Here is a 72,089-nt window from a genome sequence, read left to right on the forward strand (position 1 = left end):
CCAGGAGGACCCCCCCCCCCCCCCCCAATACTCTGCACCCCTAAAACACTACATAAAAAGGGGGAGGGTATGCGTGTCTGGTCCCGCCCCACACTCACGTCTCAGGGCGCTGCACTCTGTGGCGGGGTTGGTCGTCGCAGCTCCACCTTCGCGGTACGTTGACTCTGGGTTGTGTCGGGGAGTGGAGGTCTTGGGCGAAGTTCCCCGAGGTGCAGCATGATACGCTCTTCGTTGGGCCCCCGAAAAGGAACTTGGCTATGGAAGACATTCCTGGTAATAAGGTCACCGGCCAGAGGTCACCATGGCAGAAGGTTCCCGAAACACCGACATCAGATCCGGCCAATCAGAGGCCTACAGAGGAGAATGTGACAGGGATGAGGTCAGGCAGGGCTGGGGGTCTATGCATCTGAGTGGGTAGGTGACCAAGAGGGAAAGGGTGGTAGGAGGTCCTGAGGGATGGAGGCTGGATAGCTGGATGGAGGTATGTGGCCACAACGATAGAGGCTGGACAGCTGGCAGAGGTAGGTAGGCCTGAAGCTGAACATCTGTGTACAGATTGGAGGCCGGACAGCTGGGGTCTGGTGGGTGGCCACAAGGGTTGGAGGCTAGATAGTTGGTTGTAAGTAGGTGACCATGCGGCTGGAAACTGTGCAGAGAGGTGGCCACATGGGATAGAGGTTGGATAGCTGAGTGCACTACCCAATACCGGACATCGGTCCCCCCACTATACAACACTGGCACTGCCCAATACCGGACATCAGTCCCCCCCACCATACAACGCTGGCACTCCCCAATACCGGACATCAGTCCCCCCACCATACAACGCTGGCACTGCCCAATACCGGACATCAGTCCCCCCACCATACAACGCTGGCACTGCCCAATACTGGACATCAGTCCCCCCACCATACAACGCTGGCACTGCCCAATACCAGACATCGGTCCCCCCACCATACAACGCTGGCACTCCCCAATAACGGACATCAGTCTCCCCACCATACAACGCTGGCACTGCCCAATACCGGACATCAGTCCCCCCACCATACAACGCTGGCACTGCCCAATACCAGACATCGGTCCCCCCACCATACAACGCTGGCACTCCCCAATAACGGACATCAGTCCCCCCACCATACAACGCTGGCACTGCCCAATACCGGACATCAGTCCCCCCACCATACAACGCTGGCACTGCCCAATACCAGACATCGGTCCCCCCACCATACAACGCTGGCACTGCCCAATACCAGACATCGGTCCCCCCACCATACAACGCTGGCACTGCCCAATACCAGACATCAGTCCCCCCACCATACAACGCTGGCACTGCCCAATACTGGACATCAGTCCCCCCACTATACAACACTGGCACTGCCCAATACCGGACATCAGTCCCCCCACCATACAACGCTGGCACTGCCCAATACCGGACATCAGTCCCCCCACCATACAACGCTGGCACTGCCCAATACCGGACATCAGTCCCCCCACCATACAACGCTGGCACTGCCCAATACTGGACATCAGTCCCCCCACCATACAACGCTGGCACTGCCCAATACCGGACATCAGTCCCCCCACCATACAACGCTGGCACTGCCCAATACCAGACATCGGTCCCCCCACCATACAACGCTGGCACTCCCCAATAACGGACATCAGTCCCCCCACCATACAACGCTGGCACTGCCCAATACCGGACATCAGTCCCCCCACCATACAACGCTGGCACTGCCCAATACCAGACATCAGTCCCCCCACCATACAACGCTGGCACTCCCCAATAACGGACATCAGTCCCCCCACCATACAACGCTGGCACTCCCCAATACCGGACATCGGTCCCCCCACCATACAACGCTGGCACTCCCCAATACCGGACATCGGTCCCCCACCATACAACACTGGTACTCCCCAATACCAGACATCGGTCCCCCACCATACAACACTGGTACTCCCCAATACCAGACATCGGTCCCCCACCATACAACACTGGCACTCCCCAATACCGGACATTGGTCCCCCACCATACAACGCTGGTACTCCCCAATACCGGACATCGGTCCCCACCACCATACAACGCTGGCACTCCCCAATACCGGACATTGGTCCCCCACCATACAATGCTGGTACTCCCCAATACCAGACATCGGTCCCCCACCATACAACACTGGCACTCCCCAATACTGGACATCAGTCCCCCCACCATACAACACTGGCACTCCCCAATACTGGACATCAGTCCCCCCACTATACAACGCTGGCACTCCCCAATACCAGACATCGGTCCCCCACCATACAACACTGGCACTCCCCAATACTGGACATCAGTCCCCCCACCATACAACACTGGCACTCCCCAATACTGGACATCAGTCCCCCCACTATACAACGCTGGCACTCCCCAATACCAGACATCGGTCCCCCACCATACAACGCTGGCACTCCCCAATACCGGACATTGGTCCCCCACCATACAACGCTGGCACTCCCCAATACCAGACATCATTCCCCCCACCACACAACGCTGGCACTCCCCAATACCGGACATTGGTCCCCCACCATACAACGCTGGTACTCCCCAATACCGGACATCAGTCCCCCCACCATACAACGCTGGCACTCCCCAATACTGGACATCAGTCCCCCCACCATACAACGCTGGTACTCCCCAATACCGGACATCAGTCCCCCCACCATACAACGCTGGCACTCCCCAATACCGGACATCGGTCTCCCCACCATACAACGCTGGCACTCCCCAATACCTGACATCGGTCCCCCCACCATACAACACTGGTACTCCCCAATACCGGACATTGGTCTCCCCACCATACAACGCTGGCACTCCCCAATACCGCACAACGGTCCCCCCCACCATACAACGCTGGCACTCCCCAATACCGGACATCGGTCCCCCCCACCATACAACGCTGGCACTCCCCAATACCGGACATCGGTCCCCCAACGTACAACACTGGCACTCCCCAATACTGGACATCAGTCCCCCCACCATACAACACTGGCACTCCCCAATACTGGACATCAGTCCCCCCACCATACAACACTGGTACTCCCCAATACCGGACATCGGTCCCCCCCACCATACAACGCTGGCACTCCCCAATACCGGACATTGGTCCCACAACCATACAACACTGGCACTCCCCAATACCGGACATTGGTCCCCCACCATACAACTTTGGCACTCCCCAACACCGGACATCAGTCCCCCACCATACAACGCTGGCACTCCCCAACACCAAAGATTGGTCCCCACAATGCACCAGGACTCACCACGTACACAGCGGCTGATACCAGAACAGCTCTGAGTGGACTTACCTGCGTTGCCGGCTCCCGGGTTTACCTGTCCAGCTACAGCTCCAACGATCACATAAGTTTCATATTAATCCTTTAAGTTGGGATCAGGCAGCGTCACAATCCTGATTTATATGTACCTGTGACAGCAGATAACAGGCCCGGGATTAGCCGTCCACGCACCCGGCAATGTGACAACCGCCAGAAATAACACACTGACCCCTTCCCTACCCCCGATCTCCTAAACACCCTGAAACCTGAACACACAAATCTTCAGAACCCGGACCTGAGAGCCTCGCCTCCCCCACCTAGAACAGAAGCTGTTTGGAGTCTATTGAGGGAACCTGGAAGTCAAGATCTGAAGGACTGGACACCAAGTAAATTAATATTGTAGGACAAACCAGGTATGTTCTCCAACTCCAGGCAAAGCTCCGTTTGTAGCCAGGCAGAACCAAGAGGGGTGTGGCCTGTCACCCCCCCCCCCCAAAGAACTTCAGGGAAAGGATTCTACAGGGAGAACAGAATTCCTATTCTCTTCCTCATCCATTGAGGGACATGGGAGGTCATGAACTGTTCAGACGCCTGAAAGTCCAACTGAAACGTGGGCAACACGGCAAACAAAACATCGATAGGCCCACTGGACTGCCTGAAGAGGACATCAGACGAAACTTGTACTTCAATCTATAGAACATGTGACCAGATGACAAAGCCCAGGAAGTCCTCACAGATCTCATAGAGTCCACCTTAACAGAAGAGTGTACAACTCAATCCTTAAGACCAGTGGTCCCCAAACTGCAGCCCAGGGGCCAGATCCGGCCCTTGCGGCATCATTTCATCCACTTAAACAATGGGGCACTATTCCTCTCACTGATACCAATGATGGGGCACTATTCCTCTCACTGATACCAATGATGGGGCACTATTCCTCCCACTGACACCAATGATGGGACACTATTCCTCCCACTGATACCAATGATGGGACACTAATCCTCCCACTGACACCAATGATGGGACACTATTCCTCCCACTGATACCAATGATAGGGCACTATTCCTCCCACTGACACCAATGATGGGTCACTATTCCTCCACTGACACCAATGATGGGACACTATTCCTCCCACTGATACCAATGATGGGACACTATTCCTCCCACTGGCACCAATGATGGGACACTGTTCCTCCCACTGATACCAATGACGGGGCACTATTCCTCCCACTGACACCAATGATGAGGCACTATTCCTCCCACTGACACCAATGATGGGACACTATTCCTCCCACTGACACCAATGATGGGGCACTATTCCTCCCACTGACGGGACACTATTCCTCCCACTAACACCAATGATGGGGCACTATTCCTCCCACTGACGGGACACTATTCCTCCCACTAACACCAACGATGGGGCACCATTTCTCCCACTGACACCAAAAAGAAGGCAATGTTTACTCCTACCTGCCACAAGGACATTTTCCACTCCCTCTGCCCCCCCCCCCCCCCCATGTTCTTTACAGGATAAGACCACCAGTTCAGACACTCGCCGTGCAGAGATGATGGTTAAAAGGACCACCTAAGAATCAAGAGAGGAATATTCCCAGTAGGCTCAAAAGCGCAATTTCTGAAGCAATGAAAGTACCAAAATTAGAACCAGTGGAGTCACAGGGGAGCCACCTTCCATAAAGGTGTTGATGAAGAAATGAGAAGTTAACAGTCTCTGCAACATGACAGCAAGAGCTGAGAACTGACCCTTGATGGTTCCAAGGGCCATGGAGAAATTTCCTGGAGTGGAAGCCTCGTACCGAGCAAAGCATGCATTCCACATATGATGATGGACCTTGTGAGAAATCAGTCCTTGAAACAGAAGATTCCACAGAGCATCTGCCACAAGTTAGATTACAACATCTGCCTGGGCCAATTCGGTGCTATGAGAGCCACCAGAAGACCCTCCAAGAGTTTCAGGGAGAAAAAAAAAAAAGCCACCAGAGCTTTCACTGCAGGATCCCTGTACCTGGAGACAAACCTGTTCAGTCTGTTTAACTTGGGAGACCCACTTTGGGCACCATCGAAAACCCCCAACATGAACTGGAACATCTCCAGATGTAGGGCGGCTGACTTCCCTAGATTCAGATGCTGCTGCCTGAGGAAGTCTGACCAATTGTCCACGTCTGAGATGAAAATGGTGGACAAGGCTGGGATCTGCAGTTCTGCCTAGGACAGGTTCTGCTTTATCTCTTGTCACAAGACTTCAGATTTCTCCCTGATGGCTGACCAAATCCAGATCAGATGAACCTACAGCTGAAGTTCTAGCAAGTTACAGAATGTGGGAGATAAGATTACTCTGATATCCATGGTCCCTGAACCAACGAGTGCCCAGGGCTCCTGCCCAGCCCAACAGATGACACCATGATGATCTTTGAAAAGAAGGTAGGACTTTGCCAGCTCCAGATTCCTGAGCTACCAAGCCAGGGAAAACCTAGAAGCAGACTGAACTGACCTATATCACATCAGAATGTTGTGTTGTTGGTGTCTAATGAAATGTGACTCCCTCGAAAGAGGCTACCTTCATCCCCAGACACCAGAGTAAGGAGCCTGGGAACAGAGAATTTGAAAATTCTTCTGGGGGAATAGAAACTCTGGCGTGTTGTAGGACTAGGGCCAGATATTCAAGGAGTCTATCCCAGCACACCTCTACAGGTACACAATTCATTTGAAAGGTCTGCAAAGTCCAGGCTACATTGCCTGCCAGAACCAGCGCTGACTGGTTCCTCGGCAGAAGGCTGTCTACGGAAATGCCCTGACAGCACAGTAGTTCTGGGCCCAGAAACTTGGTGAACACTCAAGGGGCAGAAGACAGGCCACAAAGTACGGAGCACCCACAGCAAGTGTAGACATTGCGGGTGCAAGGAAAAGTGTGCAGCTTTGCATCCTTTATGTCCACGGAGGTGAGATAGTCTCCTTGATGAAGGGAGGTGATGACAGACCTGGTGGGTTCCATAAGGAGTTTCTGAGCCCAAATGAAGGCATTTAGAGCCTTGAAATCCAAGATAGGGCGGATGACTAGTTTTGGAACTGAAAAGGATGGAGTAGAACCCCTAAAAATGTTCTGCAACAGGAACTGGGGCAATTATACCTTGTTCCAGATCTGGTCAGCAACATGGTAAGGTTAGCCTGAAGCCATGTAGGGGATTAGAGGGTACCTAGCTGGCAGCCTTTGGGAACCACCTCCTACAGGTAAAGACCAACAGAAGTTCTACCAGTTTGGGGAGGGGGGCACCTTAATTCTAAAGAATTTGGTAGACTTAAGATATGTGGAAGGCTGGGGTGCTCAGTTTGGGGTTTAGTCAAGTTTGAGGGGGAGAATTTACAAAAGACTTTTCTTGACCAGTGAGTGACGAGTCCTCCCAGATTGAGGCTTTTTTGGCTAAGGAAGACAGGTGCTCTTACCACCATTAGCATCCTTCATGAGGGTATCCAGAGTGGACTGGAAAAGAGGTCTTTTGAAGGATATGCAAGCCAATCTCAGATCCAGGTTCTGCACTCCCCACCACCTTAGCCAAATCATCCTCTGGATGTGGACCAGTCAGAAAACTCATGGGGGCGCTGCACAGCACTCATCCTCCCTGTACAGCGGTGTCCACCTTTCATGCGCGGCACCCACCCTTACTAGGTGACACCCACCTTTCCTTCCACCCTTCCTGCACAGGAAACCCCAGGAAGACGTCTGCCAATAAGGAGCTGGGATTTGACTGAACTTCATTCCATTGGGTACATGTACGGCACAGGATAATTATTCGGTAATCAGCTGACAGCGCAGTTTTCGTACAAACATAAGGTGTTTATTTCTCACAAATACTGTACAAAACTTTATATAAAAACACTGCGAGCTGCATGGAGCCACGCTACCCCTCCCCCACCCTAACACTGACGTTATAAATTATAGGACAAAAAAAATGTACATGTGCAGTGCAGGTCACCCACCACCGGGTGGAGTAGTGCCGGCACACAAGCAGGACTCTCTATGTACATGGCAGCCTCGGCTCCGGACTGTACAGATATATATATATAGATTTAGAATATTTATTCACATATGGACAGTTTAATGCGACTGCTGAGGGTTCAGTTCATGAAGCACCAGGATCAGGATGATCCCTCATTGGTTGATGTCCAGTGTAGTCACCGGCTGATGTCCCGCCCTGTGTCCCAGTGTTTCAAGCTGTGATCGCTCTTCAGAGGGGAGAAGAATGGATGTTTCAGAGCCTCGGAGAGCGACAATCGTTTGGACGGTTCGTATTCCAACATTCCTTCTATGAGTTCGAAGAGCTGGCGGTGTTCTTCACTCGAGTCATTCAACATGTACCGCTGCAAGAGGAGGGAGGAGTCAGTCACATGATCTCATCTTATTGGGGGGTTGTGTCATGTGATTCCCACCCTATAATACTAACTGGTATGGGGGGGGGGGGGTGTTTGATGTGATCCCCCCTTATAATACTAATTGTTATATGGGGGTGGGGTGAGATTCCACTTGATCCCATCCTATAATATTGGGGGGATGGGTGGAGATGGCAATCTATAATGCGGTTAGTATTTGGGGGGTGGGGCACATCCTGTACTGGGGATGGGGGGGGGAGCTTTTGTCTTCTGCAATGACAAAGTGACAGAGGTATAGGTAGTTCCTGGTGGCGGTCATCCTTACCCTCAGAGGTTTGCAGTTGTCTCGTACGTAGCGCCCCGCAGAGGAGCCCTCCTCCCAGTCCAGCCGACCGTGGTAGAAATACTTCTGCTTCCTGGAGGAGAGGAGTGACAGGTTAGATGAGCCCCCCAAGACACACAGGTCAGATGAGCCCCTTCCACCCCTCCCCCCAGAGACACACAGGTCAGATGAGCCCCTTCCACCCCTCCCCCAGAGACACACAGGTCAGATGAGCCCCTCCCCCCAGAGACACACAGGTCAGATGAGCCCCTCCCCCCAGAGACACACAGGTCAGATGAGCTCCTTCCACCCCTCCCCCCAGAGACACAGGTCAGATGAGCCCCTGCCCCCGGAGACACACAGGTCAGATGAGCCCCTTCCACCCCTCCCCCAGAGACACACAGGTCAGATGAGCCCCTCCCCCCAGAGACACACAGGTCAGATGAGCTCCTTCCACCCCTCCCCCCAGAGACACAGGTCAGATGAGCCCCTGCCCCCGGAGACACACAGGTCAGATGAGCCCCTTCCACCCCTCCCCCAGAGACACACAGGTCAGATGAGCCCCTCCCCCCCAGAGACACACAGGTCAGATGAGCCCCTTCCACCCCTCCCCCAGAGACACACAGGTCAGATGAGCCCCTTCCACCCCTCCCCCAGAGACACACAGGTCAGATGAGCCCCTCCCCCCGGAGACACACAGGTCAGATGAGCCCCTCCCCCCAGAGACACACAGGTCAGATGAGCCCCTCCCCCCAGAGACACACAGGTCAGATGAGCCCCTCCCCCCAGAGACACACAGGTCAGATGAGCCCCTCCCCCCAGAGACACACAGGTCAGATGAGCCCCTCCCCCCGGAGACACACAGGTCAGATGAGCCCCTCCCCCCGGAGACACACAGGTCAGATGAGCCCCTCCCCCCAGAGACACACAGGTCAGATGAGCCCCTCCCCCCGGAGACACACAGGTCAGATGAGCCCCTCCCCCCAGAGACACACAGGTCAGATGAGCCCCTCCCCCCAGAGACACACAGGTCAGATGAGCCCCTCCCCCCAGAGACACACAGGTCAGATGAGCCCCTCCCCCCAGAGACACACAGGTCAGATGAGCCCCTCCCCCCAGAGACACACAGGTCAGATGAGCCCCTCCCCCCAGAGACTCACAGGTCAGATGAGCCCCTCCCCCCAGAGACACACAGGTCAGATGAGCCCCTCCCCCCGGAGACACACAGGTCAGATGAGCCCCTCCCCCCGGAGACACACAGGTCAGATGAGCCCCTCCCCCAGAGACACACAGGTCAGATGAGCCCCTCCCCCCGGAGACACACAGGTCAGATGAGCCCCTCCCCCCAGAGACACACAGGTCAGATGAGCCCCTCCCCCCAGAGACACACAGGTCAGATGAGCCCCTCCCCCCAGAGACACACAGGTCAGATGAGCCCCTCCCCCCAGAGACACACAGGTCAGATGAGCCCCTCCCCCCAGAGACACACAGGTCAGATGAGCCCCTCCCCCCAGAGACACACAGGTCAGATGAGCCCCTCCCCCCAGAGACTCACAGGTCAGATGAGCCCCTCCCCCCAGAGACACACAGGTCAGATGAGCCCCTCCCCCCAGAGACACACAGGTCAGATGAGCCCCTCCCCCCAGAGACACACAGGTCAGATGAGCCCCTTCCACCCCTCCCCCAGAGACACACAGGTCAGATGAGCCCCTTCCACCCCTCCCCCAGAGACACACAGGTCAGATGAGCCCCTCCCCCCGGAGACACACAGGTCAGATGAGCCCCCTCCCCCCGGAGACACACAGGTCAGATGAGCCCCTCCCCCCAGAGACACACAGGTCAGATGAGCCCCTCCCCCCAGAGACACACAGGTCAGATGAGCCCCTCCCCCCAGAGACACACAGGTCAGATGAGCCCCTCCCCCCAGAGACACACAGGTCAGATGAGCCCCTCCCCCCAGAGACACACAGGTCAGATGAGCCCCTCCCCCCAGAGACACACAGGTCAGATGAGCCCCTCCCCCCAGAGACACACAGGTCAGATGAGCCCCTCCCCCCAGAGACACACAGGTCAGATGAGCCCCTCCCCCCAGAGACACACAGGTCAGATGAGCCCCTCCCCCCAGAGACACACAGGTCAGATGAGCCCCTCCCCCCGGAGACACACAGGTCAGATGAGCCCCTCCCCCCGGAGACACACAGGTCAGATGAGCCCCTCCCCCCGGAGACACACAGGTCAGATGAGCCCCTCCCCCCGGAGACACACAGGTCAGATGAGCCCCTCCCCCCGGAGACACACAGGTCAGATGAGCCCCTCCCCCCGGAGACACACAGGTCAGATGAGCCCCTCCCCCCGGAGACACACAGGTCAGATGAGCCCCTCCCCCCGGAGACACACAGGTCAGATGAGCCCCTCCCCCCGGAGACACACAGGTCAGATGAGCCCCTCCCCCCGGAGACACACAGGTCAGATGAGCCCCTCCCCCCGGAGACACACAGGTCAGATGAGCCCCTCCCCCCGGAGACACACAGGTCAGATGAGCCCCTCCCCCCAGAGACACACAGGTCAGATGAGCCCTCCCCCGAACAATTCCTTACCGTGTTTTTCGGACCATCCTGGGGGGGATGGGGCCCAGGATCCTCTCCATCATAGCCAGGTGCTCCTTGTTGTCATGTGTCTGCAGAGAAGAGCGCCACCATGAGGACAGGTCGGGGGGTCAGTGGTCACACTTTAGGGGTACACACATATTAGGGGGTACACTCACCTGGAAGAGGGTGAAGCCCACATAATACTCGAAGACAATACATCCAATACTCCATACATCACATGGCTGGTTCCACCCGAGCTCTGCAGAGGGGGAGGGGCACACTGAGGTCATACAAGGCTACAGAAAACAAACGACTCCTAAAAACACACCGAGGACTCGGCACTCACCAAGAATCACCTCCGGCGCTCGGTAATGGCGGGTGGACACGATGGTGCTGTGGTGTTCGCTGTCAAATGTGGCGCTGCCAAAATCTACCACTCTGACGTCAGTTTTCTTCACACATCGCTCATCCCTCTTCTGAGAAAAACACCGGGGACATCGTTACCAAAATGTTCCCCCCTCCCCTAATAATCCCCCCCGGATGACATCACCCCTCCCCTAATAACCCACCCCCCGGGTGACATCACCCCCTCCCCTAATAATCCCCCCCCCGGGTGACATCACCCCCTCCCCTAATAATCCCCCCCCGGGTGACATCACCCCCTCCCCTAATAATCCCCCCCGGATGACATCACCCCTCCCCTAATAACCCACCCCCCGGACGACATCACCCCCTCCCCTAATAATCCCCCCCGGATGACATCACCCCTCCCCTAATAACCCACCCCCCGGGTGACATCACCCCCTCCCCTAATAATCCCCCCCCGGGTGACATCACCCCCTCCCCTAATAATCCCCCCCCGGGTGACATCACCCCCCTCCCCTAATAATCCCCCCCCGGGTGACATCACCCCCTCCCCTAATAATCCCCCCCGGATGACATCACCCCTCCCCTAATAACCCACCCCCCGGACGACATCACCCCCTCCCCTAATAACCCACCCCCCGGGTGACATCACCCCCTCCCCTAATAATCCCCCCCCGGGTGACATCACCCCCTCCCCTAATAATCCCCCCCGATGACACCCCTCCTAATAACCCCCCCCGGATGACATCACCCCTCCTCTAATAATCCCCCCCGATGACATCACCCCTCCTCTAATAATCCCCCCCGATGACATCACCCCTCCTCTAATAATCCCCCCCGATGACACCCCTCCTAATAACCCCCCCCGGGTGATGACACCCCTCCTAATAACCCCCCCCGGATGTCATCACCCCTCCCCTAATAATCTCCCCCGACGACATCACCCCATCCCTAATAATCCCCCCCAGACGACATCACCCCTCCCTTAATAATCCCCCACCGGGTGACATCACCCCCCCCCCCCGATGACATCAGGCCTCTAATAATCCCCCCCCCGGATGACATCACCCCTCCTCTAATAATCCCCCCCCCCCGGGTGACATCACCCCTCCTCTGATAATCCCCCCCAGACGACATCACCCCTCCCCTGATAATCCCCCCCGGACGACATCACCCCTCCCCTGATAATCCCCCCCGGACGACATCACCCCTCCCCTGATAATCCCCCCCCGGACGACATCACCCCTCCCCTGATAATCCCCCCCGGACGACATCACCCCTCCCCTGATAATCCCCCCCGGACGACATCACCCCTCCCCTGATAATCCCCCCCGGACGACATCACCCCTCCCCTGATAATCCCCCCCGGACGACATCACCCCTCCCCTGATAATCCCCCCCGGACGACATCACCCCTCCCCTGATAATCCCCCCCGGACGACATCACCCCTCCCCTGATAATCCCCCCCGGACGACATCACCCCTCCCCTGATAATCCCCTCCGGACGACATCACCCCTCCCCTGATAATCCCCCCCGGACGACATCACCCCTCCTCTAATAATCCCCCCCGATGACACCCCTCCTAATAACCCCCCCCGGGTGATGACACCCCTCCTAATAACCCCCCCCGGGTGATGACACCCCTCCTAATAACCCCCCCCCCGGATGTCATCACCCCTCCCCTAATAATCTCCCCCGACGACATCACCCCTCCCTTAATAATCCCCCACCGGGTGACATCACCCCCCCCCGATGACATCAGGCCTCTAATAATCCCCCCCCCGGATGACATCACCCCTCCTCTAATAATCCCCCCCCGGGTGACATCACCCCTCCTCTGATAATCCCCCCCGGACGACATCACCCCTCCCCTGATAACCCCCCCCGGGTGACATCACCCCTCCCCTAATAATCCCCCACCGGGTGACATCACCCCTCCCCTTAAACCCCCCCCCCCGATGACATTACCCCTCTAATAATCCCCCCCCGGATGACATCACCCCTCTAATAATCCCCCCCCCATGACATCACCCCTCCCCTAATAACCCCCCCGATGACATCACCCCCTCCTCTAATAATCCCCCCCGATGACATCACCCCTCCCCTAATAATCCCCCCCCGATGACATCACCCCCCCCCCCCGGTGACATCACCACTCCTCTAAAAATCCCCCTGGATGACATCACCCCCTCCGCTAATAATCCCCCCAGGATGACATCACCCCCTCCGCTAATAATCCCCCCCGGATGACATCACCCCCTCCGCTAATAATCCCCCCCGGATGACATCACCCCCTCCGCTAATAATCCCCCCCGGATGACATCACCCCCTCCGCTAATAATCCCCCCCCCCGGATGACATCACCCCCTCCGCTAATAATCCCCCCCCCCGGATGACATCACCCCCTCCGCGAATAATCCCCCCCCGGATGACATCACCCCCTCCGCTAATAATCCCCCCCCCCCGGATGACATCACCCCCTCCGCTAATAATCCCCCCCCCCGGATGACATCACCCCCCTCCGCGAATAATCCCCCCCCCGGATGACATCACCCCTCCCCTAAAAAACCCCCCCCGGATGACATCACCCCTCCCCTAATAATCCCCCACCGGGTGACATCACCCCTCCCCTTAAACCCCCCCCCCCGATGACATTACCCCTCTAATAACCCCCCCCCCCCGGATGACATCACCCCTCTAATAATCCCCCCCATGACATCACCCCTCCCCTAATAACCCCCCCCGATGACATCACCCCCTCCTCTAATAATCCCCCCCCGATGACATCACCCCTCCCCTAATAATCCCCCCCCGATGACATCACCCCTCTAATAATCCCCCCCCCCCGGATGACATCACCCCTCCTCTAATAATCCCCCCCCCGATGACATCATCCCTCCCCTAATAATCCCCCCCCCCCGATGACATCACCCCTCTAATAATCCCCCCCCGGATGACATCACCCCTCCTCTAATAATCCCCCCCCCGATGACATCACCCCCTCTAATAATCCCCCCCCGGATGACATCACCCCTCCTCTAATAATCCCCCCCCCCCCGATGACATCACCCCTCCCCTAATAATCCCCCCCCATGACATCACCCCTCCCATCATAATCCCCCGCCCGCCGGATGACATCACCCCTCCTCTAATAATCCCCCCCGGATGACATCACCCCTCCCCTAATAATCCCCCCCTCCGATGACATCACCCCCTCCGCTAATAATCCCCCCCGGGGTGACATCACCCCCTCCGCTAATAATCCCCCCCCCGGATGACATCACCCCCTCCGCTAATAATCCCCCCCTCCGATGACATCACCCCCTCCGCTAATAATCTCCCCCCCGATGACATCAGGTGATGTGAGGTGGGTACCTACCTTCTCCACGTTGTAGGTCAGGTCGTAGTCAGAATCCACAAACAGGATGTTCTCAGGTTTCAGGTCGGTGTGAGTCAGTTTGTTGTCATGGAGAACTGCCAATCAGAGGAAAGAATTAGGATGGGGGAGGTCACACGGCACTCAGCCAAGTCACATGACACACCCGGTACTTACATTTCACCGCCAGGCACACCTGCTGGGCCATGTGCCGCACCTGGTGGATGGGGTATGGCAGGTAGTTGTTCTCTTTTAGGAAATCAAAGGTGCTGAGACCCAAAAGCTCGAAAGAGATGCACATGTGCCCGTGATACTCGAACCAATCGAACATCCGTACACAGAGACTGCGGGGGCAAAACACGTCATGTATACCAACTGTCCATACAAGGGGAGCGCCAGGAGATGGGCTGGAAAGGGGGGAGCGCCAGGAGACGGGCAGGAAAGAGGGGGAGTGAGCACCAGGGATTGTGGGTAAGGGGCATTCATGAAGTTTTCCGCCTCCCTTCAATGTTATGTTGGGTGTATAAATGAATTTCTTCTCAGTAATCTGCACTCGGCATCCCATAATGACAAAGTGACACAGAACGGTAGGAATGTCGGGAATTATGAACATGTATGAAGTACGCAGCACTTTGGCAGCAATCTCAGCAAGGAGTCTTTATGGGGATGAGGCCACAAGCTCTGCAAACCGGGATGGATGGGGGAGAGGGTGGGATTTAATTTTACATTCTGGGTCGGATGGTAGAGAAGGGACAGTCCATTTTTAAAAAATTTTATTTAATTTTACATTCCAGGTTGGATAGGGGAGACACGCGTGGGGGGGCTGTCCAGGTTGGATGCGGGAGAGAGGACAGTCCGGAGTCTGGTGTTTTTTTTTTTTTTTAAACACATTCCGGGTCGGATGGGGGAGAGACATGCGTGGGGGGGGCCGGGCGCGCGCGGACAGTACGGGTCGGGTGGGGGAGAGGGGTCAGTCGGGGGTTTCTTTTATAATTTTACATTCCGGGTCGGATGGAGAACAGACATACGTCGGGGGGTCCTCACCACTATGGAATGGGTTTTCATTGAGGAGATCTCTGTACTTTGCTCCATTCAGCTTTCCCTCAACCCTGACCAGTCTCCTAGTCTCACTGTGAGGCCTTGTATAGAGGTGTGAGCCTTTCCAAATTAATTTATCACCGCTGGGCCTACAGTCAAGTGGTGGAAACATCTCAGGAGACACCTGAGTGAAATTCCAAGTGTTGCTACGAAGAGTCTGGATACTTCTGCCGATGAGAGTTCAGTTTTTTGTTTTTCATATATTCCGACATTTCTACCATTGTGTGTCACTTTGTCATTATGGGATGCCGAGTGCAGATTTATGAGAGAAAAGAAAAAAGAATGTAAACAGCTTTAGTATCATCAGACCGCAACAGAAAATAGAAGACCGTGAAGGGGGTCTGAGTACTTTATGAATGCCCTGTATAGGGAAGGAGCACCGGGGCACCTCAGGTATAGAGGAAGGGAGAGAGAGCCAAGTTTCCCCCCCCCGGGCACAGGGAAGGGATCGGTGGGGCACAGTAGGCACAGGGAAGGGATCGCCGGGGCACAGGGAAGGGAGTGGTGGGGCACAGTAAGTGAAGTGAAGGGTCACTTACTATTTGTTTTCTGGGTCCTTCTCTGTAAGCTTCTTCAGCACGTTGATCTCCAGCCGTGCCGCCTCTTTGTATTTCTCAACATTTTTAATGATTTTTAGAGCCACTCGGGTGCCTGACCTGCAGCACAACACAGAAGAGGAAAGTGATCTCTGTGTCCCCCGAGGGGGCAATGTTTTCACACATCGCCTCAGCGTTGTCATCATTTACACAACCCGTAATTATAGAGGGCGGCACACTTCCTGCACACGGATCACACCACCACCAGCTCTATGTATGGAATACACATCTACCCCAGAACGCTTATCCACTGGCTGACCAATCACATACCTGGTACATCGGCCTTCAAGTGGTTATACTGGGTGCAGGCCTCACCCCGGTACTATTTGTAATCTTAGAGGCTAACTAGCTGCTGGACTGTCTTTACAAGCAGTGGGAGGGTATGGAGTCTCCCCCCTCCCCCCCTGGGGTTTACACATCTAGAGAGGACATTTCTGCCCATTCATCTTTGTAAAATGTCTCAAGTTCTGTCAGATTGGATGGAGAACGTCTGTGAACAGCAATTTTCAAGTCTTGCCACAGATTCTCAATGTGATTGAGGTCTGGACTGTGACTGGGCCATTCTAACACATGAATATGCTTTGATCTAAACCATTCCATTGTAGCTCTGGCTGGATGTTTCGGGTCGTTGTCCTGCTGGAAGGTGAACCTCCGCCCCACTCTCAAGTCTTTTGTAGACTCTAACAGGTTTTCTTCTAAGATTGTCCTGTATTTGTCTCCATCCATCTTCCCACCAACTCTGACCAGCTTCCCTGTCCCTGCTGAAGAAACGCATCCCCACCACATGATGCTGCCACCACCATGTTTCACGGTGGGGATGGTGTGTTCAGGGTGATGTGTAGTGTTAGTTTTCCCCACACATAGCGTTTTACTTTTAGGCCATAAAGTTGAATTTTGGTCTCATCTGACCAGATCACCTTCTTCCACATGTTTGCTGTGTCCTCCACATGGCTTCTCACAAACTACAAACAGGACTTCTTATGACTTTCTTTCACCAATGTCTTTCTTCTTGTCACTCTTCCATAAAGGGCAGATTTGTGGAGAACACGACTAATAGTTGTCCTGTGGACAGATTCTCCCACCTGAGCTGTGGATCTCTGCAGCTCCTCCAGAGTTACCATGGACCTCTTGGCTCTTCTCTGATGAATGCTCTCCTTGCCCGGCCGGTCAGTTTAGGTGGACGGCCATGTCTTGGTAGGTTTGCAGTTGTGCCATACTCTTTCCATTTTCCGATGATGGATTGAACAGAGCTCCGTGAGATGTTCAAAGCTTGGGAGATTTTTTTATAACCTAACCCTGCTTTATACTTCTCCACAACTTTATCCCTCACCTGTCTGGTGTGTTCCTTGGCCTTCATGATGCTGTTTGTTCACTAAGGTTCTCTAACAAACCTCTGAGGGCTTCACAGAACAGCTGTATTTATACTGAGATTAAATGACACACAGGTGGACTCTATTTACTAATTAGGCGATTTCTGAAGGCAATTGGTTCCTCTAGATTTTAGTTACCAGAGTAAAGGGGGCTGAATACAAATGCCCCTCCCCCACACTTTTCACATATTTATTTGTATCATTTATCATTTTCCTTCCACTTCACAATTATGTGACACTTTGTGTTGGTCTATCACATAAAATCCCAATAAAATACATTTACATTTTTGGTTTTAACTAGACATGCGCACTGTCGAAAAACACATTTTTTTCCATTCTATTTTTTGGATAATTTGTTATGATTGATAGTTGTTATTCTGAATACTTTAAACGGATAAATTAGAATTTGTTGCATTCCATTTGTATAGATGCGTTATTCGTCATTTCGAAAAGAGCGAAAATAAGAAAATCTAAAATTTTGAAAGAACGAAAACCCGAAAGAAAACATTCGGATCATTTATATTATAATTAAAATATTAAAGTTTATTAACCATTATAATTATAAAATAGTTATAAAAACTTAACCACTTAAGGACTGGAAGGATTTGCCCCCTTAATGACCAGGCCATTTTTTGCGATACGGCACTGCGTTACTTTAAATGACAGTTGCGCGGTCGTGCGACATTGTACCCAAACAAAATTGACGTCCTTTTTTTCCCACAAATGGAGCTTTCTTTTGGTGGCGTTTGATCACCTCTGTGGTTTTTTATTTTTTTGCACTATGAACAAAAAACTAAAAAGCGACAATTTTGAAAAAATAAATAATTTTTTGCTATAATATCCAAAAAAAATAGTTTGAAACAAATTTCTTCATCAGCTTAGGCCAATATGTATTTTTGTAAAAGTAATGGCGGTGATCTGCTATTTTTAGCAGGACTATGACATTGTGGCGGACACATCGGACACTATTTTGGGACCATTGACAATTATACAGTGATCTGTGATATAAAATATACACCGATTACTGTACAAATGTCAGTGGTGGGGAAGGGGCGATCAAGGGGTTAAAGAGGAAGTAAACCCTCTTCGTTCCCTGCAAAGCAAAAGCATAATGGGCTAGTATACATCGCATCGTAGCCCGTGAGGTCACCGCTGCGTCCATCTTCACCCCTCTTCCTTCCAAGGGCTCAGGCTCTGTTACTGGCTGAGTCACAGGAGCCGATGGTCACGGCACGATCGTGTCCTTCCTTCAGTGTGCATGCGCTGACATTGGTGCAAGCGTATATGGTAAATATCTCCTAAACCGTACAATTTTAGTAGACATTTCCAGTACCTACAGGTAAGCCTTATTATAGGCTCACCTGTAGGGAAGACTTGTACATACACAGGGTTTACAACCACTTTAAATGTGTTCCCTGGGAGGTGTTTCTAACTGTGGAGGGAGGGGACTGACTAGAGGAGACCAATCGCTGTTCCTGATCACTAGGAACAGCAGATCTCTCTCTCCTCCTGTCAGAACGGGGATCTGTTTACATTGACAGATCCCCCATTCTGTCTCTGTGGAGCGATCGTGGGCGGAGATTGCGGACGCGCACATGCCCCTTATCGCTCTTAAAAACGCCCGATGTACACTTGATTCGCGATTCGCCCAGAAGAGCCAACCGGCCACAGTATGACGGCGACTAAGTATTGGGGGGGGGGGATTTCCTTTCAAAATGTGGCTGTTGGTGAATGTAACAAATATACAAAATTTATCAGAAGTTACGAATTATCCGAAACAACGAATCCCGGATCATTTGGAATTTCGGATAAATTTGGATTCGTTACGTTCACTAAAAAAAAAAAATCAAAATTTAAAAGAAAATTCCAAAACCTCTAAAGTTATTTATAGATTATTATTATTATTACAGATACTCCTCATTTAACACCTTACCTGTGTAACGATCGCTCAGACTCAGGACCGGCTCCTCCCTCCTGAACGAGACGCTGTACATCATTGGATTGTACAGTGCAGTACAGAATTCTCATTTGTGTTCTGTACTTATGCAAATTAAAACAAAGTTATTGAGTGGGAGGAGTTTGGACCTTTTTGTTTAATCACAGTACAGAAGTTAAGAATGCTTAAAATATTGATTACATGGCGTGACTCCTCGTTTAACAAGGTCATTAAGTTAGGAGTATCAAAAATAAATAAACATATTTTAATTATAATAGAAATCTGAATGTTATTTGTTTTTTCGGATTTTCGTTCTTTTAAAAAATTTGTTCTTGTAAAATTGAGTTAAATGGTCTTCCGTCAACTTGGATGTTTTCGCATTAACAAATATGCCGAATTTGGAAATAAAACGAATTGCACGTGTCTAGTTGTAACATGACAATATATGGGGTATGAATACTTTTTCCAGCGACTGTATATTATTGGGAGGGTACAATATAAAATGTTTGGGGGGTTCCAAGTAATAAAACACACAATTACTACATGTAAACAAAGTGCCAGGACAGGCGGGGGGAGGGAGGGATCACTTACTGTCGGTGGTCTACACACTGCACAACTCGGCCAAAGGTACCCTCGCCCAGGGTGCTGACAATCTCATCTGTGGGGAAAAGCAGAGAGAAGGCGGGTCAGGTAGGAGGGGCCTGGGAAGGGGGGGCGGTGACATCAGGCGGCTGGGCGTGAGCCATAATCAGTTACTCTAACGTCTTCCTGCCCTCCGTCTAGCATATATATAATATATATATATACAGGTGGCTATATACAGAGTATGGTAAATAATATAGAGGAGGAAGAGGAGGAGGATGAGGAAGAGGAGGAGGAAGGGGGATGGGGGGGCTTTTCTCTGCATTAATCAAAAACACAAAAATAAAGACAGACAGGTGTGCAGCGTCTCTGGGGGGGAGGGGGGGATCTTAGAACTAGAGAGCTAAATTATGTTACGATTTGGCTGTACATCTTTCTTGTAGCCAGTCGCCGTTGCGATAGATCAGGTGACCCTCCACGTCGTCTTCCACACTCTTGGCCTGCCTGCTGCTGCTCTGGCGACTTCTCTGTTCGGGGGACCCCGTCATTCCCGGCATAACACCACCATTCACCAGCCAATCAGATTTTCAAACCAGCGGCACAAAGGTTGGTTGGTTTGGAAATTCATTCACAGTGTAGTTTGAGGTAGGAGGAGGGTGTGCAGTAGATTCCCAGCCAATTCATACGGCACATAGGAATATATAACGATAGGGATATTGCAAGGGAACAGGTCAAGATACAAATACACTAACCAGAAAATCAAAAAAATAATAAAAAGAAAATCAAACCAAAAAAAAAAAAAAAAATAAAAAAAAAAATAAAATAAAAAACAATTCTGCTTTATGTTTTCTTTTCATCTTTGCAAAAGCAGGAAAATCAGGAGCTAAAAAGAGAAGAAGGTGCTGGAGGCTGCCCGGAGTACCCCTTTAATTAACCCCCCCCCTCCCCCGGGGGACATAGGGAGCTATATACTCTACTGGGGGGACCAGATAAACTATATACCCCAGGTACATCTATATATACACACACCACAGGGGGAGGGGGGACCTAACAATATACCCCCCTCCCCCCGGTACCCCTGTAATGAGGGAGCCACATACACTGAGGGGGGGGCGGGGTCAACTATCTATATACCCCCCCCCCCTTACCCCTGTAATTAGGGAGCCACATACACTGGGGGAGGGGAGGGGTGGGGGTTGTAATAGAGTAGAATGAGCCGGCATTGGACACACACATAAGGCGTATTCTGTACACAGGCCAGGCTACAAGAGACTACGGGGGAGGGGGGACATACAGGGATATCTAGCATGCGTTCAGTGAGGACAAGCCCCTCCCACCTCTCTAACCCCAACAATACAAAGGAAGCATTATGGGGGTGCACTTACCGAGACTTGCCCTAAGAGAAAAGGGAAAGGGGGGAGCGGAATGAGCTCAGCTCCGGGGAATACTCACCGAGGACGAGCGACTATAAGACCTTGTTCTACGCTTCCTGCGCTTCTGCTGCTTCCGCCGGCTGCTCTTCCCGCTCCGGTAACTGTCTTCCCGGGAACGCCGGTAATCGTAGGAATGGCGGTACTCCGCGTCATAGTACTGGTCTCTGTCCCGGCTGTAATTGTTCCTCCGGTACGTGTCTACGTATCTGCGATCGTACGCTCGTCTGTCTGATGATCGCGCGTCATAACTGAGGAGGAGACAATGGAAAGGTTTAATGTCACTGGTAGAGCCGTATGCCCATTCCCCCGCCAGAAAACCTCCTTCCCATCCCCCCCCCAATACTACTTCCCAAACCTCCCACCAATCCTCCCTCCCAACCCCCCACCCCCAATCCAATCCTCCTTGGTGGGGAGGGGACCACAATTACACTGCTGGAGATGTTCCCAGCCCCCACCATAGCCTCATCTCCTCAGGAAAAGGCGAGACATGCGGGTGAGGAGAACGCAGACTAGAAACAAGGTCCGGAAAAAAGGTAATGACAAGAAACCAACACGTCAAACCCCAACACCACCTACCTCCGCGACCTTTCATGGTAACTGTCGCCCCGCCTGTGACGTCGGTCACGGCCTCGGCCACTGCTGCTGCTTCGCGACCTGCTTCTCCTCCGGTGCTTCCGGCTTCTGTAACGCTCGTGGTAACTCCCTCGGCTCCGCCTCTCCGATGACCGGTACCGTCTGGAGTGCGGCATCTAAAAAAATACAACCAACCAATCAATATACAGCCCGATTGCTTGTCCTACCCAACTAACCTGAAGAGGGCACTCTTCCTTGAGCATAGGCTTCCCCATCATGTGCCAATTATACCCCCTATATGCCAAAACAACCCCCTCTGCTTGGAGTGTGAGGTGAGGGGACGCATCTTATTCTAAAATGAAGGACCTTCCACCCCGAGATCTCCCATCACCCTACACAAGGATGGACCATCCATCCACCCCGAGATCTCCCATCACCCTACACAAGGATGGACCATCCACCCACCCCGAGATCTCCCATCACCCTACACAAGGATGGACCATCCACCCACCCCGAGATCTCCCATCACCCTACACAAGGATGGACCATCCACCCACCCCGAGATCTCCCATCACCCTACACAAGGATGGACCATCCACCCACCCCGAGATCTCCCATCACCCTACACAAGGATGGACCATCCACCCACCCCGAGATCTCCCATCACCCTACACAAGGATGGACCATCCACCCACCCCGAGATCTCCCATCACCCTACACAAGGATGGACCATCCACCCACCCCGAGATCTCCCATCACCCTACACAAGGATGGACCATCCACCCACCCCGAGATCTCCCATCACCCTACACAAGGATGGACCATCCACCCACCCCGAGATCTCCCATCACCCTACACAAGGATGGACCATCCACCCACCCCGAGATCTCCCATCACCCTACACAAGGATGGACCATCCACCCACCCCGAGATCTCAAATCACCCTACACAAGGATAGACCATCCACCTCGAGATCTCAAATCACCCTACACAAGGATAGACCACCCACCTCGAGATCTCCCATCACCCTACACAAGGATGGACCATCCACCCACCTCGAGATCTCCCATCACCCTACACAAGGATAGACCATCCACCTCGAGATCTCCCATCACCCTACACAAGGATGGACCATCCACCCACCCCGAGATCTCCCATCACCCTACACAAGGATGGACCATCCACCCACCCCGAGATCTCCCATCACCCTACACAAGGATAGAGCATCCACCCCGAAATCTCCCATCACCCTACACAAGGATGGACCTTCCATACGGGAAGAAATATACAGATTGGTATGAAGGCAGAGTGAGGGTACATAGAGATCGGTATGAGGTTTGTGGGGGGTGATGGGAGATCCTCACACATAGATTGGTATAACATTGGGGGAGATAGTACACGGGGATCAGTATGTTTGGGGGGGTCCCCCCTCCAAATGTTTTATATAGATCAGGAGTGTCCAATCTTCTGACCTTCCTGGGCCACACTAGAAGAGGACCTGTCTTTGGCCACACATTAAATACACAAATAATAAGGAGAGCTGATAATGAATTTTAAATAAAAGTAAGAGGGCGAACGTAAAACGAGAGCAATATCTGAAGCATCGATATCTGGTTGGATGGATGAAGGAGCGATTGTGAATGAACTCCCGAGGTGCTCAGCAGATATTTGGGTCATTTTGCACCCGGTGTTCTTCATCCTCACAGATCTTGGTGCCGCCGGACATGGATGACATGAAGGTGGCGGGATTGTGAAGAGTGAGAGAAGAGAAAATGTATAAAAGTCCAGTAAAGAGGTCCGGTCATCTCCAGAGGTCACCTTCAGAGAGGTCCGCTGTGTGTTTACCGAGTGGAAACCCATCTTTACAACAAAAGTAACCAATTGCTGACCCGTCACAGATATGATACTCTGCTTGGGGGAGGTGACAATCATGTACAACAGATTACTGTATCATGTGATCGGTCTCAATGATCATATGAGAATGTAAACAACCTGTCAGGAATGGGTTCATCCATTGTGATTGGCCCAAAGTAATCACATGGTACATCACATGGTATATCCCTGCAAGACTTTACCCTCTACAAATCTGCCCTTCTCAAATACAACTCCTGCCTCCACACTGCTAAACAATCCTCCTACAACACTCATCCAAACCTAGTCTACTTTTTTGTACCCTTGCTTCCTTACATCACCCCCTCTCTGCCCCCACCCACCAACTTGCTTACCAGATTGCCAACCATTTCAAAAGCAAAATCGACAATTTGGGAGGAGATATCCAGCATTCAACTTCCTCCCCCACCCAACACATCAGGTCCAACACCGCACTCCTCCTCCTGCCCAGTTACCACCGATGAAGTTGATAAACTCCTCTCCATGGCCCACCTCACCACGTGTCCCCTGGACTCTGTCCCCTCACAATTACTGCGACCACCTTCCCACTCTATCCTCAACTCCCTAACCCACATCTTCAACCTCTCCCTCTCCTCCGGCACCTTTCCTTCCCCACTCAAACGTGCACTGGTTACCCCCATACTAAACCCCACCTGTTTGAATAACTTAAGACCCATCTCCCTGCTCCCATTTGCCTCCAAGTTCATAGAACGCCTTGTCCATGACCGAATGAGTCGCTACCTTATGGACAACAACCTTCTCGACACCCTACAATACCGCTTCCGTCCACAACATTCTACTGAAACTGCCACTAGAACTCACCAATGACCTACTAAATGCTAAAACCAATGGCCATTACTTCATACTCTAATGCCGCGTACACACGATCAGATTTTCCGACATGAAATACTGGATGTGAGATTGTTGGCGCTAAGTCCGACTGTGTGTATGCTCCATCGGACATTTGTCGGACTATCCACCAACAAATGTTGGCTAGCAGGTTCTCAAATTTTCCGCCAACAAAATGTGTGTTGTCAGACTTTGAGAGAGTGTGTACACAAGTCCAAAGTACAAACACGCATGCTCGGAATCCAGGACGAGCCGGAAGTGATTGGTCTTGTAAAACTAGTGTTCGTAATGAAGATATCATATCGGCTCGTCATACGTCTTGTACGTCACTACATTCATAATTGTTGGCCAACATTTGTGTGACCGTGTGAATGCAAGACAAGTTGGAGCCAACAATCTTCGAACAAAATTCCATGGTTTTGTTGTTGGAAAGTCCGATCGTGTATACGGGGCATTAAACCTCTCTGCTGCCTTCCACACAGTTGACCACCTGCTCCTCCTCAGCAAACTCCACTCCCTTGGCCTCTGTGATTCTGCTTTATCCTGGTTCTCCTCCTACCTATCTCAGTGTACTTTGTGTCACTTACGACATCTCCTCCGCTCCTCTTCTTCTCTCTGTTGGGGTACCCCAAGGCTCCATCCTTGGGCCTCTCCTATTCTCACTCTATACCTCTTCCCTGGGCCAGTTGATAACCTCCCATGGCTTCCAATACCACCTCTATGCCGATGACACCCAAATCTATCTCTCCACCCCTCCCCCTCGATCTCCTCATGGATCTCAAACTTACTGAATGACATCTCGGTATGGATGTCACACCACTTCCTCAAACTCAATCTGTCTAAAGCTGAGATTGTTATATTTCCTCCTTCTCAGCCCCCATCCATGACCATTAATATCAACAACACAACCATTGGTCCCTCCACACATGCCAGGGTCCTGGGTGTAATCCTTGACTCTGACCTCTCCTTCAGCCCTCACATCCAATCACTGGCTAAATCCTGCCGCCTTAACCTCCTCAACATCTCCAGAATTCGACCCTTCCTGACTAATGACACCACAAAGCAACTTCTTCACTCCTTGATTATTTCCCACCTTGACTACGGCAACTCTCTCCTTAATGGCCGACCCTTACACAGGGCTCCTCCCCCCTTCAGTCTATTATGAATGCTGCTGCTAGACCAATACGCCTCACTAATCGATCCGTGACTGCTGCTCCTCTCTGTCAATCCCTTCACTGGCTTCCCCTCCCCCACCATATAAAATTCAGAATACTAACCATAACATACAAGGCCATTCACAACATCGCCCCCATCTACATCACCAACCTCATCTACAGATATCGCCCAAATCGCCCCCTCCGCTCCTCCCAGGACCTCCTGATCTCTATCTCCCTTGTTACCTCCTCCCATGCCCGCCTTCAGGACTTCTCCAGAGCCTCTCCCATCCTCTGGAACAGTGTTTCTCAACTCCAGTCCTCAAGGTGCCCCAACGGGTCGTGTTTTCAGGATTTCCCTCAGATGAACAGCTGTGGTAATTACTAAGGCAGTGAAACTGATCAAATCACCTGTGCAAAATAATGGGAGGCCTGAAAACATGACCTGTTGGGGCGCCTTGAGGACTGGAGTTGAGAAACACGGCACTAGAACTCCCTGCCCCAGTATATCCGATCAGCCCATAACCTGTCCTCCTCCAGGACTTCTCCAGAGCCTCTCCCATCCTCTAGAACTCCCTGCCCCGGTATATCCGATCAGCCCCTAACCTGTCCACCTCCAGGACTTCTCCAGAGCCTCTCCCATCCTCTAGAACTCCCTACCCCGGTATATCCGATCAGCCCCTAACCTGTCCTCCTCCAGAGCCTCTCCCATCCTCTAGTACTCCCTGCCCCGGTATATCCGATCAGCCCCTAACCTGTCCAGAACCAGGACTTCTCCAGAGCCTCTCCCACCCTCTAGAACTCCCTGCCCCGGTATATCCGATCAGCCCCTAACCTGTCCTCCTCCAGAGCCTCTCCCATCCTCTAGTACTCCCTGCCCCGGTATATCCGATCAGCCCCTAACCTGTCCAGAACCAGGACTTCTCCAGAGCCTCTCCCATCCTCTAGAACTCCCTGCCCCGATATATCCGATCAGCCCCTAACCTGTCCTCCTCCAGAGCCTCTCCCATCCTCTAGTACTCCCTGCCCCGGTATATCCGATCAGCCCCTAACCTGTCCACCTCCAGGACTTCTCCAGAGCCTCTCCCATCCTCTAGTACTCCCTGCCCCGGTATATCCGATCAGCCCCTAACCTGTCCAGAACCAGGACTTCTCCAGAGCCTTTCCCATCCTCTAGTACTCCCTGCCCCGGTATATCCGATCAGCCCCTAACCTGTCCTCCTCCAGAGCCTCTCCCATCCTCTAGAACTCCCTGCCCTGGTATATCCAATCAGCCCCTAACCTGTCCAGAACCAGGACTTCTCCAGAGCCTCTCCCATCCTCGGTATATCCGATCAGCCCCTAACCTGTCCACCTTTAGGAGATCTCTGAAAGCTCAGTTAGACCCCTTTCACACTGAGGTGTTTTTCAGGCGCTCTTGGGATAAAAATAGTGTTCATAAAGCACCTGAAAAACGTCTCCCCTGCAGCATCATACCCCGAGTGCTTCCACACTGAGGCAATACGATAGTGGGGCCTTAAACTCCTACAAGCAGCATCTTTGGAGCCGCGTATACACCCCTCCTCCATCGCTCCTGTCCATTGAAATGAATGGGCAGCACTGAACAGCCGGCAAAGTACCGCTACAGCAGCACTTTGCAGGCCGTTTTAACCCTTCTTTGGTTGCTAGCGGGAGTTAAAAGTGCCCCGATAGCGGCTGAAAACCTCCGCAAAGACGATAATAAAATGCCGCTAAAAACAGCACCGCTTTACCGCCGACGCCTCGGTGTGAAACCAGACTTATTTAGGCTCCTTTTAGAGTGGGGTGGGCATTGGCAGTAAAGTGGTGCTATTCAGCCACTAGCGGGGTGGTTTGGTGGCACTGCCCCATTGTTATCAATGGGTAGGGGCGCTGTAGAAGTGTATACAGCGCTCCAAAGATGCAGCTTACTGTCCCGCCAGCAGAGCGCACCAATGTAAGAGGACACGGGATATCACACATCAGAGGGGAGTACACCCCGCTCCATATGTGAGGAGACATCGCCCCGCTCTCCATATGTGAGGAGACTCGGGACATCTCCCCGCTCTCCATATGTGAGGGGACTCGGAACATCGCCCCGCTCTCCATATGTGAGGAGACTCGGGACATCGCCCCGCTCTCCATATGTGAGGTGACATCGCCCCGCTCTCCATATGTGAGGAGACTCGGGACATCGCCCCGCTCCATATGTGAGGAGACTCGGGACATCGCCCCGCTCCATATGTGAGGAGACTCGGGACATCGCCCCGCTCCATATGTGAGGAGACTCGGGACATCTCCCCGCTCTCCATATGTGAGGAGACATCGCCCCGCTCTCCATATGTGAGGGGACTCGGGACATCGCCCCGCTCTCCATATGTGAGGAGACTCGGGACATCGCCCCGCTCTCCATATGTGAGGGGACTCGGGACATCTCCCCGCTCTCCATATGTGAGGGGACTCGGGACATCTCCCCGCTCTCCATATGTGAGGAGACTCGGGACATCTCCCCGCTCTCCATATGTGAGGAGACTCGGGACATCTCCCCGCTCTCCATATGTGAGGAGACTCGGGACATCTCCCCGCTCTCCATATGTGAGGGGACTCGGAACATCGCCCCGCTCTCCATATGTGAGGGGACTCGGGACATCGCCCCGCTCTCCATATGTGAGGAGACTCGGGACATCGCCCCGCTCTCCATATGTGAGGGGACTCGGGACATCTCCCCGCTCTCCATATGTGAGGGGACTCGGGACATCTCCCCGCTCTCCATATGTGAGGAGACTCGGGACATCTCCCCGCTCTCCATATGTGAGGAGACTCGGGACATCTCCCCGCTCTCCATATGTGAGGAGACTCGGGACATCTCCCCGCTCTCCATATGTGAGGGGACTCGGAACATCGCCCCGCTCTCCATATGTGAGGAGACTCGGGACATCGCCCCGCTCTCCATATGTGAGGTGACATCGCCCCGCTCTCCATATGTGAGGAGACTCGGGACATCGCCCCGCTCCATATGTGAGGAGACTCGGGACATCGCCCCGCTCCATATGTGAGGAGACTCGGGACATCTCCCCGCTCTCCATATGTGAGGAGACATCGCCCCGCTCTCCATATGTGAGGGGACTCGGGACATCGCCCCGCTCTCCATATGTGAGGAGACTCGGGACATCGCCCCGCTCTCCATATGTGAGGGGACTCGGGACATCTCCCCGCTCTCCATATGTGAGGAGACTCGGGACATCTCCCCGCTCTCCATATGTGAGGGGACTCGGGACATCTCCCCGCTCTCCATATGTGAGGAGACTCGGGACATCTCCCCGCTCTCCATATGTGAGGAGACTCGGGACATCTCCCCGCTCTCCATATGTGAGGGGACTCGGGACATCGCCCCGCTCTCCATATGTGAGGAGACTCGGGACATCGCCCCGCTCTCCATATGTGAGGAGACTCGGGACATCGCCCCGCTCCATATGTGAGGAGACATCGCCCCGCTCTCCATATGTGAGGAGACTCGGGACATCGCCCCGCTCCATATGTGAGGAGACTCGGGACATCGCCCCGCTCTCCATATGTGAGGGGACTCGGGACATCTCCCCGCTCTCCATATGTGAGGAGACTCGGGACATCGCCCCGCTCCATATGTGAGGAGACTCGGGACATCTCCCCGCTCTCCATATGTGAGGGGACTCGGGACATCTCCCCGCTCTCCATATGTGAGGAGACTCGGGACATCTCCCCGCTCTCCATATGTGAGGAGACTCGGGACATCTCCCCGCTCTCCATCTGTGAGGTGACATCGCCCCGCTCTCCATATGTGAGGGGACTCGGGACATCTCCCCGCTCTCCATATGTGAGGGGACTCGGGACATCTCCCCGCTCTCCATATGTGAGGAGACTCGGGACATCTCCCCGCTCTCCATATGTGAGGAGACTCGGGACATCTCCCCGCTCTCCATATGTGAGGAGACTCGGGACATCTCCCCGCTCTCCATATGTGAGGGGACTCGGAACATCGCCCCGCTCTCCATATGTGAGGAGACTCGGGACATCGCCCCGCTCTCCATATGTGAGGTGACATCGCCCCGCTCTCCATATGTGAGGAGACTCGGGACATCGCCCCGCTCCATATGTGAGGAGACTCGGGACATCGCCCCGCTCCATATGTGAGGAGACTCGGGACATCTCCCCGCTCTCCATATGTGAGGAGACATCGCCCCGCTCTCCATATGTGAGGGGACTCGGGACATCGCCCCGCTCTCCATATGTGAGGAGACTCGGGACATCGCCCCGCTCTCCATATGTGAGGGGACTCGGGACATCTCCCCGCTCTCCATATGTGAGGAGACTCGGGACATCTCCCCGCTCTCCATATGTGAGGGGACTCGGGACATCTCCCCGCTCTCCATATGTGAGGAGACTCGGGACATCTCCCCGCTCTCCATATGTGAGGAGACTCGGGACATCTCCCCGCTCTCCATATGTGAGGGGACTCGGGACATCGCCCCGCTCTCCATATGTGAGGAGACTCGGGACATCGCCCCGCTCTCCATATGTGAGGAGACTCGGGACATCGCCCCGCTCCATATGTGAGGAGACATCGCCCCGCTCTCCATATGTGAGGAGACTCGGGACATCGCCCCGCTCCATATGTGAGGAGACTCGGGACATCGCCCCGCTCTCCATATGTGAGGGGACTCGGGACATCTCCCCGCTCTCCATATGTGAGGAGACTCGGGACATCGCCCCGCTCCATATGTGAGGAGACTCGGGACATCTCCCCGCTCTCCATATGTGAGGGGACTCGGGACATCTCCCCGCTCTCCATATGTGAGGAGACTCGGGACATCTCCCCGCTCTCCATATGTGAGGAGACTCGGGACATCTCCCCGCTCTCCATCTGTGAGGTGACATGGCCCCGCTCTCCATCTGTGAGGAGACTCGGGACATGGCCCCGCTCTCCATCTGTGAGGAGACTCGGGACATGGCCCCGCTCTCCATCTGTGAGGAGACTCGGGACATGGCCCCGCTCTCCATCTGTGAGGAGACTCGGGACATGGCCCCGCTCTCCATCTGTGAGGAGACTCGGGACATGGCCCCGCTCTCCATCTGTGAGGAGACTCGGGACATGGCCCCGCTCTCCATCTGTGAGGAGACTCGGGACATGGCCCCGCTCTCCATCTGTGAGGAGACTCGGGACATGGCCCCGCTCTCCATCTGTGAGGAGACTCGGGACATGGCCCCGCTCTCCATCTGTGAGGAGACTCGGGACATGGCCCCGCTCTCCATCTGTGAGGAGACTCGGGACATGGCCCCGCTCTCCATCTGTGAGGAGACTCGGGACATGGCCCCGCTCTCCATCTGTGAGGAGACTCGGGACATGGCCCCGCTCTCCATCTGTGAGGAGACTCGGGACATGGCCCCGCTCTCCATCTGTGAGGAGACTCGGGACATGGCCCCGCTCTCCATCTGTGAGGAGACTCGGGACATGGCCCCGCTCTCCATCTGTGAGGAGACTCGGGACATGGCCCCGCTCTCCATCTGTGAGGAGACTCGGGACATGGCCCCGCTCTCCATCTGTGAGGGGACATGGCCCCGCTCTCCATCTGTGAGGGGACATGGCCCCGCTCTCCATCTGTGAGGAGACTCGGGACATGGCCCCGCTCTCCATCTGTGAGGAGACTCGGGACATGGCCCCGCTCTCCATCTGTGAGGAGACTCGGGACATGGCCCCGCTCTCCATCTGTGAGGAGACTCGGGACATGGCCCCGCTCTCCATCTGTGAGGAGACTCGGGACATGGCCCCGCTCTCCATCTGTGAGGAGACTCGGGACATGGCCCCGCTCTCCATCTGTGAGGGGACATCGCCCCGCTCTCCATATGTGAGGTGAAATCGCCCCGCTCTCCATATGTGAGGGGACATAACGATCGGTATTGTACACAGAGGTCGGTGTGAGGGGATATAACGATCGGTATTGTACCCAGAGGTCGGTATGAGGGGATATAACGATCGGTATTGTACACAGAGGTCGGTGTGAGGGGATATAACGATCGGTATTGTACATAGAGGTCGGTATGAGGGGATATAACGATCGGTATTGTACCCAGAGGTCGGTATGAGGGGGGAGGGGATATAACGATCGGTATTGTACCCAGAGGTCGGTATGAGGGGATATAACGATCGGTATGAGGGGATATAACGATCGGTATTGTACACAGAGGTCGGTATGAGGGGATATAACGATCGGTATTGTACACAGAGGTCGGTATGAGGGGATATAATGATCGGTATGAGGGGATATAACGATCGGTATGAGGGGATATAACGATCGGTATTGTACACAGAGGTCGGTATGAGGGGATATAATGATCGGTATGAGGGGATATAACGATCGGTATGAGGGGATATAACGATCGGTATGAGGGGATATAACGATCGGTATTGTACACAGAGGTCGGTGTGAGGGGATATAACGATCGGTATTGTACCCAGAGGTCGGTATGAGGGGATATAACGATCGGTATTGTACATAGAGGTCGGTATGAGGGGATATAACGATCGGTATTGTACCCAGAGGTCGGTATGAGGGGATATAACGATCGGTATTGTACCCAGAGGTCGGTATGAGGGGATATAACGATCGGTATTGTACCCAGAGGTCGGTATGAGGGGATATAACGATCGGTATTGTACACAGAGGTCGGTGTGAGGGGATATAACGATCGGTATTGTACATAGAGGTCGGTATGAGGGGATATAACGATCGGTATTGTACCCAGAGGTCGGTATGAGGGGATATAACGATCGGTATTGTACCCAGAGGTCGGTATGAGGGGATATAACGATCGGTATTGTACACAGAGGTCGGTGTGAGGGGATATAACGATCGGTATTGTACACAGAGGTCGGTATGAGGGGATATAACGATCGGTATTGTACACAGAGGTCGGTGTGAGGGGATATAACGATCGGTATTGTACACGGAGGTCGGTATGAGGGGATATAACGATCGGTATTGTACACAGAGGTCGGTGTGAGGGGATATAACGATCGGTATTGTACACGGAGGTCGGTATGAGGGGATATAACGATCGGTATTGTACACAGAGGTCGGTGTGAGGGGATATAACGATCGGTATTGTACACAGAGGTCGGTATGAGGGGATATAACGATCGGTATTGTACACAGAGGTCGGTATGAGGGGATATAACGATCGGTATTGTACACAGAGGTCGGTATGAGGGGATATAACGATCGGTATTGTACACAGAGGTCGGTATGAGGGGATATAACGATCGGTATTGTACACGGAGGTCGGTATGAGGGGATATAACGATCGGTATTGTACACAGAGGTCGGTATGAGGGGATATAACGATCGGTATTGTACCCAGAGGTCGGTGTGAGGGGATATAACGATCGGTATTGTACACAGAGGTCGGTATGAGGGGATATAACGATCGGTATTGTACACAGAGGTCGGTGTGAGGGGATATAACGATCGGTATTGTACACAGAGGTCGGTGTGAGGGGATATAACGATCGGTATTGTACACAGAGGTCGGTGTGAGGGGATATAACGATCGGTATTGTACACAGAGGTCGGTGTGAGGGGATATAACGATCGGTATTGTACACAGAGGTCGGTATGAGGGGATATAACGATCGGTATTGTACACAGAGGTCGGTATGAGGGGATATAACGATCGGTATTGTACCCAGAGGTCGGTGTGAGGGGATATAACGATCGGTATTGTACACGGAGGTCGGTATGAGGGGATATAACGATCGGTATTGTACACGGAGGTCGGTATGAGGGGATATAACGATCGGTATTGTACCCAGAGGTCGGTGTGAGGGGATATAACGATCGGTATTGTACACAGAGGTCGGTGTGAGGGGATATAACGATCGGTATTGTACACGGAGGTCGGTATGAGGGGATATAACGATCGGTATTGTACACGGAGGTCGGTATGAGGGGATATAACGATCGGTATTGTACACGGAGGTCGGTATGAGGGGATATAACGATCGGTATTGTACACAGAGGTCGGTATGAGGGGATATAACGATCGGTATTGTACACAGAGGTCGGTATGAGGGGATATAACGATCGGTATTGTACACAGAGGTCGGTATGAGGGGATATAACGATCGGTATTGTACACAGAGGTCGGTATGAGGGGATATAACGATCGGTATTGTACACAGAGGTCGGTATGAGGGGATATAACGATCGGTATTGTACACAGAGGTCGGTATGAGGGGATATAACGATCGGTATTGTACACAGAGGTCGGTATGAGGGGATATAACGATCGGTATTGTACCCAGAGGTCGGTGTGAGGGGATATAACGATCGGTATTGTACACAGAGGTCGGTATGAGGGGATATAACGATCGGTATTGTACACAGAGGTCGGTATGAGGGGATATAACGATCGGTATTGTACACAGAGGTCGGTATGAGGGGATATAACGATCGGTATGAGGGGGGAGGGGATATAACGATCGGTATGAGGGGGGAGGGGATATAACGATCGGTATTGTACGGCGGCCATTTTGTGGTGAGGTGTCCGCCATGTTATGGTGACAGCGGATTGTCGGTGATCTCCCCTCCCGGTATATATATATATATATATATATATAAATGTATCTCTATCCCCCTTCCCCTCCCCCCGTCTCTCTCTCACCGTCCTCGCGGCCAGCCCGGTTCTCTTATCCCACAAGAAGTCCGTGATTGCGGTGCGCGCTCTCCTCACACCGTCCTTCCTCACCACTGACTCCGCCCACTCTGCGCGTCCCCGACCGCCGCACCATCACTCCCGACCGCGACACCCATTGGATGGAGGACGGAGGGGCGGGGCCAGAGGCGTCATTCACCGCCCAGAACCTTCTACGCGAACTGAGGGGAGGAGTCACGTCACATCCCGCCGCCATCTTGTGTCCCCGCCCCCTCCAACGTACTGACAGGAAAATAAATTCCCCTCCCCCTCTATATACCCCTCCCCCTCTATATATACACCAAAATATATCTATATACCCCTCCCCCTCTATATATACACCAATATATATCTATATACCCCTCCCCCTCTATATATACACCAAAATATATCTATATACCCCTCCCCCCTCTATATATACACCAATATATATCTATATACCCCTCCCCCTCTATATATACACCAATATATATCTATATACCCCTCCCCCCTCTATATATACACCAATATATTCTATATACCCCTCCCCCTCTATATATACACCAATATATATCTATATACCCCTCCCCCTCTATATATACACCAATATATATCTATATACCCCTCCCCCTCTATATATACACCAATATATATCTATATACCCCTCCCCCTCTATATATACACCAAAATATATCTATATACCCCTCCCCCCTCTATATATACACCAATATATATCTATATACCCCTCCCCCTCTATATATACACCAATATATTCTATATACCCCTCCCCCTCTATATATACACCAATATATATCTATATACCCCTCCCCCTCTATATATACACCAATATATATCTATATACCCCTCCCCCTCTATATATACACCAATATATATCTATATACCCCTCCCCCTCTATATATACACCAAAATATATCTATATACCCCTCCCCCCTCTATATATACACCAATATATATCTATATACCCCTCCCCCTCTATATATACACCAATATATTCTATATACCCCTCCCCCTCTATATATACACCAATATATATCTATATACCCCTCCCCCTCTATATATACACCAATATATATCTATATACCCCTCCCCCTCTATATATACACCAATATATATCTATATACCCCTCCCCCTCTATATATACACCAATATATATCTATATACCCCTCCCCCCCTCTATATATACACCAATATATATCTATATACCCCTCCCCCTCTATATATACACCAATATATTCTATATACCCCTCCCCCTCTATATATACACCAATATATATCTATATACCCCTCCCCCTCTATATATACACCAATATATATCTATATACCCCTCCCCCCTCTATATATACACCAATATATTCTATATACCCCTCCCCCTCTATATATACACCAATATATATCTATATACCCCTCCCCCTCTATATATACACCAATATATATCTATATACCCCTCCCCCCTCTATATATACACCAATATATATCTATATACCCCTCCCCCCTCTATATATACACCAATATATATCTATATACCCCTCCCCCCTCTATATATACACCAATATATATCTATATACCCCTCCCCCCTCTATATATACACTAATATATTCTATATACCCCTCCCCCATATATATATATATTTTAATATATATTGATATACCCCATGCCCCTCCCCCCATATACTAATATATATCTATATACCCCTCCCCCCTCTATATATACACCAATATATATCTATATACCCCTCCCTCTCTATATATACACTAATATACACTAACATATTCTATATAACCCTCCCCCTCTATATATACACTAATATATTCTATATACCCCTCCCCCATATACTAATATATATCTATATACCCCCCCCCCCCATATATTTATTATAATACAGGATTTATATGGCACCAACAGTTTGCACGGCTCTTTACAACATGAGGGCAGACACAATACAGGAGGGCCCTGATCCTGAGAGCTTACAATCTAGAAGGGAGGGGCAAGTAATACAAAAGGTAATGACTGTGGGGGATGGGCTGATGGAGAAAATGAAGATAGGGGTTGTTAGGTGTGGGTAGGGTAGACTTCTCTAAAGAGAAGGGTTTTTGGGGATCATCTAAAAGCCTATAGAGTAGGAGATAATCAGACAGATTGGGGTGAGGAGTTCCATAGGATGGGAGAGGCTCAGGAGAAGTCCTGGAGGTGAATATGGGAAGAGGTGATGAGGGATCTAGAGAGCAGGAGGTCTTGGGAGGAACAAAGAGAACGAGGAGGTTGGTGTTTTGAGACTAGGCTAGTGATGTATCTGAGGGCAGAATTGTGGATGGCTTTGTAAGTTGTTGTTAGTATTTTGAATATAATTTGTTGGGTGAGTGGAAGCCAATGGAGAGATTGGTAGAGAGGGGTGGAGGACACTGAATGGAGACCAGTGGAGAGATTGGTAGAGAGGGGTGGAGGACACTGAATGGAGGTTAATGGAGGGATTGGTAGAGAGGAGTGGAGGGATTGGTAGAGAGGGGTGGAGGACACTGAATGGAGACCAGTGGAGAGATTGGTAGAGAGGGGTGGAGGACACTGAATGGAGACCAGTGGAGGGATTGGTAGAGAGGGGTGGAGGGATTGGTAGAGAGGGGTGGAGGACACTGAATGGAGACCAGTGGAGAGATTGGTAGAGAGGGGTGGAGGACACTGAATGGAGACCAGTGGAGGGATTGGTAGAGAGGGGTGGAGGACACTGAATGGAGGTCAGTGGAGGGATTGGTAGAGAGGAGTGGAGGACACTGAATGGAGACCAGTGGAGGGATTGGTAGAGAGGGGTGGAGGACACTGAATGGAGACCAGTGGAGGTATTGGTAGAGAGGGGTGGAAGACACTGAATGGAGACCAGTGGAGGGATTGGCAGAGAGGGGTGGAGGACACTGAATGGGGACCAGTGGAGGGATTGATAGAGAGGGGTGGAAGACATTGAATGGAGACCAGTGGAGGGATTGGCAGAGAGGGGTGGAGGACACTGAATGGAGGCCGGTGGAGGGCACTGAATGGAGGCCAGTGGAGGGATTGGCAGAGAGGGGTGGAGGACACTGAATGGAGACCAGTGGAGGGATTGGTAGAGAGGGGTGGAAGACATTGAATGGAGACCAGTGGAGGGATTGGCAGAGAGGGGTGGAGGACACTGAATGGAGACCAGTGGAGGGATTGGCAGAGAGGGGTGGAGGACACTGAATGGAGACCAGTGGAGGGATTGGTAGAGAGGGGTGGAAGACATTGAATGGAGACCAGTGGAGGGATTGGCAGAGAGGGGTGGAGGACACTGAATGGAGACCAGTGGAGGGATTGGCAGAGAGGGGTGGAGGACACTGAGTGGGGACCAGTGGAAGGATTGGTAGAGAGGGGTGGAAGACACAGAATGGAGATCAGTGGAGGGATTGGTAGAGGGGGGGTGGAGGACACTGAATGGAGACCAGTGGAGGGATTGGTAGAGAGGGGTGGAGGACACAGAATGGAGATCAGTGGAGGGATTGGCAGAGAGGGGTGAGGACACTGAATGGAGACCAGTGGAGGGATTGGTAGAGAGGGGTGGAGGACACAGAATGGAGATCAGTGGAGGGATTGGCAGAGGGGGTGGAGGACACTGAATGGAGATCAGTGGAGGGATTGGCAGAGGGGGTGGAGGACACTGAATGGAGACCAGTGGAGGGATTGGTATAGATGGGTGAGGACACTGAATGGAGATCAGTGGAGGGATTGGTAGAGAGGGGTGGAGGACACAGAATGGAGATCAGTGGAGGGATTGGCAGAGGGGGTGGAGGACACTGAATGGAGATCAGTGGAGGGATTGGCAGAGGGGGTGGAGGACACTGAATGGAGACCAGTGGAGGGATTGGTATAGATGGGTGAGGACACTGAATGGAGATCAGTGGAGGGATTGGTAGAGAGGGGTGGAGGACACTGAATGGAGACCAGTGGAGGGATTGGCAGAGAGGGGTGGAGGACACTGAATGGAGGCCAGTGGGGGGATTGGTAGAGAGGGGTGGAATACACCGAATAGAGACCAGTGGAGGGATTGGTAGAGAGGGGTGGAGGACACTGAATGGAGATCAGTGGAGGGATTGGCAGAAAGGAGTGGAGGACACTGAATGGAGGCCAGTGGAGGGATTGGTAGAGAGGGGTGGAGGACACTGAATGGAGGCCAGTGGAGGGATTGGCAGGGAGGGGTGGAGGACACAGAATGGAGATCAGTGGAGGGATTGGCAGAGAGGGTTGAGGACACTGAATGGAGACCAGTGGAGGGATTGGTAGAGAGGGGTGGAGAACACAGAATGGAGATCAGTGGAGGGATTGGTAGAGAGGGGTGGAGGACACAGAATGGAGATCAGTGGAGGGATTGGCAGAGAGGGGTGAGGACACTGAATGGAGACCAGTGGAGGGATTGGTAGAGAGGGGTGGAGAACACAGAATGGAGAGATTGGCAGAGAGGGGTGGAGGACACTGAATGGAGGCCAGTGGAGGGATTGGTAGAGAGGGGTGGAAGACACTGAATGGAGACCAGTGGGGGGGAATGGTAGAGAGGGGTGGAAGACACTGAATGGAGACCAGTGGGGGGATTGGTAGAGAGGTGTGGAAGACACTGAATGGAGACCAGTGGGGGGATTGGTAGAGAGGGGTGGAAGACACTGAATGGAGACCAGTGGGGGGATTGGTAGAGAGGGGTGGAAGACACTGAATGGAGACCAGTGGGGGATTGGTAGAGAGGGGTGGAGGACACTGAATGGAGGCCAGTGGAGGGATTGGAAGAGAGGGGTGGAGGACATTGAATGGAGGCCAGTGGAGGGATTGGCAGAGAGGGGTGGAGGACACTGAATGGAGACCAGTGGAGGGATTGGCAGAGAGGGGTGGAGGACACTGAATGGAGACCAGTGGAGGGATTGACAGAGAGGGGTGGAGGACACTGAATGGAGGTCAGTGGAGGGATTTACAGAGAGGGGTGTAGGACACTGAATGGAGACCAGTGGAGGGATTGGAAGAGAGGGGTGGAGGACACTGAATGGAGACCAGTGGAGGGATTGACAGAGAGGGGTGGAGGACAGTGAATGGAGACCAGTGGAGGGATTGACAGAGAGGGGTGGAGGACAGTGAATGGAGACCAGTGGAGGGATTGACAGAGAGGGGTGGAGGACAGTGAATGGAGACCAGTGGAGGGATTGGTAGAGAGGGGTGGAGGACACTGAATGGAGACCAGTGGAGGGATTGGCTGAGCGGGGTGGAGGACACTGAATGGAGACCAGTGGAGGGATTGGCAGGGAGGGGTGGAGGACACTGAATGGAGATCAGTGGAGGGATTGGTAGAGAGGGGTGGGAGACACTGAATGGAGACCAGTGGGGGGATTGGTAGAGAGGGGTGGAAGACACTGAATGGAGACCAGTGGAGGGATTGGCAGAGAGGGGTGGAGGACACTGAATGGAGACCAGTGGAGGGATTGGCAGAGAGGGGTGGAGGACACTGAATGGAGACCAGTGGAGGGATTGGTAGAGAGGGGTGGAAGACATTGAATGGAGACCAGTGGAGGGATTGGCAGAGAGGGGTGGAGGACACTGAATGGAGACCAGTGGAGGGATTGGCAGAGAGGGGTGGAGGACACTGAATGGAGGCCAGTGGAGGGATTGGCAGAGAGGGGTGGAGGACACTGAATGGAGACCAGTGGAGGGATTGGCAGAGAGGGGTGGAAGACACTGAATGGAGACCAGTGGGGGAATTGGTAGAGAGGGGTGGAGGACACAGAATGGAGATCAGTGGAGGGATTGGTAGAGGGGGGGCGGAGGACACTGAATGGAGACCAGTGGAGGGATTGGTAGAGAGGGGTGGAGGACACAGAATGGAGATCAGTGGAGGGATTGGCAGAGAGGGGTGGAGGACACAGAATGGAGATCAGTGGAGGGATTGGCAGAGGGGGTGGAGGACACTGAATGGAGATCAGTGGAGGGATTGGCAGAGGGGGTGGAGGACACTGAATGGAGACCAGTGGAGGGATTGGTATAGATGGGTGAGGACACTGAATGGAGACCAGTGGAGGGATTGGAAGAGAGGGGTGGAGGACACTGAATGGAGGCCAGTGGAGGGATTGGCAGGGAGGGGTGGAGGACACAGAATAGAGATCAGTGGAGGGATTGGCAGAGAGGGGTGGAGAACACAGAATGGAGATCAGTGGAGGGATTGGTAGAGAGGGGTGGAGGACACAGAATGGAGATCAGTGGAGGGATTGGTAGAGAGGGGTGAGGACACTGAATGGAGACCAGTGGAGGGATTGGTAGTAAGGGGTGGAAGACACTGAATGGAGACCAGTGGAGGGATTGGTAGAGAGGGGTGGAGAACACAGAATGGAGATCAGTGGAGGGATTGGTAGAGAAGGGTGGAGAACACAGAATGGAGGGATTGGCAGAGAGGGGTGGAGGACACTGAATGGAGGCCAGTGGAGGGATTGGTAGAGAGGGGTGGAGAACACAGAATGGAGATCAGTGGAGGGATTGGTAGAGAGGGGTGGAGGACACAGAATGGAGATCAGTGGAGGGATTGGTAGAGAGGGGTGAGGACACTGAATGGAGACCAGTGGAGGGATTGGTAGTAAGGGGTGGAAGACACTGAATGGAGACCAGTGGAGGGATTGGTAGAGAGGGGTGAGGACACTGAATGGAGACCAGTGGAGGGATTGGTAGAGAGGGGTGGAGAACACAGAATGGAGATCAGTGGAGGGATTGGTAGAGAGGGGTGGAGGACACAGAATGGAGATCAGTGGAGGGATTGGTAGAGAGGGGTGAGGACACTGAATGGAGACCAGTGGAGGGATTGGTAGTAAGGGGTGGAAGACACTGAATGGAGACCAGTGGAGGGATTGGTAGAGAGGGGTGGAGAACACAGAATGGAGATCAGTGGAGGGATTGGTAGAGAAGGGTGGAGAACACAGAATGGAGGGATTGGCAGAGAGGGGTGGAGGACACTGAATGGAGGCCAGTGGAGGGATTGGTAGAGAGGGGTGGAGGACACTGAATGGAGGCCAGTGGAGGGATTGGTAGAGAGGGGTGGAGGACACTGAATGGAGACCAGTGGAGGGATTGGTAGAGAGGGGTGGAGGACACTGAATGGAGGCCAGTGGAGGGATTGGCAGGGAGGGGTGGAGGACACAGAATGGAGGGATTGGCAGAGAGGGGTGGAGGACACTGAATGGAGGCCAGTGGAGGGATTGGTAGAGAGGGGTGGAGGACACTGAATGGAGGCCAGTGGAGGGATTGGCAGGGAGGGGTGGAGGACACTGAATGTAGATCAGAGTCCAGGACTACACCTAGGGCCTTGGCATGCGGGGAATGGGCTTATAGTTGTGCGATTGATTTTGACAGAGAGATCGGGGGAACGAAAAATTAGAAATTTGGTTTTGGATAGATCGAGTTTGAGGAAGTGGCGTGACATCCAGACTGATATCTCTGATAGTAAATTAGAGATATGTGAGGAGACAGAGGGATTGGGCTGACGGGTCGAGAGATAGATTTGGGTGCCATCGGTGGTAATACACGTTCAACCTATGTGTGTGATTACATGTCATATTACATTGTATATCTCTGTATGTTGTGGTCATTCAGGTGATTATCTAATAGTTTCTTGAAGCTATCAATGCTCCCCGCTGAGACCACCGCCTGTGGAAGGAAATTCCACATCCTTGCCGCTCTTACAGTAAAGAACCCTCTACGTAGTTTAAGGTTAAACCTCTTTTCTTCTAATTGTAATGAGTGGCCACGAGTCTTGTTAAACTCTCTTCTGCGAAAAAGTTGTATTCCTATTGTGGGGTCACCAGTCCGGTATTTGTATATTGTGGGGTCACCAGTCCAGTATTTATATATTGTGGGGTCACCAGTCCGGTATTTATATATTGTGGGGTCACCAGTCCGGTATTTATATATTGTGGGGTCACCAGTACAGTATTTGTATATTGTGGGGTCACCAGTCCGGTATTTGTATATTGTGGGGTCACCAGTCCGGTATTTATATATTGTGGGATCACCAGTACAGTATTTGTATATTGTGGGGTCACCAGTCCGGTATTTGTATATTGTGGGGTCACCAGTCCGGTATTTATATATTGTGGGATCACCAGTACAGTATTTGTATATTGTGGGGTCACCAGTCCGGTATTTGTATATTGTGGGGTCACCAGTCCGGTATTTGTATATTGTGGGGTCACCAGTCCGGTATTTATATATTGTGGGGTCACCAGTACAGTATTTATATATTGTGGGGTCACCAGTCCGGTATTTATACATTGTGGGGTCACCAGTCCGGTATTTATATATTGTGGGGTCACCAGTCCGGTATTTATATAATGAAATCATATCCCCTCTCAAGCGTCTCTTCTCCAGAGAGAATAAGTTCAGTGCTCACAACCTTTCCTCATAACTAAGATCCTCCAGACCCTTTATTAGCTTTGTTGCCCTTCTTTGTACTCGCTCCATTTCCAGTACATCCTTCCTGAGGACTGGTGCCCAGAACTGGACAGCATACTCCAGGTGCGGCCGGACCAGAGTCTTGTAGAGCGGGAGAATTATTGGTTTATCTATTGGAAGCCATCAGTTGATCCAGGGAGGAGGTACAGAATGAAAATAAGGAGAGGTCCAAGAACAGAACCTTGCGAGACCCCAACAGAGAAAAAGAAGAGGAGAGGAGGAAGTAGAATTGTAAGTAATGCTAAAGGATAAGTAGGAAGAGAACCAGCGAAGAGTACAGTCATGGAGGAGGAGGGGGTGGTCAACCGAATCAAAGAGGTCCAGGAGTGAGAGAACAGAATAGTGTCCATTGGTTTTGGCCCTTAGTAGATGTTTTTTTTAGTTTTAGGAGAGCATGTTCTGTGGTGTGTTGAGGACTAAATCCAGACAAAGGCTGGGTTAACACTGGAGAACGCATCAGCTGTTTCGGTGCCTCTCCATTCACCGTTTTGGGCCCATTTTTAGGCTGAATTTGGACCTGAAACCGACCAAAAGATGCACAGGACTCCTGTGCAAGGAGACGGGGCGTAGGTTGTAGTTGGGTCCAGTGAGGGCTTTTTAGTTAGGGGTATTAGAGTAAAGGGGGCTGAATACAAATGCCCCTCCCCCCACTTTTTACATATTTATTCGTATCATTTATCTTCCACTTCACAATTATGTGCCACTTTGTGTTGGCCTATCACATAAAATCCCAATAAAACACATTTGTTTTTGGGTGTAACATGAAAAATGTGTGAAATTTCAAGGGGTATGAATACTTTTTCAAAGCAGTCTACTTTCCATAGATCCTGGCACAACCCCCCTCCCCCCCAACCAGACATACTCCACCGAGATACAAACGAGTCCTTTATTAACCAATAAATACATCTTTTGTCAGTTCTTCACTCAGTGATTGGTTGTTATCTACAGGACGGCATGCCGGCGGTATCGGGAGGGCGGGGCCATGCCGGCAGTATCGGGAGGGCGGGGCCATGCCGGCAGTATCGGGAGGGCGGGGCCATGCCGGCAGTATCGGGAGGGCGGGGCCATGCCGGCAGTATCGGGAGGGCGGGGCCATGCCGGCAGTATCGGGAGGGCGGGGCCATGCCGGCAGTATCGGGAGGGCGGGGCCATGCCGGCAGTAAAGGGAGGGCGGTATCTCCATACATCTAGCTCTACTGCTTCAGGTAAGTCACTCGGAGGATGTGCCGCTCAGCGGGTGTTGGGCTCGGTGTCGTGCCAAAGCGTCAATCTTGTCCATCCACGTGCACTACCATGGTGAAGACAGAAAGTGTTAGGTTCCTGAATACTTCCCCCACCCCCCACACCACTCTGTCCCCCCCTCCATCTTACCAGCACTTTGGTGACGTGGAACATGGAGGTCTGGTATTGGGTGACGCCCTGAATATTGCGGCTCAACCGCTCCAGTTCAGAGTTCAGTTCCACCACCGCCTCTTCAAACTCTACACCGAGGAGAGAGACATTCCGTGTCACATGACCCGTGTGCCCATCACCCCCCCCCCACCATGACCCCGATCACACAACCCCTCCCCTATAACCCCCGATCACATGACCCCTCACCTCTCCCTATAACCCCCGATCACATGACCCCTCACCTCTCCCTATAACCCCCGATCACATGACCCCTCACCTCTCCCTAAAACCTCCGATCACATGACCCCTCACCTCTCCCTAAAACCTCCGATCACATGACCCCTCACCTCTCCCTATAACCCCCGATCACATGACCCCTCACCTCTCCCTATAACCCCCGATCACATGACCCCTCACCTCTCCCTATAACCCCCGATCACATGACCCCTCACCTCTCCCTATAACCCCCGATCACATGACCCCTCACCTCTCCCTAAAACCTCCGATCACATGACCCTTAACCTCTCCCTATAACCCCCGATCACATGACCCCTCACCTCTCCCTATAACCCCGATCACATGACCCCTCACCTCTCCCTATAACCCCGATCACATGACCCCTCACCTCTCCCTATAACCTCCGATCACATGACCCCTCACCTCTCCCTATAACCCCGATCACATGACCCCTCACCTCCCCCTATAACCCCGATCACATGACCCCTCACCTCCCCCTATAACCCCGATCACATGACCCCTCACCTCTCCCTATAACCCCCGATCACATGACCCCTCACCTCTCCCTATAACCCCCGATCACATGACACCTCACCTCCCTCTATAACCCCCGATCACATGACCCCTCACCTCTCCCTATAACCCCCGATCACATGACCCCTCACCTCTCCCTATAACCCCCGATCACATGACCCTTCACCTCTCCCTATAACCCCCGATCACATGACACCTCACCTCCCTCTATAACCCCCAATCACATGACCCCTCACCTCTCCCTATAACCCCCGATCACATGACCCCTCACCTCTCCCTAAAACCCCCGATCACATGACCCCTCACCTCTCCCTATAACCCCCGATCACATGACCCTTCACCTCTCCCTATAACCTCGATCACATGACCCCTCACCTCTCCCTATAACCCCCGATCACATGACCCCTCACCTCTCCCTATAACCCCCGATCACATGACCCCTCACCTCTCCCTATAACCCCGATCACATGACCCCTCACCTCTCCCTATAACCCCCGATCACATGACCCCTCACCTCTCCCTATAACCCCCGATCACATGACCCATCACCTCTCCCTATAACCCCGATCACATGACCCCTCACCTCTCCCTATAACCCCCGATCACATGACCCCTCACCTCTCCCTATAACCCCCGATCACATGACCCCTCACCTCTCCCTATAACCCCGATCACATGACCCCTCACCTCTCCCTATAACCTCCGATCACATGACCCCTCACCCCCCTATAACCCCGATCACATGACCCCTCACCTCTCCCTATAACCCCCGATCACATGACCCCTCACCTCTCCCTATAACCCCCGATCACATGACCCCTCACCTCTCCCTATAACCCCCGATCACATGACCCCTCACCTCTCCCTATAACCCCCGATCACATGACCCCTCACCTCTCCCTATAACCCCCGATCACATGACCCCTCACCTCTCCCTATAACCCCCGATCACATGACCCCTCACCTCTCCCTATAACCCCCGATCACATGACCCCTCACCTCTCCCTATAACCCCCGATCACATGACCCCTCTCCTCTCCCTATAACCCCCGATCACATGACCCCTCACCTGTCCCTATAACCCCCGATCACATGACCCCTCTCCTCTCCCTATAACCCCCGATCACATGACCCCTCACCTCTCCCTATAACCCCCGATCACATGACCCCTCACCTCTCCCTATAACCTCCGATCACATGACCCCCTCACCTCTCCCTATAACCCCCGATCACATGACCCCTCACCTCTCCCTATAACCTCGATCACATGACCCCTCACCTCTCCCTATAACCTCGATCACATGACCCCTCACCCCCCTATAACCCCGATCACATGACCCCTCACTTCTCCCTATAACCCCCGATCACATGACCCCTCACCTCTCCCTATAACCCCCGATCACATGACCCCTCACCTCTCCCTATAACCTCCGATCACATGACCCCTCACCTCTCCCTATAACCTCCGATCACATGACCCCTCACCTCTCCCTATAACCTCGATCACATGACCCCTCACCCCCCTATAACCCCGATCACATGACCCCTCACCTCTCCCTATAACCCCCGATCACATGACCCCTCACCTCTCCCTATAACCCCCGATCACATGACCCCTCACCTCTCCCTATAACCCCCGATCACATGACCCCTCACTTCTCCCTATAACCCCCGATCACATGACCCCTCACCTCCCCCTATAACCCCCGATCACATGACCCCTCACTTCTCCCTATAACCCCCGATCACATGACCCCTCACCTCCCCCTATAACCCCCGATCACATGACCCCTCACCTCTCCCTATAACCCCCGATCACATGACCCCTCACCTCTCCCTATAACCCTGATCACATGACCCCTCACCTCTCCCTATAACCCCGATCACATGACCCCTCACCTCTCCCTATGACCTCCGATCACGACCCCTCACCTCTCCCTATAACCTCCGATCACGCCCCCTCACCTCTCCCTATAACCTCCGATCACGCCCCCTCACCTCTCCCTATAACCTCCGATCACATGACCCCTCACCTCTCCCTATAACCCCCGATCACATGACCCCTCACCTCTCCCTATAACCCCCGATCACATGACCCCTCACCTCTCCCTTTAACCCCCGATCACATGACCCCTCACCTCTCCCTATAACCCCCGATCACATGACCCCTCACCTCTCCCTATAACCCCCGATCACATGACCCCTCACCTCTCCCTATAACCCCCGATCACATGACACCTCACCTCCCTTTATAACCCCCGATCACATGACCCCTCACCCCCCTATAACCCCTGATCACATGACCCCTCACCTCTCCCTATAACCCTGATCACATGACCCCTCACCTCTATATGACACCCCCTCCCCCAGTCCTGACCAGACTGTACCCATCACCCCAACTCCCAGAATCCTTCACTCTCCACACACAACTGTCACTCTGATTTCTATTGTCTCCCCTCCTCTATCCTCACCCTGCAGTGCTGTCTGCGGCTCCATCCTTTTCTAGCTTCAGGTTCCCGCCTAAAATTGACCAATCACGCTGCACCTCCTAAGTACACGCCTGCGTGACGATCCCTCCGCTAATCAGCATAGGAGGAGGGTGTGGCTAAGCGTACTCCGGAGGCCATTTCTACTCAGGGCAACGGAGGTAAGGACCAATCCAGGTGGAGGGGCGGCGCCTGCATCACGTGACACCCCGGTAACACCGATGTACGTCACCAATGACACCCCAATATTTCTTCACCCTGGCAGCCCTGTACCCCGATTTACCACACCTATGACACCTCTGTATCCTGACCTTCCTCACCATTGACACCCCGATACTTTGTCACCCTGTACCCCGATTTACCTTACCAGTGTCACCCTGTACCCCATATTACCTCACCAGTGTCACCCTGTACCCCATATTACCTCACCAGTGTCACCCTGTACCCCATATTACCTCACCAGTGTCACCCTGTACCCCATATTACCTCACCAGTGTCACCCTGTACCCCGATTTACCTCACCAGTGTCACCCTGTATCCCATATTACCTCACCAGTGTCACCCTGTACCCCATATTACCTCACCAGTGTCACCCTGTACCCCGATTTACCTCACCAGTGTCACCCTGTATCCCATATTACCTCACCAGTGTCACCCTGTACCCCATATTACCTCACCAGTGTCACCCTGTACCCCATATTACCTCACCAGTGTCACCCTGTACCCCATATTACCTCACCAGTGTCACCCTGTACCCCAATTTACCTCACCAGTGTCACCCTGTACCCCAATTTACCTCACCAGTGTCACCCTGTACCCCATATTACCTCACCAGTGTCACCCTGTACCCCGATTTACCTCACCAGTGTCACCCTGTACCCCAATTTACCTCACCAGTGTCACCCTGTACCCCATATTACCTCACCAGTGTCACCCTGTACACCATATTACCTCACCAGTGTCACCCTGTACCCCGATTTACCTCACCAGTGTCACCCTGTACCCCAATTTACCTCACCAGTGTCACCCTGTACCCCATATTACCTCACCAGTGTCACCCTATACCCCATATTACCTCACCAGTGTCACCCTGTACCCCAATTTACCTCACCAGTATCACCCTGTACCCCAATTTACCTCACCAGTGTCACCCTGTACCCCATATTACCTCACCAGTGTCACCCTATACCCCATATTACCTCACCAGTGTCACCCTGTACCCCAATTTACCTCACCAGTGTCACCCTGTACCCCATATTACCTCACCAGTGTCACCCTGTACCCCATATTACCTCACCAGTGTCACCCTGTACACCATATTACCTCACCAGTGTCACCCTGTACCCCGATTTACCTCACCAGTGTCACCCTGTACCCCAATTTACCTCACCAGTGTCACCCTGTACCCCATATTACCTCACCAGTGTCACCCTATACCCCATATTACCTCACCAGTGTCACCCTGTACCCCAATTTACCTCACCAGTATCACCCTGTACCCCAATTTACCTCACCAGTGTCACCCTGTACCCCATATTACCTCACCAGTGTCACCCTATACCCCATATTACCTCACCAGTGTCACCCTGTACCCCATATTACCTCACCAGTGTCACCCTGTACCCCAATTTACCTCACCAGTGTCACCCTATACCCCATATTACCTCACCAGTGTCACCCTATACCCCAATTTACCTCACCAGTGTCACCCTGTACCCCAATTTACCTCACCAGTGTCACCCTGTACCCCATATTACTTCACCAGTGTCACCCTGTACCCCAATTTACCTCACCAGTGTCACCCTATACCCCAATTTACCTCACCAGTGTCACCCTGTACCCCAATTTACCTCACCAGTGTCACCCTGTACCCCATATTACCTCACCAGTGTCACCCTGTACCCCGATTTACCTCACTAGTTTCACCCTGTACCCCAACTTACCTCATGAGTGTCACCCTAACACACTTTTACCCCAAAATTACCTCCGTGTCACCGTGTGCCCCGATTTACCTCACTAGTGTCACCCTGTACCCTGATTTACCTCACTAGTGTCACCCTGACTCCCCTGTATCCCTAATTACCTCACCAGTGTCACCATGTACCCCAATTTACCTCGCCAGTGTCACCCTGTACCCCGTTTTACCTCACCAGTGTCACCCTGTACCCCAATTTACCTCACCAGTGTCACCCTGTACCCCATATTACCTCACCAGTGTCACCCTGTACCCCGATTTACCTCACTAGTTTCACCCTGTACCCCAACTTACCTCATGAGTGTCACCCTGACACACTTTTACCCCAAAATTACCTCCGTGTCACCGTGTGCCCCGATTTACCTCACTAGTGTCACCCTGTACCCTGATTTACCTCACTAGTGTCACCCTGACTCCCCTGTATCCCTAATTACCTCACCAGTGTCACCATGTACCCCAATTTACCTCGCCAGTGTCACCCTGTACCCCGATTTACCTCACTAGTGTCACCCTGTACCCTGATTTACCTCACCACCATTACCCTGTACCCTGATTTACCTCACCAGTGTCACCCTGTATCCCTAATTATCTCACCAGTGTCACCATGTACCTCAATTTACCTAATCATTGTCACCCTAACACACCTTTACCCCAAAATTACCTAAGTGTCAACCTGTACCCCAATTTACCTCACCAGTGTCACCCTGACACCCCTGTATCCCTAATTATCTCAACAGTGTCATCATGTACCCCGATTTACCTCACCACTGTCGCCCTCACACCCCTGTATCCCTAATTACCTCACCAGTGTCACCGTGATACCCCTGTACCCCAATTTACTTCACTATTGTCACCCTGTTCCCCCATATTAACTCACCAGTGTCACCGTAACACCCCTTTACCCTGATATTTATTCTCCAGTGTCACCTGTACCCCAATTTACCTCATCAGTGTCACCCTAACACGCCTTTACCCCAAAATTACCTCAGTGTCACCCTGTACCCCGATTTACCCCACCAGTGTTACCCTGTACCCCGATTTACCTAGCTAGTGTCACCCTGTACCCCGATTTACCTCATCAGTGTCACCCTAACACCCCTTTACCCTGATATTCATTCTCCAGTGTCACCTGTACCCCACTTTAGCTCACCAGATTCACTCTGTACCCCAATTTACCTGACCAGCGTCACCCTGACACCCCTGTATCTCTAGTTACTTCACCATTGTCATCCTGACGCCCCTGTATCCCTAATTACCTCACCAGTGTCACCATGTACCCCCATTTACCTTACTAGTGTAGCCCTGTACCCCAATTTACCTCACCAGTGTCACCCTAACAACCCTTTACCCCAAAATTACCTCAGTGTCACCCTGTACCCCGATTTACCTCACTAGTGTCACCCTGACTTCCCTGTATCCCTAATTACCTCACCAGTGTCACCATGTACCCCAATTTACCTCGCTAGTGTCAACCTGTACCCCGATTTACCTCACCAGTGTCACCCTCTACCCCGATTTTCCTCACCAGTGTCACCGTGATACCCCTGTACTCCAATTTACTTCACCATTGTCACCCTGTTCCCCCATATTAACTCACTAGTATCACCCTAACACCCCTTTACCCTGATATTCATTCTCCAGTGTCACCTGTACCCCGATTTACCTCACCAGTGTTACCCTGTACCCCGATTTACCTAGCTAGTGTCACCCTGTACCCCGATTTACCTCCTCAGTGTCACCCTAACACACCATTACCCCAAAATTACCTCAGTGTCACCCTGTACCCCAATTTACCTCGCTAGTGTCACCCTGTACCCCGATTTACCTCACCTTGTCACTTTGTGCCCCAATTTACCTCACCAGTGTCACCCTGTGCCCCAATTTACCTCGCTAGTGTCACCCTGTACCCCAATTTACCTCGCTAGTGTCACCCTGTACCCCGATTTACCTCACTAGTGTCACCCTGTACCCCGATTTACCTCACTAGCGTCACCCTGTACCCCCATTTACCTCACCGGTGTCACCCTGTGCCCCAATTTACCTCACCGGTGTCACCCTGTGCCCCAATTTACCTCACCGGTGTCACCCTGTGCCCCAATTTACCTCACCGGTGTCACCCTGTACCCCAATTTACCTCACCGGTGTCACCCTGTACCCCAATTTACCTCACCGGTGTCACCCTGTACCCCAATTTACCTCACCGGTGTCACCCTGTGCCCCAATTTACCTCACTAGTGTCACCCTGTACCCTGATTTACCTCACCAGTGTCACGCTGTACCCCAATTTACCTCGCTAGTATCACCCTGTACCCCGTTTTACCTCACCAGTGTCACCCTGTACCCTGATTTACCTCACCAGTGTCACCCTGTACCCCAATTTACCTCGCTAGTGTCACCCTGACACCCCTGTATCCCTAATTACCTCACCAGTGTCACCATGTACCCCAATTTACCTCGCTAGTATCACCCTGTACCCCGTTTTACCTCACCAGTGTCACCCTGTACCCCGATTTACCTCACCAGTGTCACCCTGTACCCCGATTTACCTCACCAGTGTCACCCTGTACCCCGATTTACCTCACCAGTTTCACCCTGTACCCCGATTTATCTCACCAGTGTCACCCTAACACCCCTGTATCTCTAGTTACTTCACCATTGTCACCCTGACACCCCTGTATCCCTAATTACCTCACCAGTGTCACCATGTACCCCAATTTACCTCACTAGTGTCACCCTGACTCCCCTGTATCCCTAATTACCTCACCAGTGTCACCCTGTACCCCGATTTACCTCACCAGTGTCACCCTGTACTCAAATTTACCTCGCTAGTGTCAACCTGTACCCCAATTTATTTCACCAGTGTCACCCTAACACCCCTTTACCCCGATATTCATTCTCCAGTGTCACCTGTACCCCACTTTACCTCACCAAATTCACCCTGTACCCCAATTTACCTGACCAGTGTCACCCTGTACCCCGATTTACCTCACCAGTGTCACCCTGTACCCCGATTTACCTCACCAGTGTCACCCTGTACCCAATTTACCTCACCAGTGTCACCCTGTACCCCAATTTACCTCACCAGTGTCACCCTGTACCCCAATTTACCTCACCAGTGTCACCCTGTACCCCAATTTACCTCACCAGTGTCACCCTATACCCCATATTACCTCACCAGTGTCACCCTGTACCCCAATTTACCTCACCAGTGTTACCCTGTACCCCAATTTACCTCACCAGTGTCACCCTATACCCCATATTACCTCACCAGTGTCACCCTGTACCCCGATTTACCTCACTAGTGTCACCCTGTACCCCATATTACCTCACCAGTGTCACCCTGTACCCCAATTTACCTCACTAGTGTCACCCTGTACCCCGATTTACCTCACTAGTGTCACCCTGTACCCCGATTTACCTCACTAGTGTCACCCTGTACCCTAATTTACCTCACTAGTGTCACCCTGTACCCTAATTTACCTCACCAGTGTCACCCTGTACCCTAATTTACCTCACTAGTGTCACCCTGTACCCCGATTTACCTCACTAGTGTCACCCTGTACCCCGATTTACCTCACTAGTGTCACCCTGTACCCCGATTTACCTCACTAGTGTCACCCTGTACCCCGATTTACCTCACCAGTGTCACCCTGTACCCCGATTTACCTTACCAGTGTCACCCTGTACCCCGATTTACCTTACCAGTGTCACCCTGTACCCCATATTACCTTACTAGTGTCACCCTGTACCCCGATTTACCTCACCAGTGTCACCCTGTACCCCGATTTACCTCACCAGTGTCACCCTGTACCCCGATTTACCTCACCAGTGTCACCCTGTATCCCTAATTATCTCACCAGTGTCACCCTGTACCTCAATTTACCTAATCATTGTCACCCTAACACACCTTTACCCCAAAATTACCTAAGTGTCACCCTGTACCCCGATTTACCTCACCAGTGTCACCCTGTACCCTGTTTTACCTCACCAGTGTCACCCTGTACCCCGTTTTACCTCACCAGTGTCACCCTGTACCCCGTTTTACCTCACCAGTGTCACCCTGTACCCCAATTTACCTCACCAGTGTCACCCTGTACCCCAATTTACCTCACCAGTGTCACCCTGTACCCCAATTTACCTCACCAGTGTCACCCTGTACCCCGATTTACCTCACCAGTGTCACCCTGTACCCCAATTTACCTCGCTAGTGTCACCCTGACACCCCTGTATCCCTAATTACCTCACCAGTGTCACCCTGTACCCCAATTTACCTCACCAGTGTCACCCTGTACCCCGATTTACCTCACCAGTGTCACCCTGTACCTCGATTTACCTCACCAGTGTCACCCTGTACCCCGATTTACCTCACCAGTGTCACCCTAACACCCCTTTATACCGATATTCATTCTCCAGTGTCACCTGTACCTCACTTTACCTCACCAGATTCACCCTGTACCCCAATTTTCCTGACCAGTGTCACCCTGAAACCCCTGTATCTCTAGTTACTTCACCATTGTCACCCTGACGCCCCTGTATCCCTAATTACCTCACCAGTGTCACCATGTACCCCAATTTACCTTACTAGTATAGCTCTGTACCCCGATTTACCTCACCAGTGTCACCCTAACACCCCTTTACCCCAAAACTACCTCAGTGTCACCCTGTACCCCAATTTACCTCACCAGTGTCACCCTGTACCCCGATTTACCTCACCAGTGTCACCCTGTACCCCGATTTACCTCACCAGTGTCACCCTGTACCCCGATTTACCTCACTAGTGTCACCCTGTACCCCAATTTACTTCACCAGTGTCACCCTGTACCCCAATTTACCTCACCAGTGTCACCCTGTACCCCGATTTACCTCACTAGTGTCACCCTGTACCCCGATTTACCTAACTAGTGTCACCCTAACACACTTTTACCCCAAAATTACGTCCGTGTCACCCTGTGCCCCGATTTACCTCACTAGTGTCACCCTGTACCCTGATTTACCTCACCACCGTTACCCTGTACCCTGATTTACCTCACCAGTGTCACCCTGTACCCCAATTTACCTCACCAGTGTCACCCTGACACCCCTGTATCCCTAATTATCTCAACAGTGTCATCATGTACCCCGATTTACCTCACCACTGTCGCCCTCACACCTCTGCATCCCTAATTACCTCACCAGTGTCACCGTGATACCCCTGTACCCCAATTTACTTCACTATTGTCACCCTGTTCCCCCATATTAACTCACCAGTGTCACCGTAACACCCCTTTACCCTGATATTTATTTTCCAGTGTCACCTGTACCCCAATTTACCTCATCAGTGTCACCCTAACACACCTTTACCGCAAAATTACCTCAGTGTCACCCTGTACCCCGATTTACCCCACCAGTGTTACCCTGTACCCCGATTTACCTAGCTAGTGTCACCCTGTACCCCGATTTACCTCATCAGTGTCACCCTAACACCCCTTTACCCTGATATTCATTCTCCAGTGTCACCTGTACCCCACTTTAGCTCACCAGATTCACTCTGTACCCCAATTTACCTGACCAGTGTCACCCTGACACCCCTGTATCTCTAGTTACTTCACCACTGTCACCCTGACACCCCTGTATCCCTAATTACCTCACCAGTGTCACCATGTACCCCAATTTACCTCACTAGTGTCACCCTGACTCCCCTGTATCCCTAATTACCTCACCAGTGTCACCCTGTACCCCAATTTACCTCGCTAGTGTCACCCTGTACCCAAATTTACCTCGCTAGTGTCAACCTGTACCCCAATTTATTTCACCAGTGTCACCCTAACACCCCTTTACCCCGATATTCATTCTCCAGTGTCACCTGTACCCCACTTTACCTCACCAGATTCACCCTGTACCCCAATTTACCTGACCAGTGTCACCCTGACACCCCTGTATCTCTAGTTACTTCACCATTGTCACCCTGAAGCCCCTGTATCCCTAATTACCTCACCAGTGTCACCATGTACCCCAATTTACCTTACTAGTGTAGCTCTGTACCCCAATTTACTTCACCAGTGTCACCCTGTACCCCAATTTACCTCACTAGTGTCACCCTGTACCCCGATTTACCTCACCAGTGTCACCCTGTACCCCAATTTACCTCACCAGTGTCACCCTGTACCCCAATTTACCTCGCTAGTGTCAACCTGTACCCCAATTTAACTTGCTAGTGTCACCCTGTACCCCGATTTACCTCACCGTGTCACCCTGTACCCCGATTTACCTCACCGTGTCACCCTGCACCCCGATTTTACCTCACCGTGTCACCCTGTACCCCGATTTACCTCACCAGTGTCACCCTGTACCCCGATTTACCTCACCAGTGTCACTCTGTACCCCAATTTACCTCACCAGTGTCACCTTGTGCCCCGATTTACCTCACTAGTGTCACCCTGTACCCTGATTTACCTCACCACCGTTACCCGGTACCCTGATTTACCTCACCAGTGTCACCCTGTATCTCTTATTATCTCACCAGTGTCACCCTGTATCCCTAATTATCTCACCAGTGTCACCCTGTACCCCAATTTACCTCACCAGTGACACCCTGACACCCCTGTATCCCTAATTATCTCAACAGTATCATCATGTACCCCGATTTACCTCACCACTGTCGCCCTCACACCCCTGTATCCCTAATTACCTCACCAGTGTCACCATGATACCCCTGTACCCCAATTTACTTCACTATTGTCACCCTGTTCCCCCATATTAACTCACCAGTGTCACCGTAACACCCCTTTACCCTGATATTTATTTTCCAGTGTCACCTGTACCCCAATTTACCTCATCAGTGTCACCCTAACACACCTTTACCGCAAAATTACCTCAGTGTCACCCTGTACCCCGATTTACCCCACCAGTGTTACCTTGTACCCCGATTTACCTAGCTAGTGTCACCCTGTACCCCGATTTACCTCATCAGTGTCACCCTAACACCCCTTTACCCTGATATTCATTCTCCAGTGTCACCTGTACCCCACTTTAGCTCACCAGATTCACTCTGTACCCCAATTTACCTGACCAGCGTCACCCTGACACCCCTGTATCTCTAGTTACTTCACCATTGTCACCCTGACGCCCCTGTATCCCTAATTACCTCACCAGTGTCACCATGTACCCCCATTTACCTTACTAGTGTAGCCCTGTACCCCTATTTACCTCACCAGTGTCACCCTAACACCCCTTTACCCCAAAATTACCTCAGTGTCACCCTGTACCCCAAATTACCTCACCAGTGTCACTCTAACAACCCTTTACCCCAAAATTACCTCAGTGTCACCATGTACCCCAATTTACCTCGCTAGTGTCAACCTGTACCCCGATTTACCTCACCAGTGTCACCATGTACCCCGATTTACCTCACCAGTGTCACCCTGACACCCCTGTACCCCGATTTTCCTCACCAGTGTCACCGTGATACCCCTGTACTCCAATTTACTTCACCATTGTCACCCTGTTCCCCCATATTAACTCACTAGTATCACCCTAACACCCCTTTACCCTGATATTCATTCTCCAGTGTCACCTGTACCCCGATTTACCTAGCTAGTGTCACCCTGTACCCCGATTTACCTCATCAGTGTCACCCTAACACACCATTACCCCAAAATTACCTCAGTGTCACCCTGTACCCCAATTTACCTTGCTAGTGTCACCCTGTACCCCGATTTACCTCACCTTGTCACCCTGTACCCCGATTTACCTCACCTTGTCACCCTGTACCCCGATTTACCTCACCAGTGTCACCCTGTACCCCAATTTACCTCACCAGTGTCACCCTGTACCCCAATTTACCTCGCTAGTGTCACCCTGACACCCCTGTATCCCTAATTACCTCACCAGTGTCACCATGTACCCCAATTTACCTCACCAGTGTCACCCTGTACCCCGTTTTACCTCACCAGTGTCACCCTGTACCCCAATTGACCTCACCAGTGTCACCCTGTACCCCAATTTACCTCACCAGTGTCACCCTGTACCCCGATTTATCTCACCAGTGTCACCCTAACACCCCTTTACACCGATATTCATTCTCCAGTGTCACCTGTACCCCACTTTACCTCACCAGATTCACCCTGTACGCCAATTTACCTAACCAGTGTCACCCTGACACCCCTGTATCTCTGGTTACTTCACCATTGTCACCCTGACGCCCCTGTATCCCTAATTACCTCACCAGTGTCACCATGTACCCCAATTTACCTTACTAGTGTAGCTCTGTACCCCGATTTACCTCACCAGTGTCACCCTAACACCCCTTTACCCCAAAACTACCTGTGTCACCCTGTACCCCGATTTACCTCACTAGTGTCACCCTGTACCCCAATTTACCTCACTAGTGTCACCCTGACACCCCTGTATCCCTAATTACCTCACCAGTGTCACCATGTACCCCAATTTACCTCACTAGTGTCACCCTGACTCCCCTGTATCCCTAATTACCTCACCAGTGTCACCATGTACCCCAATTTACCTCGCTAGTATCACCCTGTACCCCGTTTTACCTCACCAGTGTCACCCTGTACCCCAATTTACCTCACCAGTGTCACCCTGTACCCCAATTTACCTCGCCAGTGTCACCCTGTACCCCAATTTACCTCACCAGTGTCACCCTTTACCCCAATTTACCTCACCAGTGTCACCCTGTACCCCAATTTACCTCACTAGTGTCACCCTGTACCCCAACTTACCTCATGAGTGTCACCCTAACACACTTTTACCCCAAAATTACCTCCGTGTCACCCTGTGCCCCGATTTACCTCACTAGTGTCACCCTGTACCCTGATTTACCTCACCACCGTTACCCTGTACCCTGATTTACCTCACCAGTGTCACCCTGTATCCCTAATTATCTCACCAGTGTCACCCCGTACCTCAATTTACCTAATCATTGTCACCCTAACACACCTTTACCCCACAATTACCTAAGTGTCACCCTGTACCCCAATTTACCTCACCAGTGTCACCCTGTACCCCGATTTACCTCACCAGTGTCACCCTAACACCCCTTTACCCTGATATTCATTCTCCAGTGTCACCTGTACCCCACTTTAGCTCACCAGATTCACTCTGTACCCCAATTTACCTGACCAGTGTCACCCTGACACCCCTGTATCTCTAGTTACTTCACCATTGTCACCCTGACACCCCTGTATCTCTAGTTACTTCACCAGTGTCACCATGTACCCCAATTTACCTCACTAGTGTCACCCTGACTCCCCTGTATCCCTAATTACCTCACCAGTGTCACCATGTACCCCAATTTACCTCGCTAGTATCACCCTGTACCCCGTTTTACCTCACCAGTGTCACCCTGTACCCCGATTTACCTCACCAGTGTCACCCTGTACCCCGATTTACCTCACCAGTGTCACCCTGTACCCCGATTTACCTCACCAGTGTCACCCTGTACCCAAATTTACCTCACCAGTGTCACCCTGTACCCCGATTTACCTCACCAGTGTCACCCTGTACCCCGATTTACCTCACCAGTGTCACCCTGTACCCCGATTTACCTCACCAGTGTCACCCTGTACCCCGATTTACCTCACCAGTTTCACCCTGTACCCCGATTTATCTCACCAGTGTCACCCTAACACCCCTGTATCTCTAGTTACTTCACCATTGTCACCTTGAAGCCCCTGTATCCCTAATTACCTCACCAGTGTCACCATGTACCCCAATTTACCTTACTAGTGTAGCTCTGTACCCCAATTTACTTCACCAGTGTCACCATGTACCCCAATTTACCTCACCAGTGTCACCCTGTACCCCGATTTACCTCACCAGTGTCACCCTGTACCCCAATTTACCTCGCCAGTGTCACCCTGTACCCCAATTTAACTTGCTAGTGTCACCCTGTACCCCGATTTACCTCACCAGTGTCACCCTGTACCCCAATTTACCTCGCTAGTGTCAACCTGTACCCCAATTTAACTTGCTAGTGTCACCCTGTACCCCGATTTACCTCACCGTGTCACCCTGCACCCCGATTTTACCTCACCGTGTCACCCTGCACCCCGATTTTACCTCACCGTGTCACCCTGTACCCCGATTTACCTCACCAGTGTCACCCTGTACCCCGATTTACTTCACCAGTGTCACTCTGTACCCCAATTTACCTCACCAGTGTCACCCTGTACCCCGATTTTACCTCACCGTGTCACCCTGTACCCCGATTTACCTCACCAGTGTCACCCTGTACCCCGATTTACCTCACCAGTGTCACCCTGTACCCCGATTTACCTCACCAGTGTCACCCTGTACCCCAATTTACCTCACCAGTGTCACCCTGTACCTCAATTTACCTCACCAGTGTCACCCTGTACCCCGATTTACCTCACCAGTGTCACCCTGTACCCCGATTTACCTCACCAGTGTCACCCTGTACCCCGATTTACCTCACCAGTGTCACCCTGTACCCCGATTTACCTCACCAGTGTCACCCTGTACCCCGATTTACCTCACCAGTGTCACCCTGTACCCCGATTTACCTCACCAGTGTCACCCTGTACCCCGATTTACCTCACCAGTGTCACCCTGTACCCCGATTTACCTCACCAGTGTCGCTGTGATACCCCTGTACCCCGATTTACTTCACTATTGTCACCCTGTTCCCCGATATTATCTCACCAGTGTCACCCTAACACCCCTTTACCCTGATATTCATTCTCCAGTGTCACCTGTACCCCACTTTACCTCACCAGATTCACCCTGTACCCCAATTTACCTGACCAGTGTCACCCTGAAACCCCTGTATCTCTAGTTACTTCACCATTGTCACCCTGACGCCCCTGTATCCCTAATTACCTCACCAGTGTCACCATGTACCCCAATTTACCTTACTAGTGTAGCCCTGTACCCAGATTTACCTCACCAGTGTCACCCTAACACCCCTTTACCCCAAAATTACCTCAGTGTCACCCTGTACCCCAAATTACCTCACCAGTGTCACCCTGTACCCCGATTTACCTCACTAGTGTCACCCTGACTCCCCTGTATCACTAATTACCTCACCAGTGTCACCCTGTACCCCAATATACCTCGCTAGTATCACCCTGTACCCCAATTTACTTCACCAGTGTCAACCTGTACCCTGATTTACCTCACCAGTGTCACCCTGACACCCCTGTACCCCGATTTACCTCACCAGTGTCACTGTGATACCCCTGTACTCCAATTTACTTCACCATTGTCACCCTGTTCCCCCACATTAACTCACCAGTGTCACCTTAACACCCCTTTACCCTGATATTTATTCTCCAGTGTCACCTGTACCCCGATTTACCTCATCAGTGTCACCCTAACACACCTTTACCCCAAACTTACCTCAGTGTCACCCTGTACCCCAAATTACCTCACCAGTGTCACCCTGTACCCCGATTTACCTCACTAGTGTCACCCTGACTCCCCTGTATCACTAATTACCTCACCAGTGTCACCCTGTACCCCAATATACCTCGCTAGTGTCAACCTGTACCCTGATTTACCTCACCAGTGTCACCCTGACACCCCTGTACCCCGATTTACCTCACCAGTGTCACTGTGATACCCCTGTACTCCAATTTACTTCACCATTGTCACCCTGTTCCCCCACATTAACTCACCAGTGTCACCTTAACACCCCTTTACCCTGATATTTATTCTCCAGTGTCACCTGTACCCCGATTTACCTCACCAGTGTCACCCTGTACCCCGATTTACCTCACCAGTGTCACCCTGTACCCGGATTTACCTCACCAGTGTCACCCTGTACCCGGATTTACCTCACCAGTTTCACCCTGTACCCCGATTTACCTCACCAGTTTCACCCTGTACCCCGATTTACCTCACCAGTTTTACCCTGTACCCCGATTTACCTCACCAGTGTCACCCTGTACCCCAATTTACCTCACTAGTGTCACCCTGTACCCCGATTTACCTCACCAGTGTCACCCTGTACCCCAATTTACCTCACCAGTGTCACCCTGTACCCCAATTTACCTCACCAGTGTCACCCTGTACCCCGATTTACCTCACCAGTGTCACCCTGTACCCCGATTTACCTCACCAGTGTCACCCTGTACCCCGATTTACCTCACCAGTGTCACCCTGTACCCCGATTTACCTCACCAGTGTCACCCTGTACCCCGATTTACCTCACTAGTGTCACCCTGTACCCCAACTTACCTCATGAGTGTCACCCTAACACACTTTTACCTCAAAATTACCTCCGTGTCACCCTGTGCCCCGATTTACCTCACTAGTGTCACCCTGTACCCTGATTTACCTCACCACCGTTACCCTGTACCCCAATTTACCTCACCAGTGACACCCTGACACCCCTGTATCCCTAATTATCTCAACAGTGTCATCATGTACCCCGATTTACCTCACCACTGTCGCCCTCACACCCCTGTATCCCTAATTACCTCACCAGTGTCACCATGATACCCCTGTACCCCAATTTACTTCACTATTGTCACCCTGTTCCCCCATATTAACTCACCAGTGTCACCGTAACACCCCTTTACCCTGATATTTATTCTCCAGTGTCACCTGTACCCCAATTTACCTCATCAGTGTCACCCTAACACACCTTTACCCCAAAATTACCTCAGTGTTACCCTGTACCCCGATTTACCCCACCAGTGTTACCCTGTACCCCGATTTACCTAGCTAGTGTCACCCTGTACCCCGATTTACGTCATCAGTGTCACCCTAACACCCCTTTACCCTGATATTCATTCTCCAGTGTCACCTGTACCCCACTTTAGCTCACCAGATTCACTCTGTACCCCAATTTACCTGACCAGCGTCACCCTGACACCCCTGTATCTCTAGTTACTTCACCATTGTCACCCTGACGCCCCTGTATCCCTAATTACCTCACCAGTGTCACCATGTACCCCCATTTACCTTACTAGTGTAGCCCTGTACCCCGATTTACCTCACCAGTGTCACCCTAACACCCCTTTTCCCCAAAATTACCTCAGTGTCACCCTGTACCCCAAATTACCTCACCAGTGTCACCCTGTACCCCGATTTACCTCACCAGTGTCACCATGTACCCCGATTTACCTCACCAGTGTCACCCTGACACCCCTGTACCCCGATTTTCCTCACCAGTGTCACCGTGATACCCCTGTACTCCAATTTACTTCACCATTGTCACCCTGTTCCCCCATATTAACTCACTAGTATCACCCTAACACCCCTTTACCCTGATATTCATTCTCCAGTGTCACCTGTACCCCGATTTACCTAGCTAGTGTCACCCTGTACCCCGATTTACCTCATCAGTGTCACCCTAACACACCATTACCCCAAAATTACCTCAGTGCCACCCTGTACCCCAATTTACCTTGCTAGTGTCACCCTGTACCCCGATTTACCTCACCTTGTCACCCTGTACCCCGATTTACCTCACCTTGTCACCCTGTACCCCGATTTACCTCACCAGTGTCACCCTGTACCCCAATTTACCTCACCAGTGTCACCCTGTACCCCAATTTACCTCGCTAGTGTCACCCTGACACCCCTGTATCCCTAATTACCTCACCAGTGTCACCCTGTACCCCAATTTACCTCACCAGTGTCACCCTGTACCCCGTTTTACCTCACCAGTGTCACCCTGTACCCCAATTGACCTCACCAGTGTCACCCTGTACCCCAATTTACCTCACCAGTGTCACCCTGTACCCCGATTTATCTCACCGGTGTCACCCTAACACCCTTTTACACCGATATTCATTCTCCAGTGTCACCTGTACCCCACTTTACCTCACCAGATTCACCCTGTACCCCAATTTACCTGACCAGTGTCACCCTGACACCCCTGTATCTCTGGTTACTTCACCATTATCACCCTGACGCCCCTGTATCCCTAATTACCTCACCAGTGTCACCATGTACCCCCATTTACCTTACTAGTGTAGCTCTGTACCCCGACTTATCTCACCAGTGTCACCCTAACACCCCTTTACCCCAAAACTACCTGTGTCACCCTGTACCCCGATTTACCTCACTAGTGTCACCCTGACTCCCCCCGTATCCCTAATTACCTCACCAGTGTCACCCTGTACCCCAATTTACCTCACTAGTATCACCCTGTACCCCAATTTACCTCACTAGTGTCACCCTGACACCCCTGTATCCCTATTTACCTCACCAGTGTCACCATGTACCCCCATTTACCTTACTAGTGTAGCCCTGTACCCCAATTTACCTCACCAGTGTCACCCTAACAACCCTTTACCCCCAAATTACCTCAGTGTCACCCTGTACCCCGATTTACCTCACTAGTGTCACCCTGAATTCCCTGTATCCCTAATTACCTCACCAGTGTCACCATGTACCCCAATTTACCTCGCTAGTGTCAACCTGTACCCCGATTTACCTCACCAGTGTCACCCTGTACCCCGATTTTCCTCACCAGTGTCACCGTGATACCCCTGTACTCCAATTTACTTCACCATTGTCACCCTGTTCCCCCATATTAACTCACTAGTATCACCCTAACACCCCTTTACCCTGATATTCATTCTCCAGTGTCACCTGTACCCCGATTTACCTCACCAGTGTTACCCTGTACCCCGATTTACCTAGCTAGTGTCACCCTGTACCCCAATTTACCTCCTCCGTGTCACCCTAACACACCATTACCCCAAAATTACCTCAGTGTCACCCTGTACCCCAATTTACCTCGCTAGTGTCACCCTGTACCCCGATTTACCTCACCTTGTCACGCTGTACCCCGATTTACCTCACCTTGTCACCCTGTGCCCCAATTTACCTCACCAGTGTCACCCTGTGCCCCAATTTACCTCGCTAGTGTCACCCTGTACCCCAATTTACCTCGCTAGTGTCACCCTGTACCCCGATTTACCTCACTAGTGTCACCCTGTACCCCGATTTACCTCACTAGCGTCACCATGTACCCCGATTTACCTCACCGGTGTCACCCTGTGCCCCAATTTACCTCACCAGTGTCACCCTGTGCCCCAATTTACCTCACCGGTGTCACCCTGTGCCCCAATTTACCTCACCGGTGTCACCCTGTGCCTCAGTTTACCTCACCAGTGTCACCCTGTACCCCAATTTACCTCGCTAGTGTCAACCTGTACCCCAATTTACCTCACCAGTGTCACCCTGACACCCCTGTATCCCTAATTACCTCACCAGTGTCACCATGTACCCCAATGTACCTCGCTAGTATCACCCTGTACCCCGATTTACCTCACCAGTGTCACCCTGTACCCCGATTTACCTCACCAGTGTCACCCTGTACCCCGATTTACCTCACCAGTGTCACCCTGTACCCCGATTTACCTCACCAGTTTCACCCTGTACCCCGATTTATCTCACCAGTGTCACCCTAACACCCCTGTATCTCTAGTTACTTCACCATTGTCACCCTGACACCCCTGTATCCCTAATTACCTCACCAGTGTCACCATGTACCCCAATTTACCTCACTAGTGTCACCCTGACTCCCCTGTATCCCTAATTACCTCACCAGTGTCACCATGTACCCCAATTTACCTCGCTAGTATCACCCTGTACCCCAATTTACCTCACCAGTGTCACCCTGTACCCCAATTTACCTCACCAGTGTCACCCTGTACCCCGATTTACCTCACCAGTGTCACCCTGTACCCCAATTTACCTCACCAGTGTCACCCTGTACCCCGATTTACCTCACCAGTGTCACCCTGTACCCAAATTTACCTCGCTAGTGTCAACCTGTACCCCAATTTATTTCACCAGTGTCACCCTAACACCCCTTTACCCCGATATCCATTCTCCAGTGTCACCTGTACCCCACTTTACCTCACCAGATTCACCCTGTACCCCAATTTACCTGACCAGTGTCACCCTGTACCCCAATTTACCTGACCAGTGTCACCCTGTACCCCATATTACCTCACCAGTGTCACCCTGTACCCCGATTTACCTCACCAGTGTCACCCTGTACCACGATTTACCTCACCAGTGTCACCCTGTACCCCGATTTACCTCACCAGTGTCACCCTGTACCCAATTTACCTCACCAGTGTCACCCTGTACCCAATTTACCTCACCAGTGTCACCCTGTACCCCAATTTACCTCACCAGTGTCACCCTGTACCGCGATTTACCTCACCAGTGTCACCCTATACCCCATATTACCTCACCAGTGTCACCCTGTACCCTGATTTACCTCACTAGTGTCACCCTGTACCCCATATTACCTCACCAGTGTCACCCTGTACCCTAATTTACCTCACTAGTGTCACCCTGTACCCCAATTTACCTCACTAGTGTCACCCTGTACCCCGATTTACCTCACTAGTGTCACCCTGTACCCTAATTTACCTCACTAGTGTCACCCTGTACCCTAATTTACCTCACTAGTGTCACCCTGTACCCTAATTTACCTCACCAGTGTCACCCTGTACCCTAATTTACCTCACTAGCATCACCCTGTACCCCGATTTACCTCACCAGTTTCACCCTGTACCCCGATTTACCTCACCAGTTTCACCCTGTACCCTGATTTACCTCACTAGTGTCACCCTGTACCCCGATTTACCTCACTAGTGTCACCCTGTACCCCGATTTACCTCACTAGTGTCACCCTGTACCCCAATTTACCTCACTAGTGTCACCCTGTACCCCGATTTACCTTACCAGTGTCACCCTGTACCCCGATTTCCCTTACCAGTGTCACCCTGTACCCCGATTTACCTTACCAGTGTCACCCTGTACCCCATATTACCTCACTAGTGTCACCCTGTACCCCGATTTACCTCACCAGTGTCACCCTGTACCCCGATTTACCTCACCAGTGTCACCCTGTATCCCGATTTACCTCACCAGTGTCACCCTGTACCCCAATTTACCTCACCAGTGTCACCCTGTACCCCAATTTACCTCACCAGTGTCACCCTGTACCCCAATTTACCTCACCAGTGTCACCCTGTACCCCGATTTACCTCACTAGTGTCACCCTGTACCCCGATTTACCTCACTAGTGTCACCCTAACACACTTTTACCCCAAAATTACGTCCGTGTCACCCTGTGCCCCGATTTACCTCACTAGTGTCACCCTGTACCCTGATTTACCTCACCACCGTTACCCTGTACCCTGATTTACCTCACCAGTGTCACCCTGTACCCCAATTTACCTCACCAGTGTCACCCTGACACCCCTGTATCCCTAATTACCTCACCAGTGTCACCGTGATACCCCTGTACCCCAATTTACTTCACTATTGTCACCCTGTTCCCCCATATTAACTCACCAGTGTCACCGTAACACCCCTTTACCCTAATATTTATTCTCCAGTGTCACCTGTACCCCAATTTACCTCATCAGTGTCACCCTAACACGCCTTTACCCCAAAATTACCTCAGTGTCACCCTGTACCCCGATTTACCCCACCAGTGTTACCCTGTACCCCGATTTACCTAGCTAGTGTCACCCTGTACCCCGATTTACCTCATCAGTGTCACCCTAACACCCCTTTACCCTGATATTCATTCTCCAGTGTCACCTGTACCCCACTTTAGCTCACCAGATTCACTCTGTACCCCAATTTACCTGACCAGCGTCACCCTGACACCCCTGTATCTCTAGTTACTTCACCATTGTCATCCTGACGCCCCTGTATCCCTAATTACCTCACCAGTGTCACCATGTAGCCCTGTACCCCGATTTACCTCACCAGTGTCACCCTAACAACCCTTTACCCCAAAATTACCTCAGTGTCACCCTGTACCCCGATTTACCTCACTAGTGTCACCCTCACTTCCCTGTATCCCTAATTACCTCACCAGTGTCACCATATACCCCAATTTACCTCACCAGTGTCACCCTGTACCCCGATTTACCTCACTAGTGTCACCCTGTACCCCAACTTACCTCATGAGTGTCACCCTAACACACTTTTACCCCAAAATTACCTCCGTGTCACCCTGTGCCCCGATTTACCTCACCAGTGTCACCATGTACCCTGATTTACCTCACCAGTGTCACCCTGACACCCCTGTACCCCGATTTTCCTCACCAGTGTCACCGTGATACCCCTGTACTCCAATTTACTTCACCATTGTCACCCTGTTCCCCCATATTAACTCACTAGTATCACCCTAACACCCCTTTACCCTGATATTCATTCTCCAGTGTCACCTGTACCCCGATTTACCTCACCAGTGTTACCCTGTACCCCGATTTACCTAGCTAGTGTCACCCTGTACCCCGATTTACCTCATTAGTGTCACCCTAACACACCATTACCCCAAAATTACCTCAGTGTCACCCTGTACCCCAATTTACCTCGCTGGTGTCACCCTGTACCCCGATTTACCTCACCTTGTCACCCTGTACCCCAATTTACCTCACAAGTGTCACCCTGTGCCCCAATTTACCTCGCTAGTGTCACCCTGTACCCCGATTTACCTCACTAGTGTCACCCTGTACCCCGATTTACCTCACTAGCGTCACCCTGTACCCCGATTTACCTCACTAGCGTCACCCTGTACCCCGATTTACCTCACTAGCGTCACCCTGTACCCCGATTTACCTCACCTTGTCACCCTGTGCTCCAATTTACCTCACCGGTGTCACCCTGTGCCCCAATTTACCTCACCGGTGTCACCCTGTGCCCCAATTTACCTCACCGGTGTCACCCTGTGCCCCAATTTACCTCACCGGTGTCACCCTGTGCCCCAATTTACCTCACCGGTGTCACCCTGTGCCCCAATTTACATCACCGGTGTCAACCTGTACCCCAATTTACCTTGCTAGTGTCAACCTGTACCCCAATTTACCTCGCTAGTGTCAACCTGTACCCCAATTTACCTCACCAGTGTCACCCTGTGCCCCAATTTACCTCACCAGTGTCACCCTTTACCCCAATTTACCTCACTAGTGTCACCCTGACACCCCTGTATCCCTAATTACCTCACCAGTGTCACCATGTACCCCAATTTACCTCGCTAGTATCACCCTGTACTCCGTTTTACCTCACCAGTGTCACCCTGTACTCCGTTTTACCTCACCAGTGTCACCCTGTACCCCTATTTACCTCACCAGTGTCACCCTGTACCCCGATTTACCTCACCAGTGTCACCCTGTACCCCGATTTACCTCATGAGTGTCACCCTGTGCCCCGATTTACCTCACCAGTGTCACCCTGTACCCCGATTTACCTCACCAGTGTCACCATGTACCCCGATTTACCTCATGAGTGTCACCCTAACACACTTTTACCCCAAAATTACCTCACTAGTGTCACCCTGTGCCCCGATTTACCTCACTAGTGTCACCCTGTGCCCCGATTTACCTCACCAGTGTCACCCTGTATCCCTAATTATCTCACCAGTGTCACCCTGTACCTCAATTTACCTATTCATTGTCACCCTAACACACCTTTACCCCAAAATTACCTAAGTGTCACCCTGTACCCCGATTTACCTCACCAGTGTCACCCTGTACCCCGATTTACCTCACCAGTGTCACCCTGTACCCCGATTTACCTCACCAGTGTCACCCTGTACCCCGTTTTACCTCACCAGTGTCACCCTGTACCCCGTTTTACCTCACCAGTGTCACCCTGTACCCCAATTTACCTCACCAGTGTCACCCTGACACCCCTATATCTCTAGTTACTTCACCATTGTCACCCTGACGCCCCTGTATCCCTAATTACCTCACCTGTGTCACCATGTACCCCAATTTACCTTACTAGTGTAGCTCTGTACCCCGATTTACCTCACCAGTGTCACCCTAACACCCCTTTACCCCAAAACTACCTCAGTGTCACCCTGTACCCTGTTTTACCTCACCAGTGTCACCCTGTACCCCAATTTACCTCACCAGTGTCACCCTGTACCCCAATTTACCTCACCAGTGTCACCCTGTACCCCAATTTACCTCACCAGTGTCACCCTGTACCCCAATTTACCTCACCAGTGTCACCCTGTACCCCAGTTTACCTCACCAGTGTCACCCTGTACCCCGATTTACCTCACTAGTGTCACCCTGTACCCTGATTTACCTCACCACCGTTACCCTGTACCCTGATTTACCTCACCAGTGTCACCCTGTACCCCAATTTACCTCACCAGTGTCACCCTGACACCCCTGTATCCCTAATTATCTCAACAGTGTCATCATGTACCCCGATTTACCTCACCACTGTCGCCCTCACACCCCTGTATCCCTAATTACCTCACCAGTGTCACCGTGATACCCCTGTACCCCAATTTACTTCACTATTGTCACCCTGTTCCCCCATATTAACTCACCAGTGTCACCGTAACACCCCTTTACCCTAATATTTATTCTCCAGTGTCACCTGTACCCCAATTTACCTCATCAGTGTCACCCTAACACGCCTTTACCCCAAAATTACCTCAGTGTCACCCTGTACCCCGATTTACCCCACCAGTGTTACCCTGTACCCCGATTTACCTAGCTAGTGTCACCCTGTACCCCGATTTACCTCATCAGTGTCACCCTAACACCCCTTTACCCTGATATTCATTCTCCAGTGTCACCTGTACCCCACTTTAGCTCACCAGATTCACTCTGTACCCCAATTTACCTGACCAGCGTCACCCTGACACCCCTGTATCTCTAGTTACTTCACCATTGTCATCCTGACGCCCCTGTATCCCTAATTACCTCACCAGTGTCACCATGTAGCCCTGTACCCCGATTTACCTCACCAGTGTCACCCTAACAACCCTTTACCCCAAAATTACCTCAGTGTCACCCTGTACCCCGATTTACCTCACTAGTGTCACCCTCACTTCCCTGTATCCCTAATTACCTCCCCAGTGTCACCCTGTACCCCGATTTACCTCACTAGTGTCACCCTGTACCCCAACTTACCTCATGAGTGTCACCCTAACACACTTTTACCCCAAAATTACCTCCGTGTCACCCTGTGCCCCGATTTACCTCACTAGTGTCACCCTGTACCCCGATTTACCTCACCAGTGTCACCATGTACCCCGATTTACCTCACCAGTGTCACCCTGACACCCCTGTACCCCGATTTTCCTCACCAGTGTCACCGTGATACCCCTGTACTCCAATTTACTTCACCATTGTCACCCTGTTCCCCCGTATTAACTCACTAGTATCACCCTAACACCCCTTTACCCTGATATTCATTCTCCAGTGTCACCTGTACCCCGATTTACCTCACCAGTGTTACCCTGTACCCCGATTTACCTAGCTAGTGTCACCCTGTACCCCGATTTACCTCATCAGTGTCACCCTAACACACCATTACCCCAAAATTACCTCAGTGTCACCCTGTACCCCAATTTACCTCGCTGGTGTCACCCTGTACCCCGATTTACCTCACCTTGTCACCCTGTACCCCAATTTACCTCGCTAGTGTCACCCTGTACCCCAATTTACCTCACTAGTGTCACCCTGTACCCCGATTTACCTCACTAGTGTCACCCTGTACCCCGATTTACCTCACTAGTGTCACCCTGTACCCCGATTTACCTCACTAGTGTCACCCTGTACCCCGATTTACCTCACCTTGTCACCCTGTGCCCCAATTTACCTCACCGGTGTCACCCTGTGCCCCAATTTACCTCACCGGTGTCACCCTGTGCCCCAATTTACCTCACCGGTGTCACCCTGTGCCCCAATTTACCTCACCGGTGTCACCCTGTGCCCCAATTTACCTCACCGGTGTCACCCTGTGCCCCAATTTACCTTACCGGTGTCACCCTGTGCCCCAATTTACCTCACCGGTGTCACCCTGTGCCCCAATTTACATCACCGGTGTCATCCTGTACCCCAATTTACCTTGCTAGTGTCAACCTGTACCCCAATTTACCTCGCTAGTGTCAACCTGTACCCCAATTTACCTCACCAGTGTCACCCTGTGCCCCAATTTACCTCACTAGTGTCACCCTGACACCCCTGTATCCCTAATTACCTCACCATTGTCACCATGTACCCCAATTTACCTCGCTAGTATCACCCTGTACTCCGTTTTACCTCACCAGTGTCACCCTCTACCCCAATTTACCTCACCAGTGTCACCCTGTTCCCCGATTTACCTCACCAGTGTCACCCTGTACCCCGATTTATCTCACCAGTGTCACCCTAACACCCCTTTACACCGATATTCATTCTCCAGTGTCACCTGTACCCCACTTCACCTCACCAGATTCACTCTGTACCCCAATTTACCTGACCAGTGTCACCCTGACACCCCTGTATCTCTAGTTACTTCACCAGTGTCACCCTGTACCCCAATTTACCTCACTAGTATCACCCTGTACCCCGTTTTACCTCACCAGTGTCACCCTGTACCCCAATTTACCTCACCAGTGTCACCCTGTACCCCAATTTACCTCACCAGTGTCACCCTGTACCCCAATTTACCTCACTAGTGTCACCCTGTATCCCTAATTACCT

At 52.0% G+C, this 72,089-nt stretch overlaps 2 protein-coding genes and 1 long non-coding RNA gene across 4 annotated transcripts in view; all 3 read right to left on the reverse strand.

The window, feature by feature from the left end:
* The window catches only part of LOC141116461 (complexin-3-like), a 6,164-nt gene extending 2,758 nt beyond the window's left edge, over positions 1 to 3,406 (reverse strand). The window contains exons 1-2 of one of the 2 annotated variants that reach the window (XM_073608805.1): positions 3,343 to 3,406; positions 99 to 351 (exon numbers count right to left, since the gene is read on the reverse strand). In XM_073608805.1, coding sequence (XP_073464906.1) covers positions 99 to 268 — 170 coding nt within the window. In that variant the 5' untranslated portion in view covers positions 269 to 351; positions 3,343 to 3,406. The other variant, XM_073608806.1, reaches the window with a different exon arrangement.
* Positions 3,407 to 7,135: 3,729 nt separating this feature from the next.
* Positions 7,136 to 34,675, reverse strand: CLK2 (CDC like kinase 2). Its single transcript, XM_073608807.1, has 13 exons — positions 34,519 to 34,675; positions 21,935 to 22,107; positions 21,378 to 21,606; positions 20,356 to 20,452; positions 19,935 to 20,001; positions 15,981 to 16,097; positions 14,521 to 14,687; positions 14,347 to 14,441; positions 10,946 to 11,075; positions 10,776 to 10,858; positions 10,609 to 10,688; positions 8,015 to 8,105; positions 7,136 to 7,680 (listed from the first exon to the last, which is right to left on the reverse strand). The coding sequence occupies exons 2-13, from the start codon at positions 22,105 to 22,107 to the stop codon at positions 7,495 to 7,497; spliced, it is 1,515 nt and encodes a 504-aa protein (XP_073464908.1). The 5' UTR covers positions 34,519 to 34,675; the 3' UTR covers positions 7,136 to 7,494.
* A 9,217-nt stretch (positions 34,676 to 43,892) lies between these two features.
* On the reverse strand, positions 43,893 to 47,784 carry LOC141117486 (uncharacterized). The gene is made up of 3 exons (XR_012237162.1): positions 47,655 to 47,784; positions 44,392 to 44,501; positions 43,893 to 44,308 (listed from the first exon to the last, which is right to left on the reverse strand). It is a non-coding gene; the product is annotated as an uncharacterized lncRNA (long non-coding RNA).
* Positions 47,785 to 72,089: the final 24,305 nt, after the last annotated feature.

Source organism: Aquarana catesbeiana, linkage group LG13 (assembly GCF_042186555.1).
Source record: "Aquarana catesbeiana isolate 2022-GZ linkage group LG13, ASM4218655v1, whole genome shotgun sequence".
Classification (NCBI taxonomy): Eukaryota; Metazoa; Chordata; class Amphibia; order Anura; family Ranidae; genus Aquarana; species Aquarana catesbeiana.

Coding starts and splice junctions, on each gene's coding strand:
- CLK2 (XM_073608807.1), bottom strand. CDS start 22,107: ATGCCGCACTCCAGACGGTACCGGTCATCGGAGAGGCGGAGCCGAGGG. Junction 21,607..21,934: donor TACCATGAAAGGTCGCGGAG/GTAGGTGGTGTT, acceptor TCTCCTCCTCAG/TTATGACGCGCGATCATCAG. Junction 11,076..14,346: donor TGACCTACAACGTGGAGAAG/GTAGGTACCCAC, acceptor TGTTTTTCTCAG/AAGAGGGATGAGCGATGTGT.